General features: G+C 35.7%; 5 protein-coding genes across 5 annotated transcripts in view; 3 read left to right on the top strand and 2 right to left on the bottom strand.

Annotated features, from left to right (window-relative positions):
* The window catches only part of LOC129747381 (uncharacterized), a 3630-nt gene extending 3457 nt beyond the window's left edge, over positions 1 to 173 (top strand). Inside the window, exon 2 of the mRNA XM_055741559.1 lies at positions 1 to 173. This exon is cut by the window's left edge and continues 2493 nt beyond it. The gene's annotated coding sequence lies outside the window, so the exon portion shown is untranslated.
* A 13497-nt stretch (positions 174 to 13670) lies between these two features.
* LOC129749041 (peritrophin-48-like) lies at positions 13671 to 26756 on the bottom strand. Its single transcript, XM_055743866.1, has 4 exons — positions 26718 to 26756; positions 26269 to 26660; positions 14090 to 14424; positions 13671 to 14021 (listed from the first exon to the last, which is right to left on the bottom strand). Exons 1-4 carry the CDS (start codon positions 26722 to 26724, stop codon positions 13694 to 13696), a joined length of 1062 nt encoding a protein of 353 aa, XP_055599841.1. The 5' UTR covers positions 26725 to 26756; the 3' UTR covers positions 13671 to 13693.
* Positions 26757 to 45937: 19181 nt separating this feature from the next.
* LOC129749067 (probable chitinase 10) lies at positions 45938 to 47174 on the bottom strand. The gene is made up of 4 exons (XM_055743908.1): positions 47130 to 47174; positions 47005 to 47069; positions 46292 to 46943; positions 45938 to 46227 (listed from the first exon to the last, which is right to left on the bottom strand). Exons 1-4 carry the CDS (start codon positions 47134 to 47136, stop codon positions 46055 to 46057), a joined length of 897 nt encoding a protein of 298 aa, XP_055599883.1. The 5' UTR covers positions 47137 to 47174; the 3' UTR covers positions 45938 to 46054.
* Positions 47175 to 50478: 3304 nt separating this feature from the next.
* LOC129749732 (uncharacterized) lies at positions 50479 to 51443 on the top strand. The gene is made up of 3 exons (XM_055744787.1): positions 50479 to 50532; positions 50603 to 51174; positions 51248 to 51443. The coding sequence occupies exons 1-3, from the start codon at positions 50523 to 50525 to the stop codon at positions 51323 to 51325; spliced, it is 660 nt and encodes a 219-aa protein (XP_055600762.1). The 5' UTR covers positions 50479 to 50522; the 3' UTR covers positions 51326 to 51443.
* Positions 51444 to 64713: 13270 nt separating this feature from the next.
* LOC129749639 (peritrophin-1-like) lies at positions 64714 to 65585 on the top strand. The gene is made up of 2 exons (XM_055744670.1): positions 64714 to 64863; positions 64923 to 65585. Exons 1-2 carry the CDS (start codon positions 64854 to 64856, stop codon positions 65483 to 65485), a joined length of 573 nt encoding a protein of 190 aa, XP_055600645.1. The 5' UTR covers positions 64714 to 64853; the 3' UTR covers positions 65486 to 65585.
* Positions 65586 to 72089: the final 6504 nt, after the last annotated feature.

Raw genomic sequence — 72089 nt, 5'->3', positions numbered from 1 at the left:
GAAAATTAAGAAATTCTTATATTTTTCCAAACATGAAATACACAGTTAGCAAATTCGTTAAATCTTGTGAGCTGTGTAAACTTAATAAACATTTTTCTTCTGTAAAAGAAAATATGGTAAAAACAACCACACCTATTAAACCATTTGATATAGTTTCAATAGATACAATTGGACCATTTAGTTTAACACCCAATGCACAGTGGTGCAAAACATCAATCTAGCTGTACGAAATTAATAGCGCCCAGGGATGAAGAGATAGACATTCGGTGTCTTCAGCAACATTGTTCAGTTTTACATGGAGCATATTCTAGTATCAAAATTTTTGCCGAGGGGTCCACCATTAGCGAGATAAAAATGCTAACTTTTTTGTTTTTCAAATTAGGGCTTTGATGTCTTCGACAAAGTTGTTTATCTGATCAAAATACATAAGTTTGTTGAATATGTCAAAGTCCTATCACATCACCCTCAGAAGTTACAGTCAAAGTAAAAAAAATCTCATGAAAAAACAGATTTTTGAACCTGACGCATTGTAGATTGGATGAAATGGTTCGCTGTCTTTGTAACAAAGTTGTAACAAGCCACGGTCTACAATTGTCTCATACATTATGATGGGTTTAAAAGTTGCTGAAGCTCTATAGAAAGCATTTAGTGTATTTTATTGGCAATTTTGGAAGGCTCCTCCATCAAAAAGTGCACATTTTCGCAATACCCCCTTTTTTGTGATTATTTTTGATGATAAGCGGAACCATTTCCATTCGAAATTAGCGGGGAAATCGGTGGAACTAGTAGAGATTTGAATGATTGAAAATACACTTTTATATAAAAAATAACCTATTTTACCTATAGAAAAACCGTTGAAAACATTTAATTTATTAATAAACTGTTGCATTTTTCCTTTATATAGTTTGTTTTATTAAAAGACATTAAAAATCTTTTTTTTTTTAATAATTTAAACTCCAAAAACATTAATGAAACTAATCTGTTAAATTTGGTAGAGCACTAAATAAGTATTTTATATCATATAAATGAATAATAGAACCGGTTTTGCCAGTACAATATAACTGCTTCTACCAAATTTAACAGATTAGTTCCATGATTTTTTTTGAGTTTAAATGATTTGAAAAATCGAATTGAAACGTCTTTCAATAAAACAAACTATAAAAGGAAAACTGCAACAGTTTAATAATAAATTAAATGTTTTCAACGGTTTTTCTATAAGTAAAATAGGTAATTTTTATACAAAAAGTGTATTTTCAATCATTCAAGTCTCTACTAGTTCCACCTATTTCCCCGCTAATTTCAAATGGAAATAGTTCCGCTTATCATAAAAAATAATCACAAAAACGGGGGTATTGCGAAAATGTGCACTTTTCGATGGAAGAGCCTTCCAAAATTGCCAATAAAATACACTAAATGCTTTCTATAGAGCTTCAGCAACTTTTAAACCCATCATAATGTATGAGACAATTGTAGACCGTGGCTTGTTACAACTTTGTTTCAAAGACAGCGAACCATTTCATCCAATCTACAATGCGTCAGGTTCAAAAAACTGTTTTTTCATGAGATTTTTTTTACTTTGACTGTAACTTCTGAGGGTGATGTGATAGGACTTTGACATATTCAACAAACTTATGTATTTTGATTAGATAAACAACTTTGTCCAAGACATCAAAGCCCTAATTTGAAAAACAAAAAAGTTAGCATTTTTATCTCGCTATTGGTGGACCCCTTGGCAAAAATTTTGATACTAGAATATGCTCCATGTAAAACTGAACAATGTTGCTGAAGACACCGAATGTCTACACCCAAAATTCAGCCTCTGTGCCAATGGCGTGTAGTCAATTACATAGCATCATTGGTACAAGAAGATAACGCGACCGGTGCTGATTCGATTTGCTCCCACTGGCATTAATCTCCCAAGTTAACCGAATTGCGTATGTCTGAAAGAAACAAAATAAAAACGTTTGCACGTCCCTCCCTATCGCATCACAAGACGAAGAAGGATGGAAATAAATACCGGCCAACACCAGGCAGCCAGCGAACCGAGCACTGTACGTGTGAATGTAGCAAAAGCAACAACAAAAATATCCTTCTAATTCAATCCACCAGCACCACGGCCAAGCTGTGCGTGTGTATGCAGTAAAAGCAACAAAAAAAACATTGCTTCAATTCACCGGCAAACAACCATCGGCCAAGCTTTAGCAGCTGTGTATATGTAGCGTGTGTATGTAATAGCAGGCAGTAAGCAAACACAGTTCTCATTCAATGGGTTTCCCGTTCCTTCACTCCCGTTCCCTTTCCCGTTTCCATCGCAAGACAAAGGAATGCCTTGAAAGGAGGTCAAACGCCGGGAAGCCACGTTCTTTTGTTTGATTGATCGGTGGCAGAAAGCCTATGACTAATATCCCTCGTCCTGCATGAAGCTCAAATAGTACACTGGTTAAGATGTCGGACTGGCAAGACGATTTGAATGGTGATATGAGTTCGAATCTCCCCACGGCGCTGTGGTTATTATTTTTATTTTCTTGTTTCTGGGATGGATTATCCAATAGGAACGAAATCCCATAAAATGTTTTTCTTGTTTCGCTTGAATGTAGTGGTCATGCATAATTTTGGTTGGAAGCCGAGTCCTTATGCCAGTTACGGTTTTTCAAACATACCGTCTTCGGCACAGTGCACATTTTAGAGCATTATCGGCACAGAGATTTGCTAAAAAGGCATTGGATTTCTGTTACCTCTTCTATGGGTGTATCTCTTCATCCCTGGGCGCTATTAATTTCGTACAGCTAGATTGATGTTTTGCACCACTGTGCAATGGCAACAGATACGCTGTGACGATGCAATGCGATCTCAGTAAATACATCATTTTAGTTCCCATTCCTGACACAACTGCATCAACAATATCCAAAGCAATAGTAGAGAATTGTATTCTAATCTATGGCCCAATGAGTGCTATTCGCACCGACCAAGGAACAGAATACAAAGGTATATTTGACAACATTTGTGACCTTCTCAAAATAAATCACACTTGCTCCACTGCATACCACCCCCAAACAATAGGATCCTTAGAAAGAAATCATAGGTGTCTTAATGAATACCTAAGAACTTTCATAAATGATCTTAAAACAGACTGGGACAGTTGGCTACCTTATTACAGTTACTGTTATAATACAACTCCAAATTCATCTCACGACTACTCACCGTTCGAAATTTTGTTTGGCAAACCCGTAAATAAATTTGAAAATATCAATTGGAATACAGTTGAACCTTTATATAATCATGACTCATATCTACATGAGCTAAAATACAAACTTCAAGTAATACATCAACATGTTTTTAGGAAAATAGAAGAAACCAAAACACTTAGAACACAAAAAATTAATAACAATATAAATCCTACAACATTGTACATCAATGACCTTGTATACTTAAAAGTCGAGGGTAGAAAAAAACTAGACAATGTTCAAATCGGACCATATAGAATTATAAAATAAAACGGAAGTAATGCAGAAATAAAACACGAAGCTACAAATCATACTACGATTGTTCATAAAACCAGATTAATTAAACATAAAAATAGTTAAACAAAAATTATCCAATTCAATAGTTAAACAGGAGACGACTGCAACATTTAAATTACTATAATTAGTCTGAATGGTTACACCATTCTTCGAAAGGAGGGAGGTGTGGCATCCTCCAAACCATTCCTTCATTCATCCTATCATTTCAAACCATCATCTTTATACACACATCCCTAAATCCTCAAATTTCCAAAATCATCATAAAGACCCCACACGCAGCAGCAAAAACCTATTCAACTGCAAAACCTCACAGTCTTAGCAAGTAAACCTTTTTGCTTTCCTTTACAGTAATCATAAACATAACAATCACTTTAAATGTTACCCTTCCTGAACCGAGCAATAAATTATGCATTGCCAGCATTCCTTCAAGCCATTCCGTAAAACCCAAACATGACCCAGAGAAGAACTTTTTACGCCATTCCGTAAAAAACCAAACATGACCCAGAGAAGAACTCGGTCATAAACAAATAACTGCTACCACATGTTTACAAACATGTTTACCAATCAGATGGCGCGTCGTCTTCCTGAATTCCGCTTTACTCGTTTCGGCTTAACTTCAAGTTACCACCTAAGTACGTTCGAGAAATAAAATCAATCTGAAACCAACTTCAAACCAAGTAAGATATCAGTGATCCGAAAGTCCGATTGCCTCAACTGCCTGCTATTACATACACACGCTACATAGACACAGCTGCCAAAGCCGGGTAGCTTGGCCAGTGGAAGAAATATTTTTGTTGTTGCTTTTGCTACACATGCGCAGCTTAGCCGGTGGCTGTTTGCCAGTGGATTGAATTGAAGCAATGTTTTTTTTGTTGCTTTTACTACATACACACGCACAACTTGGCCGTGGTTATTTGAGGGCGGATTGAATTGAAGGAATATTTTTGTTGTTGCTTTTGCTACATACGCACAGTGCTCGGTTCGCTGGCTGCCTGGTGTTGGTCGGTATTTATTTCCATCCTTCTTCGTCTTGTGATGCGATAGGAAGGGACGTGAATTCGTTTTTATTTTGTTTCTTTCAGACACACGCAATTCGGTTAACTTGGGAGGTTAATGCCGGTGGGAGCAAATCGAATCAGCACCGGTCGCGTTATCTTCTTGTACCAATGATGCCTTGTACCAATGATGCCGCCATTGGCACAGAGGCTGAATTGTGGGTGTACACCCATAGAAGAGGTTGCAAAAATCCAATGCCTATTTAGCAAATCTTTGTGCCGATAATGCGCTGAAATGTGCACTGTGCCGAAGACGGTATGTTTGAAAAACCTTAACTGGCATAAGGACTCGGCTCCCAACCAAAATGATGATCACTACATTCAAGCGAAACAAGAAAAACATTTTATGGGATTTCCTTCCTATTGGATAATTCATCCCAGAAACAAGAAAATTAAAATTAAAACCACAGCGCTGTAGTGAGAATCGAACTCAAATCACCAATTGTATCGGCTTGCCAGTCCGACATTCTAATCAGTGTACTATTCGAGCTTCATGCAGGACGAGGTATATTTGTCATAGGTTTTCTGTTACCGATCAATCACAAAAAAAACGTACAACGGCAGCTTCCCGGCGTTTGGCCTCCTTTCAATGCATTCCTTTGTCTTAAGATGGAAACGGGAAAGGGAACGGGAGTGAAGGAACGGGAAACCCATTGAATGAGAACTGTGCTTTGCTTACTGCCTGCTATTACATACACACGCTACATATACACAGCTGCTAAAGCCGGGCAGCTTGGCCGATGATTGTTTGCCGGTGAATTGAAGGAATGTTTTTGTTGTTGCTTTTGCTACATACACACGCACAGCTTAGCCGTGTTTGCCGGGTTTGCCGGTGGATTGAATTAGAAGGATGTTTTTGTTGTTGCTTTTGCTACATTCACACGCACAGTGCTCGGTTCGTTGGCTGCCTGGTGTTGGCCGGTATTTATTTCCATCCTTCTTCGGCTTGTGATGCGATGGGGAGGGACGCGAAAACGTTTTTATTTTGTTTCATTCAGACATACGCAATTCGGTTGCGCTGGGAGGTTAATGCCGGTGGGCGCAAATCGAATCAGTGCCGGTCGCGTTATCTTCTTGTACCAATGATGCTATGAAATTGACTACACGCCATTGGCACAGGAGCTGAATTTTGGGTGTAGATTTCGAAAAAATCGAGCAACTAATGCCGTTTTCGTTTTTCTCCACTAGCGCGGGGCAAAACTTTTTCTGAATAAACAAACAGAATCGTTACCCGGGACGATGCAAATATATGGTTGCTATACTCACCCTTATGCTTACCCCCAACACTGACAACTTTTACGGGGTGCAACCGCCTGCTTGAGGTTCAAATCTCGGGCAAAACTAGTGGACTTCTGAATTAATAAACGAACATAATAACAGCAGTTAGGGCAAAACTCGTGGGTAACTAGGTTGCCCCTGCCAATAAACGAAAACACTATAACTAAATAAGGTAAATACATGCTATATACGGTGACTTTTTCAGAACAATTACACGAAAAAACGGCATCTGTCACCTTTTCATCCTCGTTTGTCTTTGATAGAAATGGGATGGGAATGGGATCGAAATGGGATAGGAATGGGAGACGAATGGTATGACCACTGATAAGCTGATATAACTCTGGGCCCCATTCCCATCAACCAACGTATCAGTAGTAAGTGAATAAACCGTTGTTAGTGATAGCGCTAGTGTACTAGAAAAAGCTCGCATAAAAGCTACGCACTTCATATGTTGCTAAGAATAAGCTCGTATAACAGAGTCGTATGTTATATGTTGCCATGGTGTTGAATGCGTTGTTTTCATTGTGAAAAAATGAGTCGCAAGTGCGAAGTTATAGATTGTTATAACGCTAGAAATCGTTCTTCTAATTCGTTTTTTGCTTTCCCTCAAAATGTTGAAAGGTAAGTATTCTAACCATAAATTTAAATCATATATATTGTGAAGATTTAGAAAACGATATCATTTTAGCTGCTCAAAATGGGTCAGTTTTTGTAACTCGCCGGAACTATTCGAGGAGTTCAAAAGTGGAGGAACTCAAGCTGTAAAAAAAAGGACTATTTGCTCGGACCATTTTACTAGCCCTGATTATTTAGTAGAGAACCCAATAAAAAAACGGTAATTATTTGAATATCAATTTAGTTAATAGCGTAACTTTAATAATAACCTGTGTACATACATACTAAAAAGGTTGCGTAAAGGAGCAGTTCCTTCGGTTCAAAGTCGTGAAACTAGAGTTCTAACCGCAGCTCGGAGATCAAAAGATAATATGATGACTGCTGAAAACGAAATTGAATTTCAGAGTGCTGAACCACATTCTTCATCAAACATAAATTCAAACTCCGATGACAGGATGGAGATCGATGTTCATCAGATAATCGAAAACCCAATTCATGAAGAGGCGAATAAAGATCTTAAGAGTGTGGAAAATGACCGTAACTATTTTTTTAAATTTTGTATTTCACAGTTTAACAATTCTGATTTTCAGGAGGTCATTCTAACAAAAATGAATCCGTAAACAGGTTTAAAGCTCTGTATTTTGCCGAGAAAGAACGATGTAATAAAGCTCTTCGGAATGTTGAAAAACTTAGGAAATCACTTCAAAGCGAACGACGAAAAAGTAAATGGCGCCTTGTTTCAATGGTTTCAAAACAAAACCATATAAATAATTTGAAAATTAAATTAAAACACCTCAAAACCGCTAAAATTAACGATTTTAATCTCCTTAAAAAGCTGAAATCTAACAAGGTGCTGTTTGACTCGCTTTCAAATAGTTTAAAAAAACCTCAGGCAAGACGATATCGTAACGAAACACGCAAGTTTGCCCTCGGGACCTATTTAGCAGGACCCTCAGCATACCGATTCGTCAAACAGACAGAAATTCTTCCACTTCCGCATAAAATGACAATCGGAAGATGGAATGAATCCATTCGCACGGAGCCAGGAATAAATGAAGCTCTTCTGAACAGGTTACAGGAAAAAACGCGAGTTTTGAACGATAAAGAACGAGTTGTGGCAATGTGCATTGACGGCATGTCAATAAAACCACAATTGTCATATAAAGCGAAAAGTGACATCTTTATAGGATTTCCAACAGATGGAACAACGACAAGATGTGAAAAAAATAATCCTCGAAAACTAGCAAATGAAGCTGTGGCAATAGTGATCACCGGACTATCGGATATTAACCAAACTTGTTGGAACAATATGACGGAATCAGAAAATAATAAGAAAAGAAAGCGCTTTAAGATGGTAAGTAATGAATCCTTGATGTTGATTAGATCATAAAACCAATTATAATTTCCAGGCCATTGGTTATGCTTTAGCAAAAAATACCATGGGAAGTACCGCACAATTGCGATTCATTAAGAAGACAGCTGAAGAGCTTCGTTCGCGAAATTTATTCCCTTTGTCCCTAACGATGGATCAATGCGCGACTAACATAAAAATGTTCAAAGAAGCTGGCGGAACATGGGATGAGCCAATTATTAAAATCGGAAATGATCATATGGCAGTTTTTTTCGACAATCCTCATTTAATTAAAAATGCCAGGAACATGTTGACTAAACACAATGCTGTTTTCAACAAAAATATAGCCTCATTCAAGGACGTGGCTCTTTTGTATAAAGTAGATCATAAAACCGAGCCACGGTTGGTCCCCAAGTTAAGTGAGAGTTGCATCACTTTGCCACCATTCACTACAATGAATGTGGCTTTAGCTACTAGAACGTTGAGCAATTCAGTGGCCCGAGGAATAGAGTACTATTCCCAAATTGGAATAATGCCACCATCAGCTTTAAGAACTGTTCCGTATATTGAGTTTTTTGATACCCTTTTTGATGTATTTAATTCGAAAAGCATCCACAGTACAAAAGTAAATTAAAATGAATGAGGATTTTTTGTTTCAATGTTATTTTCATAATTCTATTTAAGCCTTTTAGGAGTGCAATCACGGATCAATCGTGTCAATGGTCGTTTTTGAAGAAAGCTATGAAAATATTAAATAAACTTTATTTCACAAAGAGTTCATGCATAGATATTAAAAAAGTAAGTTTATCTCGAAATAATTACTAAATTTAAATCTAACAGAACTTTTTTTTTCATCCAGGCACCTGCTGAAGCTACAAAACTTCTGTCTCATCAAAGAAAACCCAATTTCATAAACGGTTTTATTTGCAACATCCATGCGCTCAGATGGTTGTGGAAGGAATTGAAAAACAACTATAATTTTGACAACCTCTGTACAAATTCCTTGTGCCAAGATGCTGTAGAGAACCTTTTTTCCGATATACGAAGACGGTGTGGGAGAAATGACGCCCCTAATGCCTATCATTTTGGGAATGCATTTAGGTTGTCTGCATTATCTGCCAACGAAAAACTAAGTACAGGATCAAACTGTGAGCGAGATAACTCCGAGCCATTAATTCAAGAACATGTAGAAACCGAATCAAGTTTACTACAGATGCCTGTTCAGTGTGCTAATAATCGAGAAACGCTAAATTTAAATCAAAATTACTCGATAAGGGAGCTTAATGGCCTGATGTATATTGCTGGCGCTGCAAGTCGCAACTTACGTCATGCACGATGTTTCGAAGCGCTATGCTGTGATGGAGAAGAAGCAATTCAAAACGCCAATTTCAAATTCATCTTTTTAAAAAAAGCAACATTCAAGCCTAGTTCCAAATTATTTGATATTGCATTGAAAGCATTCTCTGCATACAAACAGAAATTCAGAACATTTCTGTATAAAAACCGGAGAAATGTCAAACTTCGTTTAAAAGCATTAATTGCTCATGATACTTATTCAGAAGCGATCTGCAAAAGTTGTTTTAATAGAGTTTTAGATAGAATTTTTAATACTCTTATAAAATGCTTCATAAAAAAAATTAATGCTTCATCGATTGTCACCAGACGATGCATTACCAAAAGAAACGGTAAAGCACGAAGGATGAATTTGAAGGAGAAGACTAATAAGTTATAATACATTTTAAATTGTTATGTTTTTTTTTGTTTGTTTGTTTTTCCATAATTTTTTTTGTGAAACAATAAATCCAAAAGGCTAAAATACAAAAGGATAATTCAATTCCGGAATTCCTCTTCTCCACGATACCCCTACCTAATTATCATGCCTTTAACATAAGGTTGCCAGAATTTTTTCCACTCCCATCCGGGCCTAGCAATTCCGGGCATTTTTTCAAAAAAACCTGGCAAAATCCGGGCATGGATTTCAATTTTTCAAATCCAATAACCGGGCAAAAACCGGGCAAAATTTAGGTGTTATTATATATAAAAGCAAAGAAAAAATGCAAAAAAAAAATGAAATTAATATTTTATTAATGTAATTGCAGACTTCCAAAAACTTTTTGGAACACTTAAACATTTAAAGGTTTATAAAAGTAAATCAGGAAATTATTTGAAACAACCGTTGAAAATGTCCATACCGTTAATCGATTTTGCCGAAACTTGCTCAAAAACTTTGATTTTTTTTTATGTCTTTGTGAAAATTGTGAAAAAATCCGGGCAATATCCGGACTTTTTTCACGATATCCGGGCAACCGGGCCGGACCGGACTTTCTCGAAATTTTGCATCAAATATCCGGGCAAACCCGGATAAAACCGGGCAATCTGGCAAGCTTACTTTAACACAATCTTTTGCTCAAAATCCGACGATCACAGATCCATTATTTTTAATTTAAGAAATATTTATTAATTTGTTTCGGATTTTAACACTATCGTGTTATTTATCCCTTTGAAATCTAAGAAACCATCATCAGTTTAGGCCAGTTTTCAAAAAAATGATTTCGAAATGCTCGCCCGCAAAAGCAACCTGATCGATTTTGTTAGCTTCAAGCACCAAAGCTTACTAATACGGGAATGATCAGCTAGGTGTCGCCCTGAGATCTGGGGGATACGATTTCTCTTCCGATTTGCTCAGTAAGTTATATCAGCTTATCAGTGGTATGACCATCGGATGGGAATAGGATGGAAATTAAATTGGAATGGGATGGGAATGGGATGAGATGGAAATGGGATGGGAATGGGATGGGAATGAGATGAGAATGGGATGGGAATGGGATTGAAAACGAAAAGCTGTTTTTTAAAACTCTCGTTCGTCGCCACGCTCATTTTGGTAGTTTAACTAGCCATGTTCAAAGAAATTTTCAGAGAGAGAAAGCAAAGAGGGAGAACTCCCATATTTGAAACGTGTGGCGAAGCTGAGCGGTAAACTCAAGTAAGAGAGCTTGTTGGGGCCATACCTTGGTTCCTTCGAAGTGGTTCCTTATAATCCCGTGTTTCACCGACGGCTCTCCAACACCGAACCAATCCAAGAAAGACTATCAGAGTTTCCCTTGTTCCCGTGCAAGGCCTTGCGAGCAAACTTTCTCGGATAAAAAGTGTTCAAAAGGCGCACAACATTGTTAAAGACTAAGCACAATTTCATTGCGCTAAACAAACACAATTTATTACTTAAGGTACTAACGGTTTTAATAAGCAAAACTAGATTTTGAACTTAACATATATTGTAGCTTACCTAACGAGTAACACTTATAAAATTTTATCCGATCCGGAGTAGTGGGCAGGCTCAACTCGACTGGTTCGAGTGGTGAGTTTTGCCTTCTGCCTCCTCATTCTGCGATGTTTTTTCCCAGGCTGCAATACTCTCGCTCACGATCTTGCTGTAGTCGCTAGAAACAATACCGGTTGGTGATGATCATCTCAACCAATAGAGCTGTTTTTGAAATTTCTTAAGCACACTTGCTGAGCGTGTACAGATGAGACGAGACAATTAACCTCAAAACCTCTCGGTACAAAAAACGGGCAGCCGGGTGACGCACATGGTCGTTTTTGAGGTTGATTGTCCCAAAACTGAAAAGTGTTGGTGAAGCAACCAGCATAATATCACGAACACTACCAGAGGCAAATAGGACTATACTGATGATTGCTGGCCGGTTTCATCGATCAGTAACTCGGGTACCAAACATGGGATGAAAAAACAATCCGTCTTCTGCCGTCTATTGTGTGGTAGAACGTAGGTAGCTGCTCGCTCAGACCGGTCCGTATAGAAAACACCAGCTCGAGCGATCGTCGAAAATAATACAGGCTGGTTGTGATCGGTTGTGATGATTGCTGTTGGCTGGTGATCACGGGTAGAAAAAACCTTGTTGGTGCCGGCTATTTTAGACCGTAGGTCGTCGCTCGCTAGTCCTATGGAAAACACCGGCTCGAACCAAGATCAGCTGGTTGTGGGTTTTTGGTTTGTTTCGTTGCCAGCTATCAGTGGTGCCACTAGGGTCTATTGCGGTCGTAGACAACACGCTTTTTGATGTGACGGGGCCCCCCAGGAAATTCACCCGTCACCCGAATATGGGTGCCGTGGCGACGAACGTACCGGTTTACATACTCACACAGCGTTATAATCTTGTTTTGTCTTGTGATGGAATACGGGATATGTTTTATTTGGTTTATTTAAGACAAATGTAGAATGGTTTTTAAAGAAGATTAAATAGTAGTCTAAATTTTTATCCGATTTTTACAAACCATCCAGATGGCAGAAACATAGATTTTTAGTCACTTATCGAGGAATTCGACGGTTATTTCTTAATGTAAAGCTTGCTTCATTTAGAAATAAAACAAACTTTTGCTCATATTGTGGTGCTCCTGGTGGACAGATTTGGAAGCTCTTAGCGCCCACGTGTCGAGAGCTATGGCAGCTTCACGTATGTATTTTTGACATTCGGCAAATCGACATTTGGCAATCGACTACTTTGTAAACAATCAACATGGAAACCGAAAGAAGGGAAAACTGTGCACAGTTATTTGAAAAATCCTGGACTGCATCTAAGCTAGCTAAACAGCTGAAATTTCCCAGAAATACCGTATGGCGCGTTATCAAAAGGTTTAAGTAACCATTAACGACGATTCGGAAGCCTCAAGCCAATCGTCGGAGTGGAACTGTCGACCGGAAGCTGCGTGGTAAGATTTTGAAGACGATTTCCAACCTGTCGGACCGTGATTTGGCCAGGAAATTTGATGCTGCCCATAGTGCCCATAGTCCCGTGAGGAGAATTCGACTCCGGGAAGGAATCAAGTCGTACCGAGCTAGCAAACAGCCAAATCGTACCATGAAACAGAAATGGGTGGCCAAGATCCGTGCTCGGAAGCTTTACGACCAGGTGCTGCACAATTTTCCCGTATGTTTGGATAACGTGTCGCTCTTAAGCCTACCTTCATTCTGATGATTTGGCAGAGCATTTGCAGCTGTGGTAAATAAACGCAAGTTTTCGTTACAAATAACACAATGTGTAACTATACCAAAAAGAGTGTCTTCAAAAACGTTCATTCGATCCCACTATCATCCCGTAATGTTTTGGCCAGATTTGGCAAGCTGTCATTATAGCAAAGTCGATCAAGAATGGTATGCAAAGAAGGGGGTCCAATTTGTTTCGGGAAACCTCAACCCACCCAACTGCCCCCAGTTCCGCCCTATTGAGAAATTTAACGAGCAAGTTCGATTTGTGATCAAGATTTTGGGAAGGCTTTTGTTCGAATTTTCAATGATGACCAAGAGGGTGTTTAACCGTACCAAAAAAACTTCTCACAATCAACCAACAAACAGCCGACAACATGCGAAAAACCATCGCTTGCCCGCCTACTATTGGAGAACACCAAAACTACAACTCCACAACTATCCTGTGTTATTCGACGAGCGGTGGGCGAAATGCTTTTCAACGAAAATGCCGGACGACAGTCCTGCAAAACAGGTGTTTTCTACGAATTTGGTAGGAACGAGACGAGCAGACACGCAACGAGCGAGGTGGTTAGAACAAGTGGAGCGTGATATGACGAATGTGGGATGTTCGAAAAATTGACGAGACGGAATACTATGTAAATAAAATAAAATATAAAATAAATATGTTTAATGAAAGGAGCAGCAAAGCATACTGGGCTTTCTAGTTTAGAATAAATTTTTATGATAGGTAACCATTCGCCTCGAAAAAGTGTATGCGCTTTTGAGAATTTCCCGCGTAGTATTGAAAATAGAGAAAGCAAATTAAAAGTCAAAACTTGTGTTTTTTTTTCTATATATTCACATAAGATTTAAAAAATTCCCATTCCTAAATTTACACCGGGCAAACAACTTCGTTCATCGGAGCGCATCTGAGCTCTTCACGGTCGAAAAATTGTCCTTGGGCGCAGTGTAATCTGTAGGCCACGTCATTGGCGCACACGTAGTAAGTTTGACAGTTCACTTCCGAGGGCATCAGAGTTCCATCGTCAGCGCCGATGCAGATATTCGGAACCGGAGGACCTCCCGGTTGTCCCCCATGTGGACAGAAGGCATCGATTGGTGCCACACAGTCTTGGGCGTCCTCGTCAAACCACAGTCCCTCGGAACAAATATGTGGAGTTCCTACTTGATTTTCGCATTCGAAGTATTCGTTACAGAACCTGAAAGGTTGGTTACCCTTAAGTGTTAAATATTTTAATGTTAGGAATTCTTATAGGTAGGTACTTACCGATAATGAAGCTCCTTCTGGCCATCGGCAACGTTTTCGCAAATGTTAGGGCTTGGCGGAAGTGGTGGCGGAGGTCCAGCCTGAATGCACTCGGCCTCGGCCGGATCCCTGCAAGTGTGGGTGGCACGATCGAACCACAGATTGCCCTCACATGTCATCGGGAAATGTCGGTCCATGATGCACATATAGAAGGCGTAACAGTGATAAATGTTTGGTACTAATCCGAAGTTTTGTATGCCAGCGCAGGGACTTGGTGGGGGCATCGGGGGAGAGGGTGTGGATAATTCCAAGTCACATGAGAACTCGTACCGATTTCCGCATCGCTGGAACTCAAACTGAAATGGGAATTAAAAAGATTAGTTTTCCAATGTTAGCAAAGAGCGTTCCGGTTTTCTGAGAGCTAGTAATGGATCTTTTGCAATAGTTTTTTGAAAAATTGTAATAGTAATTGAATTTTTAGTACATATTGTTAGCAATGATTTTCACGAAAGCATCTTAAAAGAATGCCTTACAGTTATCAATGTACGTATGTTATGGATTTAATTGATCCCTAGAGTCGTTTCGTTTTTCATGGAGGATAGTCAGTTCATTAGCCCCAGCACATCTTCGGATACAAATTGAAGATTAAAAGATCAGATATTCAAAGTTTTCAACTTCTTTTTTATTTATTCACAGAATGTTGATGACAATTTATGAATTTGTTATATCTTGCACTTATTAAACATCACATGAAAATTCGTACCGATTCCCACATCGTTGGAATTCAGACTGGAGCGAAAATAAAAAATGGTAAAATATTTATTTAATGGATGAATACAATTGAGATCTTAAAAAGAATAAAGACCGCATTTCAATTTAAATCTACAATAATAATATAGTCTTTGGCCAAAACTTAGGCGGAAAAAGCTTTCGTTGTGGCCGCTGGCAATTCATTCATGCACAAGAATAAACATGCTAGACTCTAGGGTTACCATACGTACTCTTTTAAGAGTACATGTACTCTTTTTCGATCGAAAAATGAGCGTACTCTTCTTTTTGTTAAATTTTGCCGAATGTACTCTTTTTTTTCGTTCAAAGACATTTTATCAGAGAAACAAACTTATTTCTTCCAGTTCTTGAGTTTGTGCATAATATGTACAAGAAGTCCGATAGAAATGCAACACTTGCACGGTACTTCAGGTTTCCCTACTTTGTTGAGTTTTCCAAGAAAACATCACAAATCGATTAAAATCAAAAATTTTCGTTTAAAAACAAGTTTGCTATTTCATCAGCAGTACTTTTCAATATGTAAAATACAACAACTTCGATAGTTTTAAAACTGCTTTTAAAAAAGCTTCTCCCAGGCGTCGAAATAAACTGTGCAGGCTATGAGCGCCTTTGAATATGCAATTAGAGCTCAAACAGTTGGCAAAGAGCACAACAGCAATTTGAACTCCTGTTTAAATGCAACATTTTCTCATGTTTGCGATGTTCTGATCTCTATCTCTTCGAATAATCCAACCAACCTTTGACTTATCACTAAAAATCTGCAAGAAAATGTTAGTATTTTTTGAAAAATCATTATTGCCAGGTAAGTCACATAACTAGCAACTAATTTTCACTAATTGAATGGACTTAAATTTCCTGGTTTCTCCCGTTTCTTCTGAACATTTTGAAATATTATTTCAACGTACTCTTTTTGGCGTTGAAGGATATGGTAACCCTATGCTAGACAGTTGTTCCATAAATTTCTCAATGGTTCTCTATGCCAAATGAATAAATAGTTACTACGGAATTTGGCGATTCTTGACACATAATTCGATTTTTTTTTGTAGAAAGAGTAGCATCCTAGATTCGTTGATTCAAAATAAATCTGCATTCTAAGAGCAAGTTCAATGGTGTTGGGAAAAAGTGGTAGAAATTTTGACATTTTGAACATTTTACCGAGCAATAATTTTTCAAGATCTCTGGGCGATGTATTTTTTTACAGCATTGTTTCTATTTCAGCCGTATGTGATAGAAATATTGCTATTTTTGCATCACAGCATGCGAAGCTACAACACGTGTTGTTAAAAAACTTGAAGGGCACAGATCTTTTTGCATGGTAAAATTTACAAAATGTGCTAAAAGTGACAATATTTTAACCACTTTTTCCCAACACCAGTGAACTTGCACTAATAAATAAGTTTATAGGAACACCACAGCATCCGAAGCAAGGTTGCCGAAATGACAAATAACTCTGAAATTTCACAGAATTTTGAGCAAATTTTCATCGCAGAATCTGTGTCACAGAACTCAGAATTTTGACATTATTCACATATTTTACAGATTTTTTCAAATTTTGTACGGTTTTGGTTTCAAGATCATAATTTTGGATGTCAATATTAATTTTAGGATTTTTAAGTTTAGATTGAAAAATAATATGAAAAAATTAATAAGGTTAATTAAACTTTTTTTTATGAATTTTCAACGAAACTTAAGCAAATATCTTAACAGAGAACCATCGCAGAATTTTTGGAATTAATCACAGAAAGTCAGATTTTTTTTCGCCAAAACACAGAATTTTTAGGCAACCTTGATCAGAAGTGCTGTATGAAGAGTTTCGATCATTCAACTAATTTTTTTTTCAAATACATATTTTGAACATATATTCAAATACATTCGTGTAACATATATAGTATGCAATAATATTGCATACTATATATGTTACACGAAATCGAAAAATCCAGCCATCCCTAATCAAAAATATAAAAAAAAATCGTGATTACGATAGGCGAAAAAATCCCCATTTTCCGCAGTTTGTGATTTGCTATTGTCACAGAGAACAGACGTATAACCTAGCCCACGAAACTTGTGTAAAAACTCCAACGTCCTTTTTGAACCAATTTTTGTTTTTTGGATGGGACACCAGATGTCTCCAAACACACCAAAGAGAACTGTCGAAACAAAACTGAGAAAAAATAACTAATAAGTTTTGAGTAGGTCGTTTCAAGATACCTAATCGCTGATAGAGTTTCGTAACACATTCCTCGTGTTGCATAAAAAGTATATCCTAAAATTTTTCCGTTATTGCTTTCGAACTTGCAAGAAGTACTGGGATACGAAACTCATTTTAATAATAATGGATGTTATTTAATGATTGAAAAATTGCTCTTTTACAATACACGAAGTAAACAAACTCATTCTGTCATTAACAGTTTTACTACGAATGCAGTCGAAATTACTATGCGCAGCAAAACTCAACGCATAGTAAAATTACTATGTGTGAAGTAATTTCAAGAACAAAACATTATTGACTCAAAAATATAGTTGCGTGTTGTTCATTTAAACCACGGATTTAGTAATTTTACTATGCTTTTCTTATGACTATGAGTGTGAACAATTTGTTCTACACGCAAAATAATTTGAAAATTAATTCTACGATATTTTTCACGTGAACTGAGTTTTTGATGCATCCCATCGATTCTACGTGAATCAGGAGTAACTTATTTTTTTCCTCATGAATTTCACGTAAAGTCTAAGGGCATGACTTCTGAAATCAATTCAGGAATTTTCTCAAACGTTTGGTTGTAAATTCTTCTAATCTATCAGCTTCTTTGAGTTATAACATTGGGTTGGACGTTATCTTCCGTAATTTTGTGATTTTTCGATAATTTCGTGGTTTTTTCGGAATTTTATCAACGTTACAGATGCTGAAATTTTCAACGCATGTGCATTAAGGTGTCCCAAAATTGCATAACTTCTGGGAATCTGGGGGCTCACCCTCCAAATGATAGATAAGGATGTGCAGAACAAACTTTTGTATGGGGTCGACTAAAAAAAATCATGTTTAGAGGTTCCGCAAGCGCGATCTTTGAAAAAAGTCCACTTTCAAAAGATTTGATTTTAAATAAATTCTAGATCCAAAAATCTTCATAAAATTTATATATTTTATATTTATTTTTTTTTTTTTGAGTTCAATACTACCCGTCAAAAATAGAAAATGAACCAAATTTGCATCAAAATGTAAAAAAAGCAAGCTAATTCCAAGGAAAAAACTTTTTTGTTTCAAGTTCAATAGAGTTGCAGTCTTCAGGTGAAATGTTAGTCTTGGTTGAAATTTTTATAAAATCTACATAATCACGCAATAGATTGGTAGAGAAAAAAAAATGTATGATGAAAAAACAGTTTTTATGCTTCTTTAGAACACTATGTCTCAGAATCTCACACTTGAGATTCAGTGCAACCCCTTACCTGCTATCCGAATCCGCTCAAATTTGGCATATGGCCTTCTCCCTTGATTCATCAAAGTCTTTTTTGCAAGTATTTTGATTTTAAAGTAGGTATTTATTTAGACAAATTTAATAAATTAAATAAAAAATATTCTTAATTGTGATTTTTATTAAGGATTAAACCGTGAATAGCTCTTCACACAATGATACAAACAACATGTATTGTTCAGCAAAGTTTAAGTGTACAAAAATCCCATCTTTTGATGGCATTGCAATTGGTATCAAAAATATTTTACACTAAGTACACGTTTTGGTCAGTTGAATGCAACATTTTTGGACCAAAACAATTTTTTTTCTTGGAATTAGCTTGCTTGTTTTACATTTTGATACAAATTTGGTTCATTTTTTATTTTTGACGAATAGTATTTAACTCAAACAAAATTAAAAAAATATAAAATATATAAATTTTATAAAAATTTTTGGATCCAAAATTTATTTAAAATCAAATCTATTGAAAGGGGACTTTTTTCAAAGATCGCGCTTGCGGAACCTCTAAACATGATTTTTTTTTAGTCGACCCTATACAAAAGTTTGTTCTGCACATCCTTATCTACCGTTTGGAGGGTAAGCCCCTAGATTCCCAGAAGTTATGCAATTTTGGAACACGCTAATGTGCATGTGAGTTATTTATCATTTAATTTTTTTTTGTTATTATTGAAATAAGTATTTCTGTAGTTTTTCACGTAGCCACGATGTGCAGATTACTTTGGGTGTATACTTGCCACGGAATTCTCTCTTGTTCTCCCCCCTGGTGCATATTCTTTGGTTCAAGTGTTTGAGTTTTGTTGACCTAGCAATCTCAAACAATCTCCGGTTCAAAACGCAGTTAAACAGGAAGGGGTGTGGCAAAAGGGGGGCAAGAGAGAATTCCGTGGCAAGCATACACTGTAAACAAATACAAGGTAGGCTATTCCCACGAGTAAACAACTCTTGAATGTAAACGTGTAACGTCATTGCTATCTTCGAAAAGCGTGCACCGAAATATCGTGAAAAAAATAAGTTTTGCGCGAATTATTGTACACCGTGGCAAGTATAGAACAAATTGTTCAGCTTCGTAAATAATTGTATGGTTTTTGAGTGACTGCCGACAACAACTGCTAGCAGTTTTGAAAAAAATCCTGAATGTTTTGATCGAAAATCATAGAATTTAGAACTGACTTGGAACATAACTTTGTCAGTTAGATAGATGCTTTATCGGCAATTTTTTCTCTTATTTATATATGATACTAGCTGACCCGGTGTGCTTTGCTACACCTTTCAAAATCGAATGATATTTTCAGAATTTATTGAAATTTTTATTGTTTTGTTGGCATTATTTTAAATCAAAATATAACATAATTCATAAGCAACCGCTATATCTTGATTTGTGTTAAAGATCTGATAATTTAAATCTGTTTCTTTAAGCTCCGCCTTAAAAAAGGAGGGTTCGAAATAAATCATACGCAAACAATCCAACTGATAAAATCTGGTTGGTTTTGCTTAATGTGTTCTGAATTCATGCTAAAAAACTGATAAGAGAGCCCACACCCCCCTGTTCTTTCCTTCCCCCTGCTGAATGGAGATCGTGATTTTTAATAATCATACCCATTTTTTTGTTGTCAAAAAACTTCTTGTATTAAATATTGTTCCATTGGTTGATAAGTTTTTAAGCTTTACAACACAATTTATATATACCCCCTCCTTTCTTCTTCTCTCTACACTGTTAAGCGTAAGGGTCTATAACAATTGTAGAAACATATCTCGTAACCAAGTAGCTTTCCATGCCATATTTGTTTCCATTTGTTGGCTTCCCGATCAGGAGAACATATCAAAATAATAACTCAAACGTATCTCACCAAGATATTTACATCTGATTCAGTTATAATTAAGCACTCCAAATTTTCGATTTTAAGTTTCTCTAATCTGAATTATATCTTATTCTGATTGACTACCTTGAATGGGGTTGAGTTCATATTTAATGATCAAGATTTTTTTCGGATTGTCCTAAAATAAAATGATCATATCTTATTTTGATATACGTACAACTTTTTCTGAAACACGGACATCGAAGTCAACGGCTCAAACCTTACATTAACGAGTTTCGCTCATCAGATTCATAAAATAGAAACAAATTTTTGGGAAACCAAAAATGGGACATGGTTTTATCAAATAATGTGGTTTATTGACCTTCCATTAGAAAATTTTCTCGAAGCACTCATATCTTGATAAGTTATAATTTTGATATAATTTGTTCTGTCTCATATCAAACTATGCTATCTGAACCAGATATAATCTTGATAGGAGCATATTAAAAACTGATATAATTTTGCTATGATCGTATAGATTTTTTGATATAATTTGAGATATTTTAACATCCTACGAGTACTGAATTATAACTCATTTAGATAGAAAAAAATAAGTATCAAAATATCTCATTTTGATATAATTTCGTTTTTTCCTCCTGATCGGGTTCGTTAGCATATATGGAGAACTTATGCTGAAAAAATTTTATTGGGTTCACCTCCCTCCTCCTATGTACCTACTCACTAAAAGGAGGATGGTGTGTTAGAAAACCATAGAATCATACCAACATGATTTTCCATGTCAAGTTCTGTCCATTCCTCGGATTTTGTAAAATAAAGTTAAATGTAAGCTTTCCTCTTCTCTTCCTTTATTTCCAATTCTATCATCCCACTGCAAGAAAGGAATTGTTTGACATAAAAAAATTTCTCGTATTAAAATACCATCCCATGCCAAATTTGCTTTTATTTACGATGTAAATTTATGAGCTATGCATAAACTTGGAAGGAAGTACCAACACCCTTCCATTGGCCCCATTGAATGGATTATTCATTCGCCCCATTCATAAAATTATTTTTTTGTACTCAAAAAATTGTTAATACCAAATTTTATTTCATTTGCTCTATTAATTCTCAAGTTATGCAAAAAAAATGTATGGTAGCCCACCTTTCCCCTTTTTATCTTTCCGCTGAAAAAAGGATGGGGCTTTAATTTATAATAGAAACATTTCTCGTATCCAAATACACTCACATACCAAATATGGTTAAAATTTGTTCGATCAAATCTCCAGTTATACTGAAAGTTGTAAGGGAAATCTCTTCTCCCCCTCTCATCCACCTTTTAGAAGGATTGAGGGATACCAAATATCCAAAGAAACATTTTTCGTACCCAAATATCGTTCCATGCCAAATTTGGTTCCATTTGCTATTGTAGTTCTTGAGTTATACGATAAAAATTGTATGGAACTTCCCTCCCTCTTTCCTTTCTCCCCGCTGGAAGAAGGAAGGTGTATCAAACAATCATTAGAACATATCACGTTCCCAAATATCCGCCCATGCCAAATTTGGTTCCATTTGCTTGATTAGTATTTGAGTTATGTAAAAATTAAAAAGAGGGCCCTCGCCCCTTTATATCTCCCTACTGTAAAGAGGGAGGGGTATCAAATGATCATAGAAATATTTTTCGTATCCAAATACCTTCCCATGCCAAATTTGGTTCCAATATCTTGAATAGTTTTCGAGTTATATGAAAAATTGTAAGGTATCCCCCCTCTCCCCTTCCTATCACTCCACTGAGAGGAGGGAGGGGTACTTAATATTCATTGAAATATTCCCCGTTCCCAAATACCACCCCATGCCAAATTTGCTATCATTTGCTTGATTGGTTCTCAAAGTTATGCAAAAATTGTCTTTCGTTTGGGAGGCCCCTCCCCCCCTCCTGTTCGGGGGAGGAGTCCCAAACCATAATAGGAACCTTCCTCGGCTTCCAATACCTCCACCTGCCAAGTTTCACGTAAATCGGTTCAGTAGTTTCTGAGTCTATAGGGAACAGACAGAAAGACAGACAGCCAGAGAGAAATTCATTTTTATATATATACTAGCTGACCCGTTGTGCTTTGCTACACCTTCCGGAAATAAATGTAATTTGTAAAAATTTATTAAAATTTAGATTTTAGAGAGCATTGTTTTAAATCAAACCTCATCATACTTCAGAACCAACAACTTTGAAATGAGAGCTGCAGCTGCAGTTCTGAATAGCAATTTAAAGATGGTATATATAATTTACTGATCTCTAAACTCGTTTTTCAAGATCTGAAATTTGTACTCTGTACCCAAAAAAACCTTTTTAAATATCGTCCTTTCTTTGAAAACCTCTTTATCTTAAATTTACATGGGAGCTCTCCCATCTTTTTCAATTTTGTCCCCCACTGCTTGAAGAAGGTAGGCAAATTTAACCGGCTCGATACCCAAACAGCACTTATCATGGTAATGAAAAATATATTAAATTAGTTATGTATTAAATACAGTGCAAATTTCCTTTTTTTAAATAAATTTACTACGGTAAACATATAAATATTTAAAAAAATATCAGTTGCATCACTAAATAAGTTCTCAGCGTTTTTTTTTAATTTTTTCTTTGAAAGTCAAATTTTCAAATATTTAGTTAAAAACAAATTTCTAAGTTTACATTTGTCCCGCATATTGGGGCAAGTGTCAATGCAAAGCTTATTTACAGATGCGTCAGAGTAATGGCTTTAAAATGGATTTAATACGAATTCCTGTTTTTTGTTTTATCAAGTTTCACTGATACCTCTGCAGTATTCCTGCAATATAAATTTATGTTTGTTACTCCACTTTTAACGAATGCTGTTCAAAGGGAATGACCTTCATTTACAAAGACATTTAAGAATTTTCAATATCCGCTGCAGTTTCAACATTTGGAATACCCCTTCTGGTCTTTTCAACATATTGAATCATTTTGAAGATGAATTTCTTAAAAGTTCGACGTTTGCCCTTGCCCCACCGTGTAAGTTGACAGAGAGGAATATTGTTTTTAACACTTTAAGGGCAAACTAAAAATTTCTTTTAAAAATTTTAAATTTTTTTTTTTCTAAAGTCTCGCTTTTCAAAAACGAAGCGGATTAAAAGTCTCTTTTATGCAGCCATGTAACACAAAAACACTTTTCATGTTAAGTACGTACTTGAATTGGTATGTAAGCAAAAAGTACGATGGTTATTTCAGAATTATTTAAAATAAAAAGCTCCCATTTTCAATTCTAAATTCGTTTCAGTTGTGTATTTGGGCCGAAGTAACAATTTCTAGAAGAAAACCTAATTTTTAATTTTTTTTAACAGAAAAAGTTGAACGTTTGAACATGTTCTAATGTTCCTTGAGTGAAAAGTCGAATGCTACCTACATTAACACGAACTAAATATGGAAGTATTTTAGCAAATCTTTCAATTGGTTTCGATTCGATCAATAAAATACCAATCCGTGTCACATCTAGGCGTCATTTATTACCACGTGCTGTGTATACAAATCAAATAAGCAAGAAAAAAACACATCTAGGTTGCATATCGCCCCACGTGTTTGAGAAACAGGCGCCTTATTGTTAAATTTTCCAGCAATCAATGAACAGTGTGCTTTGGTTACCATCCTCTTGCGACGACGTTTGCTCGCCCATGGAAACGAAAAACAAACCCCTCAAAGAAAATATGCTTGGTTGAGAAATACGCGCCAAAATATTCCTACTGATCAGTATGCTATGCCTGGGTTACTATCCTTTTGCGACGTTGGCCGCGACGCCTCGACCATAGAGACGAAAAACAAACCGCCCAAAGGAAAAAAAATCTCAAGAAAATGGATGTCATGACTTTAATTTGTTTCGAAAAACTACAAATTTTGTATGGAAGCCTCTCCTTCCTTAAGTCGGATGGAGTTTTGACTATTACAGAAACCATCCCCGGCCTCAAAAACCCTCAGATGCCAGTTTTGACGATGATCGGTTCAGTAGTTTCCGAGTCTATAGGGAACAGACAGACAGACAAACATTCATTTTTATATATATAGATAAAAAGCTCCCATTTTCAATTCTAAATTCGTTTCAGTTGTGTATTTGGGCCGAAGTAACAATTTCTAGAAGAAAACCTAATTTTTAATTTTTTTTAACAGAAAAAGTTGAACGTTTGAACATGTTCTAATGTTCCTTGAGTGAAAAGTCGAATGCTACCTACATTAACACGAACTAAATATGGAAGTATTTTAGCAAATCTTTCAATTGGTTTCGATTCGATCAATAAAATACCAATCCGTGTCACATCTAGGCGTCATTTATTACCACGTGCTGTGTATACAAATCAAATAAGCAAGAAAAAAACACATCTAGGTTGCATATCGCCCCACGTGTTTGAGAAACAGGCGCCTTATTGTTAAATTTTCCAGCAATCAATGAACAGTGTGCTTTGGTTACCATCCTCTTGCGACGACGTTTGCTCGCCCATGGAAACGAAAAACAAACCCCTCAAAGAAAATATGCTTGGTTGAGAAATACGCGCCAAAATATTCCTACTGATCAGTATGCTATGCCTGGGTTACTATCCTTTTGCGACGTTGGCCGCGACGCCTCGACCATAGAGACGAAAAACAAACCGCCCAAAGGAAAAAAAATCTCAAGAAAATGGATGTCATGACTTTAATTTGTTTCGAAAAACTACAAATTTTGTATGGAAGCCTCTCCTTCCTTAAGTCGGATGGAGTTTTGACTATTACAGAAACCATCCCCGGCCTCAAAAACCCTCAGATGCCAGTTTTGACGATGATCGGTTCAGTAGTTTCCGAGTCTATAGGGAACAGACAGACAGACAAACATTCATTTTTATATATATAGATGTAGATGAATATTGTACAATGCTAGCAACAAAAAGGCACTTTTTTAACGTCTAGTTTAGTTCCAAATACTACTTTAAAGCATGAAATATGCAATTGATTGATCCACAATTTAGTTTGTGTTAACAATTTAGTTTTTCACTGTCTGTGTAATCTCAATTCAAAATTGAAACATAAAACCCCTGAAACACAGGCAAAAATCTTAAGAGGATTTTAAAAAATATGGAGGTTTCAGAAAATGGTTGGACATTTAGAGAGTGAAAATGATGCTTTCCACAAACTGTTGTACAGAAATTTCGTTCTCTTGAAAAACACAATCCCCTACCCCCACATGCAATCTAAGAAAAATGCAAAATGTTGTCTACTGGAGACAGACACAGTATGACCTTGGCTTGGCCCTAAGAAATAGGCCTGGTGGTTTCTGAAGTTAGAGAAAAGAGGTGTTTTTTTGTTTTTGCTCATCTAACTTTTTTGTAGGGGATTCTCAACCTCTAGGATGATTCATTCCTGGATTTGCTCATGTAAGGATTTCTTTTGAGACGAACAAAAAATTGTGCAAATTAGTTATGGAATATGTTACCTTCAAATTCCATAACTAATTAACGACGTTTATGAACCCAAATTTTGAGTTTAATGATCTTCTGATTGGAAGAGTCGATGTAAAACGAAAAAAAAAAAATAGAATTCGATCTCAGATATTTACAACTTGCTGGTTTCGGTTGAATCCTAAATTTAAGTTGTTAATTTCAATGCCAGTGAATGTAGACATCACCATTATCAATTCTTATAAGAAATAATTTTTCGAGTTTTACAATTATTCATCCAGTGTTCTGTATCAACCCACTCTGCGGATGAAAAAAACGTCTGTTTAAAAATTGATAGACTGATGATAACATTTTTTTTCTATTTTTATACCTTTTATTTGCGGGTTATAAAGTCGTGAATGCATTTAAAATGTTAAATAATCAAAAAGAAATGAGTAAGAAAAAAATATGTAAGCCTGTTTTGAAGAATGCTGAATTCAGTACTAAGAACAAAGTTGCAATTGACTGAAAACCAATTCAACATCATATTGATTATCAGCAAAAAGCTTGACACTTCCGATTTGTAATGTTTCTGACGAAGAAATACAAATAAATTCGAAATATTTGAACATTAGTTCGCCATGGTAATGGAACAGTAGGATTTTTAGTAGGTTCCTATACCTACCTACTGTGAAAACACGAAGCCTCAATTTTTGGATTTTAAAAGCGGATTACTTACATTGAACCAGTATCCTTTCGGGCAGGAGAGCCGATAGGAGTATCCGTCGATGCATTGATAGTAAAATTGGCAACTGTCTTGGGCGGCGAGGTAGCTGAAATTTTCGACCTCTTCACACTCCGGATTAGGTTCAGGCATCGGGGGCTCCGGCAGTCCGGGAATTTGTTCGTATTCACAGTCGGATTCTTCTGGCGGTACGCAGGCTTGCTGTTCTAGTGAGAACCACAATCCGGGAGGGCAACTCTGGAAGTAGGCATTTCCACTAGCGCAAAAGTAAAAATCCTGGCAGGTGTATCGGCCCCTCACGTATGACCCATCCGGTACGCCTAAACAAATTTCATCGGCGGCACTGCTCAATGCCAAAAGCGTTGCAAAAACTGCAAGAACGGCGCCTGTCGAATGATTATGTTAGAATTTACTGCTAAAGATTTTAAAACGCTTACTCTCACCCTTCATTCTGACGACCCCGTAAGAAACTTCACTACAGCTCGCGTTTCTGTTTTGGTCAAAATTTATATAATACCATTTTTATTCCAGTTCCGATCATTTATCTGGCCAATTGGACGCCGAAATGACCGCCATTGATCCAACTAAATTTGTTTATGGACCATCAAGGGACGTTCCGCCGGCGGCAGGCTTTGAGATCTAATCGGAAAGCCGTAAGGTTTATGATGTCGGATGTCCGATTGTTGCATAACGAATTTAGTAAATAAGTACTGCAGTGTTCCGATACGATGTCCATTTAGAGTATTGGTCAAGTATTTCGAGGTATTCATTCAATCATTGCCAATAATAAGGACTACTCTTGTAGACAACTAATTATATTTTTCGTTTTCTTGAACGAGTTGTTTTAATCATAATTATTAACTCCTCAATAGGCAATACCATTAGAGTTCTCAAACAAATCTCTTGCATATAATCAATTTACTTGTAAACATTTCCATTACTGTTATTATTCTCATAGCGTGAAAAACAACCTGATTTTTTTCGTTCCGATTTTGGTCATTTTAACCCAGGGGTGGAAAACAGAAGAAAAAAACAAAAAAAAGAGCTCAAATCTCACATTGATCTGATTTAATCACCTTTTTGTTTCATAAGAATGACCATTCTTAAAACTTTTTTCAAGTCGTTGAAAGAGTTTTGCATAGGATGGATTTACAAGTTTCACCAAACTGAGCATACCTCATCTATAAAACAACAGTTTTGTTGATTTTGTTTGGTTTCGGCACGAATGTTCATCATAAGCGATTACGAACCTTTTTTAAAAGTGCTCATTTTTATGTCGAAAGGTAAAAAATACTGCAGCAAAATTTCTATTTGCCTGACCTAGGTTTTAACACCTTTTTGTCATTCGCGACTTACACTAGTAATCGTTTACTTATTTTGCGAAACTGTGTAACACATTATCAGCAAATATATAAGACTGTTAAACTGAATTATGATTTTCACACACCTTGCATGTTTGAAATCTTTGGGTTTGAGAAATTCAAAAATTAACCCAAATTGACTCAGTCTACTATTACATGTCATTTAAAATGATTTCCTTTAAAATAATTGAACCTTTTTTAAAAAAAACACATGATTTTCCATTGATTTTTTTTAATAGCAAATGCAAATCATTTAATACTATCTGATCCCGTACGAACTATCGCTTTCAATCATTAATATGTAAACCTTTGCGATTGCATGATGAATCCGATACATGTTCTCTACAATATTGTATAAAATATTCAATATTAATTAAATTTAAATACGACCCTGTTTCTTGCCTCAATCGGTTGCTAAACCACAACATTATTGCCGGAAAATTGATAATTAATATGGAAGACACATTTTCTTGACATTAGATATGAAATTTTAATTGACCATCTTATAAAATCCGCGTAATAAAATCTTATATAGATAGCGTTAATATGACCGAAAATTTGATATCTGAAATCAGTTGGCCGTTCCTCGGAAGCCCCATGTGCTAATTTTCTTCTCAATCCGATGCATCATGACGTATGATCCAAAATTGGATACCTGAAAGCAATTATCATCCCTCAAAACTCCTAACAAAACTTTCGAAAATAATTTCGACAATATCGCAATACAGAGAATCCCCGATTTTGTAACGCACCGATTATGTCTTCCCCCCGATTTTGTCTACACACGATTTTGTCACCTTTTTCGATATTTTGTCACCTTATTGTATTCAATGTAAAAATACCCAGATTTAAACCTTCTCCTTTTGGGTTGATTACAGTAGTTTACAAAAATTTAAAAAAAATCGTGAACTTGATTGACTGACCAATATGTTAAATGTAAAATCGGGCGCTGAATCCGAAAATGAAATTCAAAAAAATCTCAGTAGAACCGTTTTTGAGTTATGCTCCAAATATGAAATTTTGGAAAAATAAAAAAAGTTCTTGTACCTCTATAAAAATATCTCGGACGGCTTAACAGTAATTAGAAATTCTTCTTTTGCATATTAAAGGTGAATAAATTTTCTATCGATCATCTGAACACTGTTTTTGCGTATGATCAACAGTATTGTTGATATTAGTGACTTTATGGTAGAAAAAATTATAAAAAACGTATTTTTTTTAGAGAAAATTTCGTTTCAGGAAAGTTGTAGACGTAACAGTAACATTTAAAAAATCTGATTTTCTTCTGCGCTTGAATTTCAATTTAAAACAAAGATTTCAAGTGGGTAAATAACCACTCTTCAATTTTCAACCGATTTCGATAAATATCGAAATCAGTTGAAAATTGAAAAGTTATGGCTACTTTTCTATAACAGTATTTTTTGTAGTTTTTAATAATTTATCGAACCGCAGTACACTTATCATAGTATAGAAAGAATGAAACATGATAAATCTCACTCGCTCCAAGTCAAAATTATTTATTTGCTTACCTAAAGGTCACATGCCAAATTTCAGGAAAATCTGACCATAGGGAGGGGTTGCTTGAGTCTCAAACGTGAATAAAATTTTAAGGTATTTTGCCGGGAGGAACGAAAAATACTGATTTTTCAAAAATAACTTTTTTCATCACAAGCCGATTGTTTTTTATGGTTGATTTTCTTAAAGCCTAAGTCGAGACAAATATTTCACAAATATTTCATTTCATTATTTTGGTACAAAGATGTACCAAAGCGATTTCATAACATCAGTATTGATTTCAACAGAGCAACACCTCCCTGTGTAACTGGTCTGCTCGGAACCTTGAGCAGCACTGATTGTTTCTTCATCTGACCGTAAGTTGCGGCAAACCCGAAGCAATCGACCATGTGCTCGCTCGGCTAAATCCCGAGTCGATGGGTGGGGTTAGAGAAACAAGAGAGATCAATAGCGGGAAAGATCACATGCTCGATATACATGCAGGGTTGCCACCTATTTTCAAAAAAATGTCTGGAACAATTGGGCCGAAATGTCTGGAAATGGGTATAAATGTCTGGAACATTGTAGTGTTGAGCTAGTCGGGGAGAATAGAATCGAAAAACGAAAAAAACGCCCGAACATCAATTTTTTCTGATCATTTCACCAACCAGTGCAAATATTGATTCTTTTATTTTCTTTGGGTTATTGTATTAAGCTTTATCATTCCTTTTAGAAAATTTGAAAAATGATATCACGTTGAGCTATTGTCGGTTCCAAAATGCAAAGTTTCAACAGCTCTATCCAGTTATTGGGTTAATTTCTGCCAAAATAAATGATTTTTTTAAAATAAGAATGCATTTGGTTGGTAATGCACATCACAAATCCTTGAAATCGAAACACATCAACCACTATCTCAATGTTTGGCTATGAAAAATGATGCAGCGAATTTCTATCCTCCCTACCCAGGTGTTGAGAAGCTTATTTCAATACTAAATTTTTAAAATAATACGTTATATAATAAATTAAAAGTTTAGAATATAAACCATCTGTTTAGCAATTTATATTCCGGAATCCAGGTTCATTTAGAAATTGTTATTTCAAATCGCAGATTCATTGTTATAAATTGTTATTATTGTTATTTTAAATTAAAAGTTATCGGGATCCAAATTGGAAAAAAATAAAGTTAAAGATTTATTTGCATACAGTCATATCTAGATTGGTAATATTGAAAAACCTTTTTTTCATTGTTAAAACCTTTCTATAAAGTAATGCAAAAAATTCAGGTTAAAAAATGGATTTAGAATTTTTCCTCGGAGGAGAAATTGTAAAAGTAAAAGATATTTTAAGCACGACTTTTGAAGTATATTTTCACAGCGTGAATTAATTTGTGTATAAAATAACTTGAATGCGAACCATGCAGTGGATTCTAGGGCATTTTGACCGAAAGTTATAGATTACCGAAAAACACTGTAAATATAAAAAGCAAATTATTTAAATCTTCGTGTCGAGCATTTGTCCAACGAGGCTTGTCGAGATAATTTTTGTAACATTTAATAACATAACTTGAGTACATACGATTTTGAACAAGACATCGTAGGTTTCAATGTTTATGTATTCAGAATATCAATATTCTGATTTCACTTTTAGATAACTATTCAGATTCAAGGAATATTTAAATAAAGTAGTGTCGAGAGCCATATTGGATTTTTTTTTGTGACGTCACAAAAACGAATATATCGAAAATTTATATGCGAATGGCAGAAATTTCAAAGAAAAACATGTTTTAGAACGAAAATGAATTCCAATTTCATTTTGATTGAGTTGTAAGACCTCTATTTCACTATGTTATGAAATTGTCTGGTCCTTTGAAGATTGTATTATGTTTTTTTCTCATTTTAATAATGAACGCAATGTCATCTTGAAGCTAAAACGTTCAAAAACAAAGATAAATCTACTTTAAAAAGGTCTAGCTGGTAGTTATTGAGTGTTCAACTGATTGTCATGATTTTTATCCAATCGGTTTACCATATTCAATTCTTATGTAGAACAATTAACATCAATTGATTATTGTTAACTCGATTTCCTAAAATGCGAATAAATAATTGTGGTTTTATATCAAAGTTTGTTTTTTGATAACATTTTTGTAATAAGGATCTTAAACTGCACTGACTTGATCATTTTCATGGAAGACTTTGAACTAATTTTTAAGTTTTGCAAATTTGAGTAGGGAAAATCCACCAAATTACTCGAAAATCCAACTTTTTTCGTACCAATCTTGAAGAGCAAGAATCCTTCTAGAATAACAGGTATTAAAAGTGAAACATTTCCAGCAAATTCTTCAAATTTTCAATGAAAAAGGCAAATTTCCTAGTAAATTAACAGATTTTTCGTGATTGTGACGTCGCAGTGTGTACTAATACTAAAGCAGGGCTGCCTCGACACTACCTTCTTTAAATATTCCTTGATTCAGATTAAAGTTTTCGTTAAAGACAACTAACACCATTTTGAGAGATCTCAGCCAAGTTTAGCAGAGCCTAGATTGCGACGTTGAATATGTCAATGTCTACTTTTTCAATGGCTATGAAAAGTCTAAAACTTTTTTTCAATTTCTTTTGCAATTTCACAATATATGTTTAACAACATAGCTGCTGAATTTTAACAAAAATAGTATTGATTTGATTTGGAAAGTTTGAAGCGTTTGTGTCTGGCGTAAAATTTGATAAGTTGTGATGTATGTAGATGATCAAATTTGGAATGTTACGTAGGCACATTATTATGAATTTTTATAACTACTTGTGATGTTTATACTAGAAACAAATGTAAATTGATTACAGAGTTTTCGTTTCTAGTAACTGATTCGAGTTGGGGAATATGCCCATTAAACAATTTTTCCTGAGTTTTTCGGATTCTGACTTAGAAATCATATCAGTCTTTTCATTTCAGTCTCAGGTTTCAGATTGAAATAATAAATAAGCTCGGGCATATTAAAAAAATTTTAGCAAACCTGACCATTTCGAAACCGCACTTTCTCTGTCTCAAACTTCTTAAAAATTTCCGAAAAACCAGTCACTTTCCGCGGACGGGACGCAAGAACGCGTGTTTTCATGCCACAGAAACACCAAGAAAAGAATGACACATGGCCGCCGGCTGGTCGCGTTGTATTTAAATATGCCTTTTCACACAGCCCAGTGATGAAATAAGTTCGGGACGAAATGATTCCAAATTCACCCAGTATGCACGTTCGGACCGAGTAATGTCAAATTCTAGACAGTTTTCGTCCGAATTCGGACGATTATGATTCAAACTTGGTCAGAGTCATTCGGTGGCAACAAAACCCACCGGGCTGTTGATAAGAGCGAAGTGAGCTCGAACAACTCTACTCCACCTCAGTCAGTTAAAGTAGTCAATAATGCCAAAATAGATTAAAATTTTGAAAAAAAACTTTGTCAATCAAAAAATGTCTGGAATTGTCTGGAAGAAATACTTAAAATCTGGAAGTCTGGATACCAAAAAAAAAGTCTGGCCGGAGGTCAAAAAGTCTGGAAGATCCAGACAAAATCTGGAAGGTTGACATCCCTGTATACATGGTGTTTCGATAGAAGGTCCAGCAGGACGATCGTTGCCGAACTACAAGGAATATTTAAAGAAGGTAGTGTCGAGGCAGCTCTGCTTTAGTATTAGTACACACTGCGACGTCACAATCACGAAAAATCTGTTAATTTACTAGGAAATTTGCCTTTTTCATTAATAATTTGAAGAATTTGCTGGAAATGTTCCACTTTTAATACCTGTTATTCTAGAAGGATTCTTGCTCTTCAAGATTGGTACGAAAAAAGTTGGATTTTCGAGTAATTTTTGTATGAAATAGACCATCGAAGTTCGAAAAAATGGTGGATTTTCCCTACTCAAATTTGCAAAACTTAAAAATAAGTTCAAAGTCTTCCATGAAAATGATCAAGTCAGTGCAGTTTGAGATCCTTATTACAAAAAAGTTATCAAAAAACAAACTTTGATATAAAACCACAATTATTTATTCGGATTTTAGGAAATCGAGTTAACAATAATCAATTGATGTTAATTGTTCTACATAAGAATTGAGTATGGTAAACCGATTGGATAAAAATCATGACAATCAGTTGAACATCTCAATAACTACCAGCTAGATCTTTTTAAAGTAAATTTTATCTTCGTTTTTGAACGTTTTTAGCTTCAAGATGACATTGCGTTCATTATTAAATTGAGAAAAAAAAAATAATACAATCTTCAAAGGACCAGAAAATTTCATAACATAGTGAAATAGAGGTCTTACAACACAATAAAAATGAAATTGGAATTCATTTTCGTTCTAAAACATGTTTTTCTTTGAAATTTCTGCCATTCGCATATAAATTTTCGATATATTCGTTTTTGTGACGTCACAAAAAAAAATCCAATATGGCTCTCGACACTACCTTATTTAAATATTCCTTGGCCGAACTAAACTCTTTCGTATTTAGTTCTGAAAAGAGCTGTTTGAATTTGGCAACGTTCAACGGGAGCAAAGTGTCGGAACATCGAGCACAAAGAAAACACTAGTCTAGGGATACCATATCCATCAACACCAAAAAGAGTACATTGAAATCATATTTCAAAATATTTAGGAGAAACGGGAAAACCAGGAAATTTTAGGCCATTCAAATAGTGACAATTAGTTGCTAGTTATGTGAACTAGCTGGCAACTATGACTTTTCAAAAATTTACAAATTGAAAGTTATCGTTTTTAGTTTTTGTTCATTTTCTTGCAGATTTTAAGTGAAAAGTCAAAGGGTCGTTGGATTATTCGAAAAGATAGAGATCAGAGAGATGAGACATGAGAAAATGTTGTATTTCAAAAAGAGTTCAAATTGCTGTTGTTCTCTTTGCCAACTTTTTGGGCGCTCATTGCATATTCAAAGGCGCTGATCGCCTGCACAGTTTATTTTGACGCCTGGGAGAAGCTTTTCTGAAAAGCGGTTTTAAAACTTTCGAAGCTGTTGTATTTTACTTATAGAAAAAACCTGCTGATGAAATAGCAAACTTGTATTTATGTTGATAGTATGATCGTTGATCGTATGATAAACTCAACAAAGTTGTGAAACCTAAAGTACCTGGCAATGAATGCATAAAGTGTTGCATTTCTTTCAAACTTCTTCTACATATAGGAACACGAACTTAAGAACTGAAAAAAAAGTCCGATAAAATGCTTTTCAACAAAAAAAGAGTACATTCCGCAAAATTTTGCAAAAAGAAGAGTACGCTCATTTCTCGATCGAAAAGAGTACATGTACTCTTAAAAGAGTACGTATGGTAACCCTACACTAGTCACTTAACTTCCATTTTTTTGTATATTTCTCTACATATTTTATATTGTTCATTTTCCACTTTCGCAATATCACTGGTTCCGTCCGAACACGATGATGACTCGAGCACCCTATTTCTCCTCGGCTATTTCTTCTCTACGGCTGCTTCTCTCTTTCGGCTCCTGCTTCGGTTGTTGTCGGCTCCGTGGTTTAATTAAAACTGAACTCGCGTGGCTAACAGAACCAGCGTTGCCAGATTGAAAACCGCTCAAGTCCGTAGATTTTACGAAAACCTGAAAATATACTGATTTCGGCAAAATAAAACTTGAAGACCTTTTTTTTGGTCGTCAGGTAGAATTTTCATTTATCCGCAGAATCCCTTGAATGTTTTCGATAATCCGTAGAAAATCCGTAGGAAATGCTGAAAATCCGTAGATTTCTACCATCGATCCGTAGCTCCGTAGAAATATCTACTGAAAATCCGTAGGACTACGGAGAAATCCGTAGATCTGGCAAGGCTGAACAGAACCGTGGTTTTTATAACCTCGGCTCGTCGCGCGCTGCTCGCTGGCTGGTCGATGTTTTTGCTCTCCGCTCTCCTTCTTCCGACCGCTCTCCTTCCTTAGATCGCTCTTCTTCAGATGGCGCTCGTTCTTCAGTCCGCTTAGCGGACTGAACAGCTTTAATGTTTATATAATGTTTATATAATTCGTTCTTCCAAGTTACTGAAGGTTTGTTGGAACTAAAATGTTGTTCAAATAGATTGATTTTCATTTCTTAGACAATAAGATAGATAGATTTTATTCAATGTAAAAGCTCAGAAGAAAAACCTTTTTGAATTTGCGTTCCTCTAAAAGGTTTCATGTCATCTTCGGGTGCACAGAGAGAGCTAATTAACATCTCTTATGCAGTCAGGAGGCAGATACAGTACGCAGGCATAAAGATTACGGTCACCAAGATCAATGCGATTCAACACAAGTTTCAGATCACTCCAGGAACTGTCTTCGATGAGCATCGCTGCGAGATCTGACTTCACGGCAATCAACACTCCGCCATCGGTGGTCTTTTTGCTATTACCTGAACTGCGATCGCAATGAAACATAGTCAGGTCCAAATATCTGGTTCGAAAAAGAACGGTCGTTCAACCATGTTTCCGTGAAGGCGACAACGTCGTACCAGCAACATGAGCTTGTGAGCAGATAGTCTAGTGATGGCCAGTTTCCCATAGGAATTGAGATCCTGATTCTAGGTCCGAACACCCCTGCCCGAGTTTCGTACAACTTCAATGTCAGGTATTATTTCTGGAGAATTACAGGCTTCATTTGGGGTCGATGCTGCTGAATCTGATTCTAATATTACTTCCAGAAGGTTCAATGGCTTCAATGTCTCGAGTCCATTCCTGATCATCCAACGTCGTACTCAAAATTTCTTCATCCGTTAACGCTTTGCTAGCATATCTCTCCTCCATGTCATGTGGCAAAATTGTATCATCGTTAACGCTTTGTTGATTTTAGTACCCCGTCTAAAGGTGGGTTTGGATTGTAGAGGGTGATCTAGCCTCCTAAATGAAAACTCCATCGCACGTTGTTTTCATTTGTTTTTGTATTGAAACGAAAAACCATCATTCGGGTGTTATCAGTGCCTTTTACTGCTGGGATTCCTTCGAATTCCGGAAGAGCATCATAAAACTGAGGGTTAATATCTTATCGGGGCGATTCATGGCATAGAGTCTCGCGTGGCACGTGTTTTTTGTCCAGTTCGTCGTCTATCATATTAAGGCTACCAGGCATCGCCATTTATTGATATCTTATCAACGAACCCCAATAGGGGACTTGTTAACGAAGCCGATATTTAGCCATTCAAAGGTTGATAGGGTACTTCTTTGGACAATCTTTATGACTGACCTATGGTTTTGGTAAGCAGTGTTCATTTAGGAGACCACAGCAATATTTGCGGCAAGTCGTTTCATTCTAAACGAAATTTCTCGAACAAATCCTCCCCGATTCGTTTTTGGCAACATTAGTCAAAAACAACAATTCGAGTTACTAAATAAATTCAAATTTTTAGAATTTTTCGGAGTAGTTGCTGAAAAACTGAACGTTGAGCTGAAGATTTTATTTAGAATTTTGACTCAAGCGCGTTATTCGTCCTGAATATCGTCGAGTTTAGAAATAATTCGAGTTAAGGATTACTTCTAGTGAGGAAATGACGAGTTGTGAGTGAGGTAGATTCGCCGCCATTGGAGATATCCGATTACTTTATGACATTTCTCGCCGCCATAGTGGTGAAAGGGCTAATGCAACAATGCCGCTAAAAGACCGAGCAGGTCAGCTATTGACAGATCTAACATATCAGCTCAAGCGTTGGACTGAGCATTTTCAACAACTATTCCAAGTCACAAATGGCGATGGCAGATCGAAGCGCCAACAGTGAGTCGCGTTAATGGCGTCAACTCGGAAGAACGGCACTGCGGCAATCAAAGACATGAAGTCCAACAAAGTTCCTGGAAGCGATTGCATTCCTGCTGAGATGCTCAAAGTCGCCCCTGCCTTGTCAGCAAAAATGTTGCACCGTCTTTTCGCTGACATTTGGGATACTGCAACATTCCCAGCCGACTGAATGCAGGGTATCCTCGTATAGGTCCCGAAGAAAGGAGCCCTGACCGAGTGCGGTAACTGGCGTGGCATAACTTTTATCTGTACAACCCTCAAAGAACTCTGCAAAGGGATCCTGGAACCGACGCTACACTCCGACGGCAAAAAACTCGATTCAAATCCGGTCGATCAGGTGTGGACCACATCACAATACTGGAACCAATCAACGAATTCCAGAACTTTCTGGCGTTGATTTCGAAAAAGCATTCGACCGACTGAACCACAGGGCGGCTTTAAGGCGACGAGGAGTTCCAGAGAAACTAGTCCATCTCATCGAAGCTCAGTACGAGGCATTTTCGTGCAAGGTCCTGCACTACGGTGTCTTGACAAGGATGTGTCCTATCACCGCTACTCTTTCTCATAGTAATGGATGAGATCTTGACTGGATCGACTGACGGTAGACCGAACCGTATGGTTGCCGTGGAATCCTTCGACAATGGAGCAACTGAACGACCTTGACCTGGCAGACGTTATTGTTTTGCTCGCTCAAAAAAATCTACACAGAAAATCGTTCCAATTCGTGGTAGCAGGACAACAGGTTGAGAAAGTGGAGTGCTTCCAGTATCTTGGTAGCAAGATAACGCCTGATGGTGGTACCAAGAAAGACACCGGTTTGGGTTTGCGAGTCTTCGGAACATCTGACGGTCACGCCAGATCTCTCTATGAACTTCAATCAGAATCTTCAACTCAAACGTCAAATCCGTTTTGTTATGCGTGCGAAACTTGGTGCATATATGCGGTGACTACGCGGAAACAGACAGTTTTTGACGTAGAATTACGTTTTACGGCAACACTATAGGCTGGTAAATGGTGGATAATGTGCAACTCGAGACCCCATAGTGGTCATATCACCTCTTATTCACAACTCCTATCTCTACCTCCCCGCGGTGCCGGCTGGGGTGCGAGTAACCTAAGCGGAGATCGGGTACCCAACCCCGGTGGATGCTTTGGTCGCATGCAGACTGAGAAGGTGGCCGCACGCGTCTGTTCCCCAGGTCAGGGGCGGCGTGCAACAACAACCGAGCGTCTGTTTTCCAGGTCAGGGGCGGCTCAAGCAGCGTCTGTCTCGCAGCGAGCGGCTGAATTTATGAAATGCGGCTCCCGCCAGCTAAGTCCAAGATGGCAGCCCCATCGCGGGATAGGGACTTTAGGCTAACAACCTACTGTTCCCGACTTGAAATTGTTACGGAATCCGAAAGAAATAACCGACCTGGAACTTTGGCGACGACTTTTAGCATGAAAACACGGACACGAATTGGAACTTGGAACGTTTTAACCCTTGCCCAACAAGGCAAACTGGAACAACTTGCTAGAGAGGCTAGCCGCCTCAAGCTTGAAATTCTGGGACTGAGCGAAGTCCGTTGGCCTAATACTGGAGAACACAAGACACAATCCGGGCAAGTCCTGCTTTACTCTGGCATACGAGGAGAACACGCTACTCGGGAACGAGGAGTTGGTTTCCTGTTAAGCCCGCAGGCCTACGCGGCCCTCATTAGATGGGAACCAATAAACGAAAGAATAATCGTAGCCAGATTCAGAACACGGGTTAGAAACCTTACAATGGTCCAGTGTTATGCGCCAACTGACGTTGCCGACTTGCAGGAGAAAGAGCAGTTTTACAGTCAACTGAACAGCGTGGTAGAGAAAATTCCGAAGGGTGACATTCAAATCCATTTGGGCGACTTCAACGCAAAGATTGGCTCCGACAATCAGGACCTTGAGCGCATCATGGGGCGCCATGGTCTAGGACAGATGAGCGAAAACGGAGAGCTGTTTGTAGAATTTTGTGGCAACAACAACATGGTGATCGGTGGATCGCTCTTCCCCCATCGACCAGCACATAAGGTCACTTGGGTATCCCGAGATGGCCGAACAGAAAATCAAATTGACCACATCTGCATCAGCCGAAAATGGAGAAGGAGCCTCCTTGATGTCCGCAACAAACGAAGCGCAGACATTGCATCTGACCATCACCTCGTCCTTGGCGAGATACGACTGAGAGTTGCGCGTGTCCAACGGCGCGAGGAGATAGTCAGGTGTCGATACGACGTCCGCCGGTTGGAGAATCCAGAGGTGAAAAGGGCATACGTTGAACAGCTAGAATCCCGAGCCTCGGAATTGCCAACAGACGGAACAGTCGAAGAACAGTGGTGTGGAATCAAGAATGCCTTTATCACGACGAGCCATGGTACTCTCGGTAAAGTTTGTGGTAGAAGAAGTGAATGGATGTCGGATGAAACTTGGAGGATGGTCGATGATCGGAGAAAGGCGAAAGTCGGAATTGAGCAGGCATGTACCGGGTCAGCCAAAGCAGCCGCCCGCTTACGATATGCGGAGCTGGAAAAGGCAGTTAAACGAGCTTGTAGACGAGACAAGAGAGCCTGGACAAACTCCCTAGCCGAAGAGGGAGAAAGAGCCGCCGCCAATGGAGATATCCGATTACTTTATGACATTTCTCGCCGCCTCAGTGGTGCAAGGACTAATGCAAGAATGCCGCTGAAAGACCGAGCAGGTCAGTTATTGACCGATCGAACAGATCAGCTCAAACGATGGACTGAGCACTTCGAACAACTCTTCCGAGTCACGAATAGCGATGGCCAACAGAATCCGCAGCTCGAAGCGCCAACAGTAAGTCGCATAAATGGCGTCAACTCGGAAGCGCCTTCGCTGGCTGAAATAGAAGCGGCAATCAAGAACATGAAATCCAACAAAGCACCTGGGATCGATTGCATCCCTGCTGAAATGCTGAAAGCCGACCCTGCCCTGTCAGCACAAATGTTGCACCGTCTCTTCGCCGACATCTGGGATACTGCAACATTCCCGGCTGACTGGATGCAGGGTATCCTCGTAAAGGTCCCGAAGAAAGGAGACCTGACAGAGTGCGGTAACTGGCGAGGCATAACGTTGATCTGTACAACCCTCAAAGTACTCTGCAAAGTGATCCTGAACAGGATCCAGGAGAAAATTGACGCTACACTCCGACGGCAACAAGCTGGATTCCGATCCGGACGATCATGTGTGGACCACATCACAACGCTACGAATCATACTGGAACAAATCAACGAATTCCAGGACTCTCTTCTGCTGGTTTTCGTTGATTTTGAAAAAGCATTTGACCGACTTAACCATGAAAACATCTGGGCGGCTCTAAGGCGACGAGGGGTCCCAGAGAAACTAGTCCATCTCATCGAAGCACAATACGAGGCATTTTCATGCAAGGTCTTGCACGACGGTGTCTTGTCCGAACCAATCCCGGTAACTGCTGGAGTGAGACAAGGATGTATTTTATCACCGCTACTTTTTCTCATCGTAATGGATGAGATTCTGACTGGATCGATCGACTGTGCACCGAACCGAGGATTGCCGTGGAATCCTACAACAATGGAGCAACTGAACGACCTTGACCTGGCAGACGATATTGTTTTGCTCGCCCAAACACAACCGGATATGCAGAGCAAACTCGACGACCTCACCGAAAGTTCCAAGGCAGCAGGTCTCAAGGTCAATGTCGGAAAGACCAAGTCTATGGAGATCAACACAGCAAATCCCTCCAGTTTCATGGTAGCTGGGCAACAAGTTGAGAAAGTGGAGTGCTTCCAGTATCTTGGTAGCCAGATAACGCCTGATGGTGGTACCAGGAAAGACATCGAAACCCGGATCAGAAAGGCCCGATTTGCGTTTGCGAGTCTCCGAAACATCTGGCGGTCACGCCAGATCTCTCTACGAACAAAAATCCGAATCTTCAACTCAAACGTCAAATCCGTATTGCTGTACGGGTGCGAAACTTGGTGCACATATGCGGTAACGACGCGAAAACTGCAAGTTTTTGTAAATCGCTGCCTGCGGAATATCATCCGCGCTTGGTGGCCTGGCAACTGGATCTCAAATGAGGAACTTCATCGCCGGTGTCATCAAAGGGCGCTAGAAATCGAGATTCGGGAACGTAAGTGGAGATGGATTGGGCACACACTGCGAAAAGATGAAAACGAGATTTGCAGAGAGGCGCTAGATTGGAATCCAGAAGGTCATCGAAGAAGAGGCAGGCCCAGAAACTCGTGGCGGCGAAGCCTAGCCGCTGAAATCCGAACTGTCGACGAGAATCTTGACTGGGACCAGGTGAAGACGCTGGCTCCGGATCGTCAACAGTGGAGGTCTTTTACAACGGCCCTATGCACCGGTGGATCGGCGCGGGATCATTAAGTAAGTAAGGATCTCTCGTCACGAAAAACGCCTCTTTAACGGACATCTTTTCCGAACAACATTTTGGATCGGCTAAGTGTTGGTACACCAATACCAATGAAGCGCAAATACGAATAGCCAAAAAATCTCTCTCACGAAAGTATTAAAAGAAACGCTCTTTACTCCGGAAGGTTTTCATACTTTCATCGTCACTTAGTGAATATCGTCGCCAGTCTATAAGTGTGCCTATTTAAGCCAAGGGGCTGAAGAAAACAAAAATTCCCCTACCAAGCTTTCAGTCAAGAACATTTCCCGGCAATGTTATACAAACCGTGTGGAGCACATCTCTCAGATTTCCCCTTTTTTTACAGATTTAAGCTTTTTTCTTCAGATTTGAGCTTTCATCCCTATGCTCTCAAGGCAAAAAAAGCTAAAATCTGAGGAAAAAAGGTTAAAAACGAGATTCACCAACACTTAGTTAAAAGATGTTGGTCACACGATACATAGACAAATCATGTATCGGTGCCGGGACCTGGTCAAGAAGCCCGCAGGAAGAAGAAAAATGAAACGAGTGAAACACGTATAGGGCAACATGGCGACATTTAAAAAATTTCAACCAGAGCCAATTTTTCGATAATCCTTAAATTCATTTCTGCGGCTCGGGAATGTCAATCAAACGAATCTTTGGTAACTATCATAAATTATAGTTTTTCACAAAATGCAGAGTTTTCAGTATAATCCTTGTTAAAATTGATCCTAAATCTGCAGTATGACAACAACAGATGCGTTTGGCAATCAAAATGTTACCCTATTTTGAGTCTGTTTTGGGGTGAAGTGTTTAATTCCGGGAACCACACTGACGTTCAGGTACCAAAAATTTGGTACGGTGCGTTTTTTAGCGATTTGACAGTTGTTTCAGTCCTTTGATTTAAGCCGACTGCTAGTGATCCATCGGAGGATAATTCTTGTTAGCAGCTAGCTAACAGTGCTGCAAATAAGAACCTACCTATTGGAGAAGACTAGGAAATTCATCGGTATCGTCCAGCTACAGTTGCGAGAAATACGTAGCTACTTCAAACCAATGGTAACATCAACGGCATGATTTTGGTGGCCATCAAAACGTTAAAGAAGCACGGTTGCTGATGAAAAAAAATCTTCTTAGGAGCATACATCTGCTGCTGCTAGGAGAGCAGCTGTCCAAGTGAACGTGGTAAGAACGGCAAAGAAAGCCGTTACTGGCGCGAGAGCGAAAGTTCTGCCCAAACCCCAATCAAAAACAGTCCTTCTGAGGACTAAGCATATATTTTTGAAGAGAGATAGATATTGAATTTCCTCGAAATGATTGATTTATTTTAACGACGTTTTTCGGCTATCCACCGAAAATCGTCGATAGAATAAATAAGCATTTTGACATTGTCTGGGATCTCCAGGGTACTTTCATTCATCAAGAGAGCATAAACATTCTCATAGGACACGGTGGAAAGGTTTCCTGGGCAAACCCTTCACGGTCCTCTTCTGAAACAGGACTTATCCCGGACAAAAATATATAGTTTTATCAGTTATATTACGCGTCTACAGGAACATAAACATGATTGTTTGGTTCTGACCCGAAAATACAATCAAGCCAGCAATCAGACTATACGTTGCCACAATTGGATAAATGGCTGATTTAGCGATCGCATCAGCTTCGAGAATCCAAAAGGAATTTTTAGTCAATCATTCGTATGACTGTTTTAACCGTAATACTGCTCCCCATGAACGTCGGAAATTGTAGATTAAAATATTAATAAAAAATAATTTGAGCAGTTAAATGCATTGTTTTTCCTTTTTATTTTGATTAAGACATATGTTTTTTTTAAATTTAATTATATATTACAACTAATGCAATGTACTCAATTGATGCTGCTGTTCCACCGTTTCCAGAAGGATAATTTTCGAGACTTGTGCGGAAAACGCCATACTGGACCTGAAACAAAATTAAAAAAACTGTCAAAATCAAAATTGTTTTTTTTTTAACTGAGAGAACATTATAAATTTTCAAAAAATATCAAGTGACTTACGTGGTAAAATTGATTTGGAGACATTTTGGGAAATTACGTTTTTTTCCCTTTGCTTCGGCCTACCGGAATCAAAGTATGCGCATACATGCAACATATATGGCCAAGTGGATTAATCCGAAACTGAAAACAACTGTTAGTAGAACAAACTTATACTTACACCCAAAATAATTTTGAAATTTTTTCTACGGGATTGTTCACGTTAATTTAGATTTTGTTGAATCTTATCGATTCTACGTGAGTTTTGTAGTAACCACAGAGTATCAAGGATGCCCTGGTAAAAGCTACTTTACTTTCACATAACTTACACATGCATTTCACGTAAATTCCAAGTGGATGATAGTGGTAATAAATTCTTATTCGAAAAGGGACTTCTTGTCAGTCAGCTAACTTGTTTTTTTTTTTGCTGTCGTCGGAAGTCGACCAGTTAACAAACAATGCAAATCCAAGCGTCGGCAGCGTGGAGATAAGTGTATATTGATTTCCCCGTTGGAAATTAATTCATTCTAAGCTGAGATTTGTGTTTTGTTTTTTTTAGTAGAAAAGGAAGGACCGTGAGAAGGAGCCGTCAGCATCGAGGAGACTATTCCAGTCAAGTAGATTTCGGAGGTGTTGGAGGTATATTTCAAGTGGCAATGGAATGGCACTCAAGGTATGTACATTATTAATCAATAGGTAGTTTCATTTTTTTTAAATTCCGTTTCCACAGGATTCCACATAGCAAGAGGTCCCGGATACAAATCTAATGACAATTTAATTAAGTAATAGTGTACGTGTACGAACAGTGACGGTAGTTTATATAAATTATGTTTGCAATAAAATTTAATTTATTTTTATTTTTTTATTACTGAAAGTAGAGACGAAAAAATATTAATAGAAAAGATTCAAACATCATTTCAATACTAAACACATTTCACGTAGCTTCCATCATCACATCGCGTTGAACTCACTTGAAATTCACGTAATTTGTACGCGATATTCACCAAGCAAAAATTCATATTAGAGGAGCGTTACTTTATTTTTTTTTCGTACAATTTACGTGAAAATCAATTGGATAAAAATTATCTAGTTTTTCACGTAGCCACGACGTGCGGATTATTTTGGGTGTACAACAAATTAATCTTACATTTTCGCTTTCTGATGTGTGTCCTCCAAACAATAAATTCCAGCATCTTCGGTTTTTGTGACATTCTTGAACTATATTTTTGAATCTTTAAATTGACATGAATAAAATAGCCAAATCCGTCATATGTTAGCCATATTAGCGATGAGCAGATGAGAAATCCTCGATAGCCAAAAGCAGTTTGCAGCAACGGTGATTTGTTCGTAGATATCGATGTTGATCAAGTAAAACGGTACGTTGAATTGAAAATTATTGGCATGGAAGAGGCAACCATACGAATTTTTATATCAACTAGTAGAATTTTTTATCCGTGATGGCTCGTTTATCGAAAAATCCAGTTTTGTTATTTTTCACTATTCTAGTAAGCTCCGCCTCTTCTGACTGCAATAGTACGAAATGCAAGAGCAATAAAAGGCATGAATAAACTACCACCAAATTTTCCTTTCATTCTTGCTTCATTCGCTCATCATGTTTACTCGTTGTTTAGAAAGCAACATACTTGGAAGTGAACTAGTAAAGCCATCCAACAACAAGTCTACTTCGTTATTCGTGTGTTGTCGTATGAATTGTTCACACTTAGAGCAAGTTCACTGGTGTTGGGAAAAAGTGGTAGACATTTTGACATTTTGAAAATTTTACCATGCAAGAATGTTTTCAAGATCTTTGAGCTTTGTATTTTTTTACAGCTCTGTTCCTATTTCAGCCGTATGTGATAGAAATATTGCTATTTTTACATCACAGCATGCGAAACTACAACACGTGTTTTTAAAAAACTTGAAGGCCACAGATCTTGAAAATGTTTTGGAATGGCAAAATTTTCAAAATGTGCTAGAAGTGATAAAATTTCTACCACTTTTCACCAACACCAGTGAACTTGCTCTCAGCGTAAAGCGAAAGCTGCACTTTATACGGATAACATTCTGAGGGGACAAGAAAAAGAAATAATCTTTTTATTGAATTTAAGAATTAAACTAAATTTCAAGATCCACGACCGTTTTATATTGAAATACCATTTAGGAGATTTCTAGCTTCTGTTTTGGGAGACATAACAGATATAGCCGATTTTAAGAGTTTCTGTTGTAATTCTACGAACTTTACGGTCGTATGTTACACAACCTCTCCAACTTTTTTGATCAAACAAATGGTTTTCAAGCCACGCTCATTCATAACTGTCCCATTTTCAAATGAACTTAGCTTTAGTTTGAGAAAAATCTTATTCGAATTAAATCGGCCGGTTATGATACCAGCTATCGCTGAAAATACGATTTTCATACTTAAAAAATCTAAGTCTTGCAAGCCTCAAAACTTAAATTTCGGCATGCAACGTGTAGGATTTTCGACAATCAGTTGATATGCGCCACTCTAATCACCATTTCAGCAGTCATCAAACTGTAGTCTGAACACAGGATTTGACCTCATTGAACGATCAGTAAGCATAACAAGCGTTATCAGTTTCATATCTTTGGTCCGTGGTAAGTGTTGTTGCCTTTTGTACGTTTAGTTTTTTATTAACAAATCTTGGAATAAATTACTTATGAAATAAACCTAGCACAAAATTTAGATAATGCTCCATCAAATCAATTCATGTCCGAATTCAAGCAAAAGAGGTAGCACAACGGGCTTGCTCCGGACGATCGCACTGGGAGATGTCGGCATTCCAGCGATAGTCCGACGGACAGCTCATCAGAATCGGTGACGACCCAATGCAGATGTAGTATTTAGAGCAATCTTCCAGGCTCGGGTGGAATATTTCCGATCCACGGCAATCTGGCAACGAAAAACAAAAATAAATTAATGAACGAGGTTGGAGTTGTTTTCGAAAGTAGCTTACTTGGCAACTTGGAGGCCGGAGTCGTAGTTCCAGTAGCTTCTGTCGATGTTTCCGGTTTGGCCGGGTTGGGAAGATTTGAGCAGTGGGTATTGGTTGGGAAATCGCATTGGTTGGTGTCGGAGTTCCAATAGACGCCCTGTCCACAGCTGTGCAGAATCAGCATCCCGTAGGCACAGATGTAGTAACTTTCACAGGCCGACGGGTGAGGGATGAAATAGAATGCGTCGCTTGAGCACTGGGGATAGGGATTGTACTCGGTAGATGGCAGCACGGTTGTCGTGGAGACCGATGGTCTAGTGGGCACTGCCGTAGTTGTTGTGGGCGCTTTCGTTGTTGTTGTAGTAGTTGTGACGGTAGGAACTGTGTGAATTGGTGGAGCAATCGTAGTTGGATATGTGCCAGGAGTTGGAGCCGTCGGAACAGCTGCTGTACTAGTTAAAGCCGGCGCTGTTGTAGTCGGAAGAGTTGGAGGAACTGTCGGAGTCTCACCACATTTGACCATCATCGCCCAATTACAAACAAGATATTGAGGGTCAAACAACAAACCCTCTGGACAGTATCTCAAGGACTGTGTGTTATATTCACATACAATATAAGCACTACAGTTCTCCGTTACTGGCAGCTTTTGGCCATTGGGCATGGCAAGGCATACCTAATGATGTAGTAGAAATGTGTGTAGTAAAGATAAGTATTATAGAGTAAATTCAACTTACATTATTTGATATAAACCTTGCTGTCGCGTTATGCACCAATAGCCCAAAAAGGACTATTAAAATCGCTGGAAAGTAAAAATGATTCAACTATCAGATATTACTAATCCAGAATCAAGTCATACTACCTTTCATAGTTAGTTCACTTATCGAATTGTGTCGTTCGCAGAAAATAAAATACTAAATGGTAATACCGACCTGTATTGGTAACATTTATAGTCACTGTTATGAATCAAAACCGAATTCTTTCGGCAGCAAAGCGAAAACCTGTGTCGTAGGGGATATCTTAATTGAAATCATGCGCCCTCAGTTTGTTGAAAATGGGTGACCGATTTTTTTTCCTGTGTTTGCTCCATTCATAATGTTGTGAAACGCAACTCAACTATTTCAACTAGGGTACAAATATTTGAAGAGAGATTATTTTTCGTTTGGAATAAATAAGCAGAGCTGGAATTTTCTCCATGATGATCACGAAAAACATCGCGATGTTTTTCGTGATCATCATGGAGAAAATTCTATCGGTTTCCAGATCAATAAAAAAAATAACTCGCGAATAATCTTGCGTCATCACAATTGACGAGCAATCTGATATTCACATCTTTCCGGGGACAATGATGCACCCAAAATAATCTGCACGTTGCTGCTACGAGAAAAACTACATAATTTATATCCAAGTGATTTTCACGTAATTTGTACGAATAAAATGAGTAATCACTCACCTAATAGGAATTTTGTTCTATGAACATCACGTGCAACTTACGTGAATTTTTCATGCGTTCATCTTATTATGAAAATGAAAGCTATGTGAAATGTGTTTAGTATCGAAATGATATTTGAATCCATTCCACTATTTTTTTCTATCTATTTCTGATAATAAAAAATGAAAACCAACCGAATTTCATCGAAAATAACATTTATTTTCATTATTATTCGTCACACTGTCACTACACTTCTAATTCATTATTTAATCACAATTCTGGAACTTCTCTCCATCAATTTGGTTTGTTGAATCCTGTAAGAAATGAAAAATATTTAACAATTTAAAATAGAATCATCAAATTGATAAATAATTTACCTTCTTAGGATCAGTAGAAACAAACTTCCATCCGGGTCGATTTGGTGCTTACGCTTTTTCTCCCTGTCCTTCCTCGTCTCCTCCACGGATTTTTTGGAGCTTTCTTCGAAGCTGGAAAAAAACACAGCTTACATTGAATCAAATTCCGACAAGGAAAACAATTCACACTTATCACCTTGCACCGGAAGCTAGGTTTTGTATGTCTCGTGTTTGGGACCCGCAGGACGTGCTCTGTGGTGTACCGCTCGTCTTCCGACGCTGAATGCTCTTGAGCTGCAGCATCCAGACAAAACTAACTGACAACAATTCCCTTTTCCAATAGGAATATACTACCCATACTTGAGAAATTTGCAAAAAAAAAGTATTCAAACCTATCCACCTAGATTTTACGTGAAATTCATGTGACAGTTATATGGAAGTACACTAGTTACTACATAGCATACGTAGAAGCGATGTGAGGCCACAAAAGCTTAGTTTACGTGAAAAATACCGAATAAATAATTTCTAATTTATTTTGGGTGTGATCCATATAATAGTTGTATGTTGATTTCCCACCATGGGGGCACGGACTCACCGCGGCTTCTGACTAAGCATGTGCTTAATGCATGCTATTTTAGATTAATTAGTTTGACAATTCTCCAATGCAACTCAAACACCATACCCAGACCCCATGGCTATTGATGTATATTTTATCAATCAGGTGGGCTAGTTTATTAACAGGTATTCCGGCTTCAGTGTATCTACCTGGCCATCTTGCCACTGATTGAACATTCTTATTATATGTATGTATGTATATATGTATGTATGTTTGTATGGTAGCCACCTTGGGTGCACGGTTGTACCGCAGTTGTGGCTAAGACTTCATCAACAAGTCACTGCAAGTTACTATATATCCAGTAGACTGAGTCGATTTGGGGTCATTTTGGAATTTCTCAAACCCTGGAGTCTAAAAAGCTTCGTCTTGGTCAAAAACTGATTGATTGAATTGCGTTTATTTGGGAGGGTGCCGTGCGCTTAGCGATTAAGCACCTTAACATGGTCAAAAACTGGTCCATGATTTTTTGCAAAATTTTTAAGTATCGTTTACATGAGTAAATTTGAACTTTTAGGTTTGTATGGGAAAATTGAATATTTTGTACTGAAAAATCAACATCATTTTTGTTTCGTCTGTGGAACCGAGCCAGCTTATGGTTTTTATGCCAATTTATAAAATTCCTTATGGAAATTTTCCGCTGAACAACTTTGTCGAAGATGGACTTCGTATCTTATTAGGCAAAAAAGTTATTAGCTGTTTAACAGGGGTATGTCTTTTTGCATTGATTAACAATAAATTCAATTGACATCACTGCTTGAGCCTCGCGAAGTGTTGCTTGGAAAGTAGTCACGCAATACCTCGCTAGGCACTCTGCAGGGATGTCAATTGAATTTATTGTTTATCAGTGCGAAAAGACATACCCCTGTTAAACAGCTAATAACTTTTTTGTCTAATAAGATACGAAGTCCATCTTCGACAAAGTTGTTCAGCGGAAAATTTCCATTTGGAATTTTATAAATTGGCACAAAACCCATAAGCTGGCTTGGTTCCACATACGAAACAAAAATGATGTTGATTTTTCTGTACAAAATATTCAATTTTCCCATACAATTCTAAAAGTTCAAAATTACTCATGTAAATTCTGTTCTGTGTTTCTAAAGAAAGTATAAAGTTGTGTACATTATAACCTTTGCTTGACCCATGTCACCCCCATTCAGAAAAATTTTGAACAGAGTTCCGACATTGGAATTACTTAAAACATTTTCAATCGATTCTTAAAAACAACACTGTTCTATGCTAAGCGAATCTTAATGTATGGAAACTTTTTTATCTGTTTATATTAGTTGTCACGTAGAACAGTTTTAAGTGATGTTGTATGTTTTATGTCAATTTCATACAGAACTTTTAAAAACTTTTAAATTCAAACTTAATATTTCTGACAAATAGTTTTTTAAGTAATAGATGAAGTTATTTGCCAGCTATCATGTGAAAAAATTGGAATCGATATCTTCAATGTTAAAATAGATATTTCAAACACAGCAGTTCCGTTGGGGTTTAGGATAGAATGATAAACAACTGTGTAGAAGATCTGTTGTTCTACAGTTATTTTACCTACATCTGAATAAAAAAAAGTCAATTTAAACTAATCCAACTTGTAATCGTTTGATTGGGTATACAAACGAAATTCAATCAATATTCATTCTAGTGGCTATACAAACGAGACGAAATGAATTCGCAAATGAGCAAATCTTATCCAAACGGACCTTTTACGTAGTTGCGAATCACGACTTATAGTTAATCCTTTTGATAAGATTGTATGAACATCGGCATACCCTTGAATGGTATAAATGCTAGTAATGTATAACCTTCTGGCGGTAGTTCATTGGTGAATTTAAAATTTAAAACATTGAAATGATTAACAGTGAGTGAGCGAACTTTTTTTCTAAAAAAAAAAAACAGATTTATCAGTACATAATTTGATCTTTTTACAGAGATAATATACGGAGTTTTGGCGGTTGCTTTCGTAGCAAGTTGTCTCGCTGTTACTCGTGACGCAGCTTTCGATGCATACTGCAAAGCGTTCTTCCCGGGCGGTTCCGGATTCCTGGCTCATCCAACGGAATGCACGCAATACATCAGCTGCTACATCGAGGAGGCATACGTCATTAGCTGTCCAGCAGGACAAAACTACGATCTGACTGTCCCTACTTGCTCGGCCACGGCCCGTTGTAATACCTTCAACTGTACGGGAGACACAACGGTAGACTTCCTTCCGATTCCTGGCGTATGCACTCATTACGTTGCGTGCTTCTTCGATATTCCGATGGCCGAAGAATGTGCTCCAGGAACCGAATTTAGCGAGACCCAGGGAGGCTGCGTTCCCGAAGCGGATTCAGATTGTCTGGCCAATCCGTGCACTGGAGTCACAGATCCTGCCACGGGTCTGGAAATGCATGAACATCCCAGAAATTGCAACCAATACATTATTTGTGATGGACTCGATATGTATTTGTTCGATTGTGGCACAGATCTCTGCTTCGACCTTGCTTCGTCGTCTTGCCTGGTGAGTATTACTTTTGCCAGTTAAAAGATGGCCAATCTAACTTATAACACTAAAACAATTTTTGGTTTTACAGGCTACAACGACAGCTTTGAGCACCGATACTACAGACGCAACAACTGATCCAACCACAGACCCTCCAACTACGATTTAGAAGTGAATAAACGTTCTGACACAAACAGTTGTAATCATCGTGTGAATAATATTATTTAATTACTCAGCTCAATTCTCATTTTACTATTAAGAAATAATACGATTTGATAGAACATCAACATGTTTTTTACTGTCCTCAAGAGATAACAAATTGATGAACTTAACGTTTTTCAAGAGATTACCAATTTCACTTCACAGATATGAATTGGAACAAAAAGTTCGATATTTCAAATGCTAGTGTATGGCACCCAACGCTTATCCGATAATCGCTTATTAGTCCACTAACTTTTGGATAGCAAATTAAACTTTTTGCCTATATTTTTGAACAATCTGATAAGAAAGTTGCGATTAGAATGCTAAATCTTTCAAGTATTGTGTTCACCATAGACTAAATAGATCATGGTTTTATCATCCCTCTACTTCAAAAGCTTGAATCCGATCAGATTTTCAAAAATACTTCGAAGATCGATACTAGTCAAAGGAGATTAATTTATATTGGTATCATGGAAAAATGTATTTGCAAATTTTTCTTACCCCAGGATTTATGCTCTACATTGATGTTGTATCAAACCAACAAAATCCTTTTCATAATTTCCGTAAGACGGATCTCATAAACTGCTTTTAAGAGTGCAAAATTGACTTTCATAAGAGTATTATTAAATTCAATCAGTTTCCATAGGACCCTCTTATGTAAAACAACAACCGCTCATTGGAGAAGGCATTCATCTGAAGAATTCATTCGCGTCATAAGACCTTCTTATGAATTTTTAAGATTTTTCTTATGGTGTCAATTTATAAAAGAATCTTATGGCATACCGTCAACTGGGGCATCATTCAACACTTTTCAACTTCAATGGCTTTTTAAAACTGAATGTCCACAATTACTCATGCTCCTATGCATCAAAAGTTTAATGTAGATAGGACATCAAATTGTCGTAATCAGAAAATTTATTGGTTTCACCAATATAATTAAACTAGCTGATCCCGTACGAACTTCGTTTCGCTTTAAATCATTGGTACGTCAAAATGAGTTTAGAAAATGAGTTCGAAACATTCTTTCAACAATTTTGGGGAAAATATTCAACAGTGTTTAAAGTCGCTATTATTACTATTACTTGAAATTCAAATTAAACGGTTGATTGGATTTTTATTAAAATTTATGTGAGAGTGTTTTCTTCTCGATCGGTTGCAAAATCTAGTCATTATGGCAGAAACATGTCCTATTTGTTTATGTGCACGACTCTTTTGCTTGACCTTCACACTTAAATTGGTATCAATTAACTGCCTCGAACAAAATTATTGCACAAAACACTGAACTTTCAATGAAACCCTCTTTTTCTGTCCCGTGGCCCGAAATTCGATAATTAAAACCAATTTTACGTTCCTCACAACTCCCTTGTGCCATTTTTTTTTTTTAAATTATATGTAAAATAACGTCAGGAACTTGAAAACAGTGAACAGTGAATAAAGACGCCCTTTTCGCCGACCCTTGACACGGAACATGCTACCTAGAGTCAATTGCTCATAGTTTATAACCCTCATCTGAACATTTTCATCTCAATCCGATGCATGATCACGACAATATAGCGAAAACAGTGAGCAACTAACATGGACGGCCTTTTTTTACCACGATTCAAAACTTGACTCCTGAAATCCGTTATCTTTTCTGTTGAACTCCCATGTGTCAATTTTCATTACAATTCTATGCTCAATCAAGAGGATATCGCAGTGGTCGGCAACCTTTTGAGTCGGAAGAGCCAAAAACATCTAATTTTCAAAATTTCTGAGTTTGAAAGAGCCACATTAAATATTTATTGTTATAGAAAAAATAAAATCAAAACATATGAATGATCAATGAACATTAGTTTTACGAAAGTAACTTTAAACCCATTAAAGTATTTTATAACTGTTGGATTTTTCTTCTTTATCTGTTTCTGATAACCATTCAGTATGGATTTTCTTCTGGATCGTCAACTCTTCTAACATGTTTTGATTGTTTATCACTTTGAATACGAGTCAAGAAAGTTTTAAATTCATATAAACATGCTTGTCCAACACCTCGCAAACAGAACAGAGCAGAGAACGAATTACACTTTTATCATTTCGGTTTCCGAGTGCACTGCTCAGCCGATCAACGTTCACTTATCTTTTTGCCGAGTGCGCCCGATTGCGGTTGCTCTGACGGTCGGGTGGACGTCGCTCGCTCTAAAGAAAAGAGAAGGAGCTGGCAAGAAAATTGTGCTCTAGCGACGCTGCTGTGCCGCTCAGTGTATCAAGCCAGAAAGATTTCAATGCAGGAATGTTTTCTTCAAAAAAGCCGTTATGCAGTGCGGAACAGTGCATCAGTTGAAGAGGTCCAATGTAGGTTTATGTATGAACTATTTTTGTACGTAGCCGGGCCGGGCACTTCCTGGCAAATTATTTGAAAAACATGGTGAAAACCGGGCAAATAATCTGAAATTCTCCATTCCATAAACCGAGCAATATCCGGCCAAATCTGAGGAAATTCCAGACATTCATCTAGTAAAGAAAAACGACTTACATTTTTTTTGTCGCAACACATCAGCAGTGTCAAATTTATGTTTAAAGCATACGAAGTAAAGTTTTGGTTTGATGTTTGATGAAAAAAACTTTCACAAATCCAATTTTTGACAAATAATTTTAAACTGAATTCGATTTTCTTGTTTCATTTTCCAAATAATGTGGATGAAACTGGGCAAAATCCAAGTAGTTTTTTCACAATATCCGGGCATCCGCAAATTGCTGTTTACTTAGGTTTATGTGCTCTTGATATCGTACGTGGGAAGCATTAATTTACAAAAGCAGCAATTCGAAAAGTAACATTTACTCAAATTATCCAAAAATCTTTGCCTTTTAAACAAACCGTGAACATTACGCAAGAATCTGGGACAAATTTAAGTAATAAAACTTCAAAACTTTCACAAATAGTAAAATTTAGGATTTATCTTCCTTAACCGCTACGCTTTTGATATTTTTCGACCGAAGAAAGCTATCGTAGCTAATCATTTGTCCTGGTGCAGAACATCAATCTAGAGGAACTCGCTTAGGAATGAAAAGATAGGTGTTTTGGACAAAGTTGTTAATTTGCATATTTTGATATAAAATTTAAAGGCGAGAGATTTAAAAATAGCGCGATAATAACAATAACTTTTTGTAGTGCATTTTTCAAGTATTTTTTTTTATTCAACCGTATCTTCTTGGGTTAAGATTGTAGAACTTTGATATGTTAAGCAAAGTTGTGTATTTTGTTGAGATAAATAACTTTGTAGAAGAAACTCAAGCTCTAATATGCTAAACAAGAAAGTTATGATTTATATCTCGCTATTGGTGGACTTCTAAACTTTATCTATTATATAAAATTCTCTTGTAACGGTGTTTGTAGTACTACTCCTCCGGAATGACCCAACCGATTCAAATGATATTATTTTTAGAATATTCTGTGGGCATGCGAATCGGTTTATATCGAATAAAAACAACAAAAAGTCGCATCAATTGTCCGTAATCATTGAATTTGTAATAAATTTAATCAAATAAGTCATAACCTTCATTTTTTTCGGGATTTTCTTTCTTTTGGGCGCCGGGCGGTTTGTTTTTCGTCTCCATGGTCGAGGCGTCGCGAGCAAACGTCGTAGGAGGTTAGTAACTATGGCATAGCATACTGTTTAGTTGGAATATTTGGGCGCGCATTTCTCAACCAAGCATTATTTCAATGCATGTGGTGGCCATATGAAGCCTAGATGTGTTTTTTCTTCTTGATTCCTAGATCATTTGTACAGCACATGGTAATTAATGACGCTTTGATGTGACCCAGATTTATATTTTGCTGAACAAATCTAAACCTTTTAAACGATTTAAAAAAATAAAACTATTTTAAATTTGTGTTAATTAAAGAATGAATTGTTGTAAAAAATACATATATGAATTTAGTACTGATGCATATGAAATATTGGTATGACTCTTTGCGGACATTTGAAAAAAGGAAAGTGGGAAGATTTTCATAATATTTTTACAATCCAATACGCCTAGAAACATTTTTCGAACAAGTGCAAATGTGCTTAACGGAAGATGTATAAAGCGCCTTTAAATTTACAGAACATCAACCAAATCCGTTGAAAATGAACAGACAAATTAACTGAACAAGAGCCTGTCCTTTAAAATGGGGTATACAGGATTGATGTTTATTTAAAGGCGGAATGCAAAGAACTTAATGATTTTTTTTCCAAGCGTTAGTGAAAGTTATCAATAAAATAAGAAAAAAATTAAATTAAAAGGTACGCTAGAACTAGTGCAAACGTTCCACATTTACAAAAAATGTGTACATTATTTCTTCATTCATAAATTTTTGGGCCCAAATAAACAATCTGACTAAATAAACAATCTCACTAAATAAACTCAACTCTTTTTTTAAAATCATTCTCTAAAAAACTGTTTACAAATTCACTGTTTGATTACACAGAATTCAAGTACGTACTTATCATAAACGTGTGTTTTTGTTTAACATATTTTGGCTACATAGAAGAGACTTTAGATCCGCTTTTTTGTTGAAAAGTTTTTTTTTATTGATATTCCAGAAGCATATTTATTTTTATAGCAGAAGCAGAATTTTTTTTGATAAGTTTTTATTATGACCTGAAAGTGTTGAAAATAATCTTAACTGCTGTCATTTCACACGGTGAAACAAAATGCAACGCGTCTTTTAGCCATGAAGCATATACCTTTTAAGATTTTTTTCTCCAAAATGGTCAGAAAGGGTATCCCGAGTGTTAAATCTGAAGCGGATATTCAAAATTATTAAATATGTCTTTGTAAAACAGTATTCAGTAAAATTGAAGTACAAAGCATTATTTTCTCTGGAGAAAAACTGCAGATATATAAATAAAAGTTGAACAAGTATTTAATTCATTTTGAAGTCTTTGCACTGACGCATCTGAAAAAGAGCAATGTGTTTTCAGTTGCATCAATAAATGGGACACATGTAGGTATACTTAGATTTTTTTTTTTGAAGGAATATGAAAGTTGAACTGTGATGATATCCGTTTGCACTAGCCCCGATGTTTCCTTATTGAAAATTACAATTTATAATTAAAAAAATACACTTGAATGTTTTTTAAGGTTTCGAGGTATATTTACATTAAAATTTCCAGAAAATAGAATGAACTCATGAAATCATCGTAGCCTTAACAGATTAGTTCTTTTCGATCTATTTAATTTTTTAAATTAATTAAATGTTATTGAATCTTGAAAATATCACATAAACTTAAATGAAATCGCAGATCACCTCCAACACTGTCCGGGAAATTTTTGAATCAGAACACCCCAATGCTTCGGTTAGAATCTTTAAAAACAATGGTTTGAATTGACAGACATTTCCTTTAGGATAAAAAAGAAAAAAAAAAGCTGTATCTAATTCGCTTGAATAACAGAAAATCTAAACATATTTTTCCTCCTTTCAAAACCAATTATTTTTATGATTGATTGGGTTAATGTTCAAAAGAATTTAATTTGCAGTTTTTGCTCGAACAAATAAAAAAAACGGTGATTTTTTTTGGACATGATTTTGGTGAAAATATGGATATTAATAACCACTGCTTCCAAAGGTCAGGATAGTGAACAAAAAACTGCATGAATATGGTTAGTAAAAAAATCTTCTCTAATGTGTTTTTATTTCTTCAGTTCTAAAAAATATACTATCCAAAGCTACTCGGGCGCTGAAAGTGCTGCGTCTGGCAGAATATTGGGCAAATACTCCCGATATTTTAAATTCTTTTTCCATAAAGTTTCATTCACAATAAATTCCAATTAATGAGAAACTTTTGAATTCGATTTAAACCTTAATGGGAACTTGACATAGCGGAATAAGTAAACTAAATGGGAAAAAATAAATGAAACAAACATATTATCAACATACAATTCGATAGAGTTAAGCGGTAAACGGAAAGGAGGGAAATGTAAAAAAAGACTAGGACAAGTTCACAAATGCGAAATGATTAACAACTCAATATTTAATGATTTTTAGAATTAAGCAGCGAAAAAAAAATGGAAAATGGATGCCAAGTTTAACATGGTAAGACGAAGTTTACCGGGTCTGCTAGTATTTCATATAAAAATATGCGCTTTATTATACAGAACAATGTTGTCGAAAACACCAGCATTCTATCTTAACTACCTTTGGCGTTATTAATTTAGTTCCGTTAGATTTATGTTCTGCATTGTAAATTCTGACGCACTTCCAAACATCGATCCAGACGCAACGGATGAAGACAAACCGAGTTTTCTGTAAAGCTTCTCTATCGCCCGAGTGCGAACGAATTTATCTGCACCGGGACGCACTTCATCAGTTTGCTTGCTTCTCTTGCCCACACTCGGGTGGACGCTTGGTCGCTCTGGAGGTAACGGAGCATTTTTTTTAAAGATTCTCCGTTTGGGAGAGCACAGCGAAAAAAATACACGCTCTTACTCTGAACGGGCAAATCTGAGGAGCGATGCCAAGCATGCATATAAAGCTCAAATCACTTTAAATACCAGTCAAGAAAGTTTTAAATTCATATAAAGCTCAAATGAATACTATGCATGATGTTAAAGTGAAAGATTTGAACATATTTACAAAGGCAGAATATTTAAAATTTCTTTGGCAAAGAAAAGCTTTTAAAATAACAATGTAGAAGGAAATATTTTTTTAATTGTCAAGCTTTTTTAGGTCATTCCCCAAATTTAGGTAATCCTTTCCAAAAGTATAAGGTATGATGTATGAGGTAACATTCAACTAAAATTTATGTAGTCGAAATTTGGAATCTTCAAAAAATTATGCTCCTGACAACTGGTAGAATTTTCATTAGACATCAAACGAACGTGTCTTAAGAATTTTATGCATCTGGAAAATTTAAAAATCTCACTTTTTTTACATGTGATTCTTCAGTATTGTGCGTTCAATTGAATGGAATAATACAATTATTGTATATTATTCATCAATGCTTGCTAAAGCTTAGATTATAGGAAAAAATGTAGTTTAAGCTGTGATAATATGATTTTGTAGCATTCATAGAAAATTCGTGCCAAATAATAAAAAAAAACAGTACATTTGTACTCTCAAAATAAGTTCAAGGATACTTATGAAATTGAAAAACAAAAATTCATTTAAAAAAATTAATAGTGATTAACTCTTAAACGAAAATGAAGATAAAATTATGTCGGTTACTGAAACTTCGTTCAAAATTTATGTGCTTATTTTAAATAATTGCTGTACACATCACACGTGAAATTCAAAACATGTTTCAAGACTCAAAGGTTTACATTTTTTTTTTTTTCAATACATACAATTTAATTATAAACAAAAACTGCTTCAGGGTGAAAAGATAAATTTTGTTATTGATAACAAGTATTTAGCCTGTGATTAGATTTTTAAATAGATTATCCGAATTGAAATTTTTATTTATTCTCATTGCTGATTGGAGTTTGGAAAGCTGTCAAACATTAATTTTTATTTCTCAATTCTTAGTTTTGGAATTTTGTATTCGAATTTAATGTATCTATTTACTTTTTTTAACGCGTTATTTTTTGAGTAGGCATTCTAGAATTTTTCTGTAGTATCCAGGCCGGGCAAATCCGGGCATTGGGTTTCTAAATTTAAAATTCAAACACGGGAAAAATTCGGGCAAATCCAGCCAAAATCTTCGTATTTTCCATAAAAACGCAAGAGAAAAGCTGAAAAATAAACACACGAAAAATGATTTTTACCAAAGCATATTAGCGGCGTTCAAATCTTATTTCACAATTTCAAAAATTGCATGCGAATTATTTTCGCCAAAACACGTTGAAAATTGGAATTTCGTTCCTGGAAAAACAGGGTCTTTTGCCTCAATATCCAGGCAACCGGGCCGGACCTGGCAACACCCAATTTTTCCTTGAAAATCTGGGCCAATCCTGGATAAACCGGACAATCTGGAATGCTAATGAGATATCAATATTCAGATAACGTTAAAATAATCGTTTTCAAGTCAAACATGAGTAGATTGAGTTGGTTTTTCCAATGTTTTTTGTCAAAGATGTAAATATTTTCCGAAATGGATGATTAATTCTAATAGATTATGGAAATTTCTACTGATCAATTTTCATAGAGGGCAAAACAAGTTATTTTGCAAATAAATAATTTGATTTAAGTTTTGTTATTTTAAAACAACAGTTATTTTTTACATTTACCGTAATTGATAAATTCAATCATGACCTCTGTACAGTATAAAACAGTAAAAAGCAAAAAAAAATAAAATTGGGCTCCGAAAAATGTTATTTTGCCATTTGGTCCTTTCCGCTTGTTCCTACAGCTGATGAAATTTTAAAATTTTCTTATGGACCTAAGAAAATCCGTGTGCTGGTTCACAAGAATCAATTATCACCTTATCACGATTTTATGAATATTTTATTCAAAAATATATACAATATTAGCGCAGTGAACTGAAGAGCCGCAGCTTTACATCAAAAGAGCCGCATGCGGCTCGCGAGCCGCAGGTTGCCGACCTATGGGATATCGAAAAAACAGTGAACAGATAATAACCCCTTTTGCCGACCCCTGAGTCAAGATTTGAAACCTGAAAGCAAAAGAGCGTCCCTCAAAACTCCTTTGCGGAAATTTTCATCTCAATCCAATGTAGAATAACGTCAAAATTGCAAAAACATTAAAGTTGGGTATGGACGACTCCTTCAGCCGACTTCTGATCCGCAATTCGAAACTTGAAATCGATTTCTCGTCCCTAAAAAACACTCATGTGCTAATTTTCATCACAATACGATCTATTAAAACGCCAATATCGCTAAAACATTAATCAGTGGATATGGACGACCCCTTTTGCCGACCGCTGACCCTAAATTTGATAACTGTAATGGATTGCTCGTCTCTCAAAACACTCATGTGCAAATTTTCATCACAATCCGACGGAAAATAACGTCAATAACGTGAAAACAATATTTGTCTTGTATGGACGACCCCCTTCAGAAGGGGTCGTCCAAAAATCTAAAAACATTTTTCATCATTCCTAGTCCTAATGAGCATCCATGCCAAATTTCAGATCTCTAGCTCTTAAGGCGGCTGAGTCTATAGAGGACAAACAAACAAACAAACAAACAAACAAACAAACAAACAAACATACAGATAATTGCTTTTTATATATATAGATTTACAAAAATAATATAAAGTGTAACGGTTATATTTAAAACTTGGTTCATTTATGTGTTTTATGAACCAATTCGGATAAACATGTAAAAAGATTAAATAAATAAAAATAGTATTAACATACAAAAGAAAAAACTCAGTGCAAGTTAAGCTCCGTGCACCAAAAGTGTAAGTCGACCTGAATACCCGCTGTTGTCAAAAGGAAGAAAATCACGCAATGAACGACTTCAAGAAAATACAACAACAACCACACGACGACACGCTTCCGCATAACGAGCTCTCTTTTTGCTGGCTGTCGTACGTGCAAGTGGCAGTTTTTTTTTCTGTTGAGTGCCGTGAAAGCAAATTCACCGCGGTTTTCCGGGATCCTGAAAAAAAACCGACAGACCCCACCGAACGGGAACGAACAGACCAAGTTGCGCAACTTTACAAAAATATTATTTCATCGTTTACGCCCGCCAGACACGCCACCACGAGACAAATAAAGTGCTCGGAAAAGTACTCGGAAGAGAAGAAAACAGCCCAAAAGAGCCCCTAGTGTAAAGGGTGAGCAACATCAGGAAGCTAAATGTGGCCACGGTTCTAATACCAAAATTTCCACAGGGCTCTTTTTTCTTCCTCTCTTCTTGTTCTTCTTCGCAGATTTCTGAGTCCTTCCCGCATTTTCGAAAACTGACAACACGGGTGGTCCAATCATCCGAGGGCCGAGCTGCAACCGGAACCCTCGAGCCGATAGAGGAGCTGGACCGACGAGCCGAGAAAAGCACCGAATCCGCATGCCGAACGGGAATCGGAACGGCAAACCGGACAGTGTTCGAATCCGGGAGCAGAGCCTGCGAGCCAACCAGGAATCATCGCAGTGGAGCGAGCCTCGCTCAGGAAAGCGACAGCAATCTGAATCGCGCATGGCGCGGTTTTCATCTACAGTTTCCGGAATCAAAGTGCTCGTCATCATTCCGCCGTCGAAGCGTGGGAGTCAGCCGGCTCTGCTCAGAGCCACTCACGCGCGTTTGCCATTGGCTGGTCTGTCGATGACCATTTGCGAGCGAGAAAATGCGCGCTTTCGCTATGCTCAGGGCTTGAAGCGACCATGCGGTAAAAAAGTAGGGCAATATAGTTACTTTGAAGTGAAATTAGGGTAAAATTAGTGACCAGATCAAGATGAAAACTAACTAAAAAATGACATTTAAAACTAAAATAAAACGCTTTAAAGACAATTCTGTTAATTGAAAAACGTTTTCTGGAAGGCTGTTGGCCTCGCTTGTAGAAAAGAAAGCTTAGATAATTTAAGAATAGCGACCGCAGAATCCTAAAGTTCTAAAGAAACAATGGGAGGGAACCAAAAGATCATACTGTAAAGACTAGGACAACTTAGCCCGACAAAAACTACAAGTTTATCCATTTTCTTTGAAAAAAAAACCCACAAATTTTGAAAATTATATTGATATGTTAAGATTTACATTTATCGAAATTTCATTTCATGAAAAAGCCATGAAATTAAAAATTGGGAGGACCTCATGAAAAAGTGACAAAACAATGATAGATGTTTAAAAAAAGATAAAGGACAAAATGTTGACAGAAGATTGACAATGACTTAAAGAAGCTTAGCGAAAAAATTGACTTAAGATGATAATAACACAAAAAAGGCTAAATAATTTTACGAGACTAATCTTCAAGGTAGAATATAATTTTTCAAATTGAAAACTAACTCAAAGAGAATTTACTTACAAAAATGCAACATTTCATAAGAGATTCACTGCAGACTTTGTTGCATGATCCACATATCATTCATTAGAAAGATTTACTAGAAAAAAATGATGTTCAAAAAGGAATTAAGAAAAATTATTCATATATGATTTTACACGACAATTTCTTTAAAAAATTAACAGATTGTATCGATCCAAGAAACACCTATCGGAATATTGTAGAAAATGTATCAGTAAACCTCTAAAAAGGTGCAAAAATTACTGAAAGTTATCGAAAACTTCAAAAAGGGGTTGAAATCTATGTATATCTACCAATCTTTCAAATGATTCGAAAATGTCTGAAATAAGGGAACTTAGAAATGAAATATCTGATATTTTCGATTTAATTGAGTCACTTTCCACAAGTTTACCTTCCATTCAATGGCAGTTTCCTGCCATGTGATTTAGTGCACTCTAAAGATTTTGATTGATTTTTTTTTAAATTAAGTTGAGAATTATTTTTAACAAATTCAAGCTTTAAAAGTCATAACACTTCAAATCTTGGTTAAACATGTTGTAATAGTGTCACTTCAGGAAAAAAAAGTAAAGTGTCACAAATAAACAAAAAACTAAATATTTTTAGGCAAAAAACTATTTTTGTTTAAATTCCAATTGTCATTCATATAATGTTTAAATGTAAGCGATACATCAAAGCAAAACAAAACAATAATCTTCCTTACTGGATCCGAGCCATTCTCTTAATTTAGGTCGTGTGAATTCCCACAGGACTCGAAAGGAAAGAAAAGGAACCCGTCAAATAATAAACGAATATCCTAATTATAAAAAAAATAAATACCACTATCATTTATAACGTTTTTAATGAGTAGAAAAAGTTTAAAAAATAAGCTCAATTGTAAGGAAATTATACACAAAATAGTGACTTTAGGGACCAAATTTCAAAAAAAGTAACTTCTAAGTGACCAGCCTAAAAAAAGTGACAAAGTTACTAAAAAGTGACCAACTTCTAGCCCTGTATGCTTTCGATGCCGTGTCGGAGAGGCCTTGAAGCCAAAATGTAAGTGCCTAATCACTATTTTCTACATTGTAAATGTTCGGCGGGAGAAATTTCCTGCTCTCATAGATTGAGCAAAATGGCATGACCAAAATAAAAGGCAAAATTTATTTAATCTAAATCACATGTTAAATTTTATTTCGGAAACAGTTCCAAAATCTCTTTGGCTGAATTGATTGAGCTAGCCGGAGCCAAAGAAAATGGAAGAAGAAAAACTTCAATCTTCTTTTCCTTTAAGCCAACCTCTTTTTCTTCTAACAAAAGTTTGTAGGTGAAATTTTCTACGGCATCGGAAACATCTATTGCTCAGTTTTGTAAATTTTCTAAGAATTGAATCTAATTGAAAACTTAAAAAATCTCAAAATGTGAGAAACTATGTCATGTTCCACAGATGAATCAAAAATGATGTTGATTTTTCACTACAAAATATTTCATTTCCCATTCAACAAAACAAAGTTTCTTAGACCCCAGGGTTTGAGAAATAAAATTACCCCAAATCGACTCAGTCTAAGTTGGTATACCAATTAAGACAATATTCAGCTACAATCATTTATTTCAAAGTTATTCAAAGTCAAAAAATTTTTTAACATGCTTTGGGGAAAAAGCTTTTAGTCAGTTGTTAAGTGCTCGAAAAATATCATTTAGTGTCTGAGAAACTCAAGTTACAAGCTATATTTTGCATATATGGATTTTTTTTTAAATTTTTCTTTAAGATCATTGCCACAAAAAGCGTAAAAAAGTGTTGTAAAACCGTACTTTTTATTAGGTCAAACGCCAAAGCTTTTCCTGTCACAATAGAATTTTTTTGAAAAGTTGATGTAATGTGTGACACTTTGGCAGCTTTAGATTTATAATACACGAAACACAGAATTTTTGACGACTATTTGAAGGTAGCTGATTTTCGAACTTTTCATGAATCAACATTTTCTGAGAGAATTCCAGCGACGAAATTCGACTTTGCACTGGATTTTGAGTATGTTAGCGCAATGTTATCGCAATAAAACCAAATTTTAAAGAAGAAGAAGAAACCACCACTAAAATACCAGACCGATCGTCAAAAAATTTTGCACATGTGAGTATGTAATAACTTGGTTGTTTCACTGAATATTCAATCGATTTGCATTCAAAAGACCTCAACGAGCCAGTTGTTTTTTCGAATGCAATTCTTAAACGAAAACTGATTCTTCACAATTTGTCTAGTCTCCTGCCTGATGACTCGTTTTAACATGAGGGTGACGTGATAATACCTTGAATCTCATATGAACAACAAGCTCTTCGATGTGCACTGATCGTAAAACATGATTGTGACGGCGAATCGAAACACCTATCAAAAGTTATAAACGTTCAAAATGTTTGTAAGTGTGCAGTAGATTTTGATACATTTAAACAAACATATAAAAACATCAATTCTACTGACTATCACTCACTATTCTACGGATAATCTGAAGACCTCAGTGGTATCTTCTTGAGGAATTGTCTTCGATAAGATAAGCTTAATTTGGTGGGGAGAAGAGTTATAAAAATAAAATGATCATCCACTGACTCTTCATTTAATCCTCTGAATTAGAAGACAAATTTTCACCCCAAAATGAAAGGCAGTAAGTTACTAGAAAAATTTCGTGGTAGTTTCATCTTCTATAATGTTTGTGTTTTTTAGATATCCTAGCTCTTGTGCTCACGCTGAGCCTGTTTGGCATGAGCTCTGCAAACTTGTGCGTAGGCTTAACGGAAGGATTCTTCATATATGCGGCAGATTGCACAAAATACATCAGTTGCGCAAACGAACAGGAAAACATCATGTCATGTCCGGCAGGATACATTTACGATCACGCCAGGGTTCTGTGCGTCAGAGGAACCACTTGCCCTCCTGTTCCGGTCACTCCCGTGTGTCCCCCGACTGGCATTGAGTTCCAGGCCATCGAAGGAGATTGTGAGCACTACATCGTTTGCTCTCAGGGAGTAGCTCACACTATGACTTGCGCTGCGGGAACAACCTTCGATACTCCGACCCTCAAGTGCCAACTTCCGGCAGCCTCGACTTGCTTGCCATTCAAGTGTGATCCAGCCCTGCCTCTTCTCGGACAGAGCTTCGCTGATCCGGCCGACTGTACCAAATATTACATTTGCAACTTCCAATACGAGCTGGTTCCGAAGGCTTGCTCCGCCGGAATGCACTGGGATGACGCCATCAAGAAGTGTGCTGCCGGGGCTTGTGTGTAATGTTTTTTTTTTATTGACCAGTATCTCGTAACATGTTAAAGATATAGCATAAAGAAAAATTGTAGAAAGTGCATTTTAAAAATAAATTTGTGGAAACACAGTTTGACATTTATGTTTGTTGGTGGTAAAACAGTTGTGCAGAATTATCTTTTAACCATGGTCATTTGACTCACTCATAACTTTATTATAAGTTAAGGAGAGAGTGAGGAGACTTGATTCCTAAGGTGATTTGATTACTAAGCCATATCATGAAATCAGAATGTCAAATTAAATCGGTAGTGAATTTTGGAAAGGGTGCACGCGCCAAATAAAAACAAATGGAGTTATCATCTGGGTGAAAACTACGGTCAATGGCCTACATTTCGATTGCACAAAGTTATCTGAAAGATAGGTATGTATATGATTTTCTAGAAATAAAGAAAACAAAATAATAAGCTGGAAGCGTATGTAAAACTATGTTCGCGTTTTTCTCAAACAGGGACGTTGGCGTATTCGCCGTGTTCAAAGTTCGATACCGAAATGTTCTAGGAAAATGTATAAAATGGAGCAATACAACTATTTGCTCACAAAATGTTAATAAATTAACTTTTTTCAGTTATTTAAAAATTTGACAAATATGACCTGAAGATCTTTCTTCATCATTTTCAATGAAAACATATTTATGAAAATAATTATTCCCTTAGATATACTCTATTACTACCAAACGCCATATTGTCAACGCAGTGGTTTTTGTGTATAGCTCGTGGTCATCGCTTAACAAGATATTACGAATGTTAAACCAATAACTAGAATTTATATAGGACTTTAATTGAGATTGATTTCGTCTGAAAATTCGAAAATAGCGCGATGTGCTATGAATATGTTCAAGACCATTTCTTGGGATTATCTTTCTTCTGACATTTAAAACCTTTGAAAAAATATCTAGATGTCGTTTCTGGATAAGTTTGCGAGAAATACTTGAACCTAAATTAAGAAACTTCCACTCTTTTTATTTAACCATCGGTGGCAAAAAAAAATTTCGAAAAAAAAGAACAAAAATCAAAACGCAAGACCACAATTGTCTGGAAGAAATCAACCTTTTAAAACAATTGCAAAACTACAAATAAATCAAAGACCAAAATGACAAAAATGACAAAAATGACAAAAATGACAAAAATGACAAAAATGACAAAAATGACAAAAATGACAAAAATGACAAAAATGACAAAAATGACAAAAATGACAAAAATGACAAAAATGACAAAAATGACAAAAATGACAAAATGACAAAAATGACAAAAATGACAAAAATGACAAAAATGACAAAAATGACAAAAATGACAAAAATGACAAAAATGACAAAAATGACAAAAATGACAAAAATGAAAAAAATGAAAAAATGACAAAAATGACAAAAATGACAAAAATGACAAAAAATGACAAAAATGACAAAAATGACAAAAATGACAAAAATGACAAAAAATGACAAAAATGACAAAAATGACAAAAATGACAAAAATGACAAAAATGACAAAAATGACAAAAAATGACAAAATGACAAAAATGACAAAAATGACAAAAATGACAAAAATGACAAAAATGACAAAAATGACAAAAATGACAAAAATGACAAAATGACAAAATGACAAAAATGACAAAAATGACAAAATGACAAAAATGACAAAAATGACAAAATGACAAAATGACAAAAATGACAAAATGACAAAAATGACAAAAATGACAAAAATGACAAAAATGACAAAAATGACAAAAATGACAAAATGACAAAAATGACAAAATGACAAAAATGACAAAAATGACAAACAATGACAAAATGACAAAAATGACAAAAATGACAACAATGACAAAAATGACAAAAATGACAAAAATGATAAAAATGACAAAAATGACAAAAATGACAAAACGACAAAAATGACAAAAATGACAAAAATGACAAAAATGACAAAATGACAAAAATGACAAAAATGACAAAAATGACAAAAATGACAAAAATGACAAAAATGACAAAAATGACAAAAATGACAAAAATGACAAAAATGACAAAAATGACAAAAATGACAAAAATGACAAAAATGACAAAAATGACAAAAATGACAAAAATGACAAAAATGACAAAAATGACAAAAATGACAAAAGTGACAAAAATGACAAAAATGACAAAAATGACAAAAATGACAAAAATGACAAAAATGACAAAAATGACAAAAATGACAAAAATGACAAAAAATGACAAAAATGACAAAAATGACAAAATGACAAAAATGACAAAATGACAAAAATGACAAAAATGACAAAATGACAAAAATGACAAAAATGACAAAAATGACAAAAATGACAAAAATGACAAAAATGACAAAAATGACAAAAATGACAAAAATGACAAAAATGACAAAAATGACAAAAATGACAAAAATGACAAAAATGACAAAAATGACAAAAATGACAAAATGACAAAAATGACAAAAATGACAAAAATGACAAAAATGACAAAAATGACAAAAATGACAAAAATGACAAAAATGACAAAAATGACAAAAATGACAAAAATGACAAAAATGACAAAAATGACAAAAATGACAAAAATGACAAAAATGACAAAAATGACAAAAATGACAAAAATGACAAAATGACAAAAATGACAAAAATGACAAAAATGACAAAAATGACAAAAATGACAAAAATGACAAAAATGACAAAAATGACAAAAATGACAAAAATGACAAAAATGACAAAAATGACAAAAATGACAAAAATGACAAAATGACAAAAATGACAAAAATGACAAAAATGACAAAAATGACAAAAATGACAAAAATGACAAAATGACAAAAATGACAAAAATGACAAAAATGACAAAAATGACAAAAATGACAAAAATGACAAAAATGACAAAAATGACAAAAATGACAAAAATGACAAAAATGACAAAAATGACAAAAATGACAAAAATGACAAAAATGACAAAAATGACAAAAATGACAAAATGAATGACAAAAATGACAAAAATGACAAAAATGACAAAAATGACAAAAATGACAAAATAGACAAAAATGACAAAAATGACAAAAATGACAAAAATGACAAAAATGACAAAATGACAAAAATGACAAAAATGAAAAAAATGACAAGAAATGACAAGAAATGACAAAAATGACAAAAATGACAAAAATGACAAAAATGACAAAAATGACAAAATGACAAAAATGCCAAAAATGACAAAAATGACAAAAATGACAAAAATGACAAAAATGACAAAAATGACAAAAATGACAAAAATGACAAAAATGACAAAAATGACAAAAATGACAAAATGACAAAAATGACAAAAATGACAAAAATGACAAAAATGACAAAAATGACAAAATGACAAAATGACAAAAATGACAAAAATGACAAAAATGACAAAATGACAAAAATGACAAAAATGACAAAAATGACAAAAATGACAAAAATGACAAAAATGACAAAAATGACAAAAATGACAAAAATGACAAAAATGACAAAAATGACAAAAATGACAAAAATGACAAAAATGACAAAAATGACAAAAATGACAAAAATGACAAAAAATGACAAAAATGACAAAAATGACAAAAATGACAAAAATGACAAAAATGACAAAAATGACAAAAATGACAAAAATGACAAAAATGACAAAAATGACAAAAATGACAAAAATGACAAAAATGACAAAAATGACAAAAATGACAAAAATGACAAAAATGACAAAAATGACAAAAATGACAAAAATGACAAAAATGACAAAAATGACAAAAATGACAAAAATGACAAAAATGACAAAAATGACAAAAATGACAAAAATGACAAAAATAACAAAAATGACAAAAATGACAAAAATGACAAAAATGACAAAAATGACAAAAATGACAAAAATGACAAAAATGACAAAAATGACAAAAATGACAAAAATGACAAAAATGACAAAAATGACAAAAATGACAAAAATGACAAAAATGACAAAAATGACAAAAATGACAAAAATGACAAAAATGACAAAAATGACAAAAATGACAAAAACAACAAAAATGACAAAAATGACAAAAATGACAAAAATGACAAAAATGACAAAAATGCCAAAAATGACAAAAATGACAAAAATGACAAAAATGACAAAAATGACAAAAATGACAAAAATGACAAAAATGACAAAAATGACAAAAATGACAAAAATGACAAAAATGACAAAAATGACAAAAATGACAAAAATGACAAAAATGACAAAAATGACAAAAATGACAAAAATGACAAAAATGACAAAAATGACAAAAATGACAAAAATGACAAAAATGACAAAAATGACAAAAATGACAAAAATGACAAAAATGAACAAAATTTACAAAATTTACAAAATTTACAAAATTTACAAAATTAACAAAATTTACAAAATTTACAAAATTTACAAAATTTACAAAATTTACAAAATTTACAAAATTTACAAAATTTACAAAATTTACAAAATTTACAAAATTTACAAAATTTACAAAATTAACAAAATTTACAAAATTTACAAAATTTACAAAATTTACAAAATTTACAAAATTTACAAAATTTACAAAATTTACAAAATTTACAAAATTTACAAAATTTACAAAATTTACAAAATTTACAAAATTTACAAAATTTACAAAATTTACAAAATTTACAAAATTTACAAAATTTACAAAATTTACAAAATTTACAAAATTTACAAAATTTACAAAATTTACAAAATTTACAAAATTTACAAAATTTACAAAATTTACAAAATTTACAAAATTTACAAAATTTACAAAATTTACAAAATTTACAAAATTTACAAAATTTACAAAATTTACAAAATTTACAAAATTTACAAAATTTACAAAATTTACAAAATTTACAAAATTTACAAAATTTACAAAATTTACAAAATTTACAAAATTTACAAAATTTACAAAATTTACAAAATTTACAAAATTTACAAAATTTACAAAATTTACAAAATTTACAAAATTTACAAAATTTACAAAATTTACAAAATTTACAAAATTTACAAAATTTACAAAATTTACAAAATTTACAAAATTTACAAAATTTACAAAATTTTCAAAATTTACAAAAAATCGTTATGTGTAGTATGACACAAGTTGTGCGCATGATCCTTGTAACATTATATTCAAAGCTCACTTCTAAGAAAACTTTTGTTGATAAAGCTTCGAAGAATTGTGCCATAAAATTTCCTATCGCTAGAAAGCTTCCAGTTTTATATTCCCAGAAAGCCAGGAACTTTTCGTCGTCGGTATCGCTTGAACCTCGATTTTATCAGTGCATTATGAAGCGAACTAAACCTTAGAGATAAGATTAAAATAGGTAGGTACATACTAACTTTATCAAGACCCTTCTGAGAGCGCACATAAACATTCGGTTAAATTATTGTCACAAAATTGAAGTGGTTCGACACATTAAAACTATGAGTTGACTATCGATTAACAGCCAGATATACATTAATTTGGATTCTTGCTTTGGTTGCATTATATTTTCAGATTCAGATCCACATTATTATACCCTTTTCATAGATTAAGAAAGTAAACGAGTAGGTATTTTTATCAATGCCACACGCCAGTTATCCATGTGAAAATTATGCATGCAACGTAAATGGTAAATTCTATGCATTTGGCCTCTTTATTAAGATATTTAAAAAAAAATTCCATCTTTTCGATGTATTCTGACTTTTTCAACTGAGAATGATTAACGCTTACGAAACGAAACCATACTTATAAAGACTTTCACGCAGTCACTATCTTATAAGTACATATCCCTCAAAGAACAATGCCATTGGCTGTTAAAATCTGCTATCATTTTATCACGACTTGTTGCCATAAACCTTGAATAAACAAATACGATCAGCTCTACTGAACCAACAATAAAGATGCGTCTGAGGAACGAGGTAATATAATGTTTCTTCACATGAAGATAATCCACTCAGAACCAGTGAACTTTGGGTACCATTAGAGTTTCCAAAATATTTATCATTTCTGCAATATGTAGAGCTAGTGTCATGCAAAATTTATAATTTCTCTCTTTAAGAAAAGCGAGAAAAAAAAAAGAAATAATTAAATATTAGCTTCTTAATGAGAATTTTTGAATTTATTTAATTACATTTTTGCATTTTAATTACATTTTTGCAATGCATTATACTGTGAAACTAGGAAATAAAGTCAAAATCTGGATCGTTCCGTGACTAATAAAAAGATTTAACATGAAACATGTAGATTTTTTAGTTTATCAGCTATCAAACACATAATTCTGTTAAAATTGGGGAACCTTAAAATTTCACGAGCCATTGCAACAAAATTTGAGGTGATAGTTAAAACCTAAGGAAATATTTTAATAAAGATGGAGTTCATCGTGAAAATAGATTAAAATTCAATAAATAAGTTTGTGCACTTTTTTGGAAGCAATATATTATTTCGAAGATTTTGAAAACAAAATTTTTAATTCAATGAACAACTTTCCAGAAGACCGCGTTTAATTTTGTCATCTTAGAGATTAGATGCAGTTATTTTTATCATTTTTTTCTAATCCTGTAAAAAACGGTTAATCTGACGGTATTCTAAAAAGATCT

Source organism: Uranotaenia lowii, chromosome 2 (assembly GCF_029784155.1).
Source record: "Uranotaenia lowii strain MFRU-FL chromosome 2, ASM2978415v1, whole genome shotgun sequence".
NCBI lineage: Eukaryota > Metazoa > Arthropoda > Insecta > Diptera > Culicidae > Uranotaenia > Uranotaenia lowii.
This window is presented reverse-complemented; position numbering and strand designations above follow the sequence as displayed.

What these genes read in the sequence shown, in the direction of transcription:
- LOC129749041 (XM_055743866.1), bottom strand. An exon ending in CGAAAGGATACTGGTTCAAT is followed by an intron (nt 14,425 to 26,268) that starts GTAAGTAATCCG and finishes TTCCCATTTCAG; the next exon opens with TTTGAGTTCCAGCGATGCGG. An exon ending in CAGAAGGAGCTTCATTATCG is followed by an intron (nt 14,022 to 14,089) that starts GTAAGTACCTAC and finishes CCAACCTTTCAG; the next exon opens with GTTCTGTAACGAATACTTCG.
- LOC129749067 (XM_055743908.1), bottom strand. An exon ending in CAAGGTTTATATCAAATAAT is followed by an intron (nt 46,944 to 47,004) that starts GTAAGTTGAATT and finishes CTACATCATTAG; the next exon opens with GTATGCCTTGCCATGCCCAA. An exon ending in TCCGGCCTCCAAGTTGCCAA is followed by an intron (nt 46,228 to 46,291) that starts GTAAGCTACTTT and finishes TTTCGTTGCCAG; the next exon opens with ATTGCCGTGGATCGGAAATA.
- LOC129749732 (XM_055744787.1), top strand. An exon ending in TTGCTTCGTCGTCTTGCCTG is followed by an intron (nt 51,175 to 51,247) that starts GTGAGTATTACT and finishes TTGGTTTTACAG; the next exon opens with GCTACAACGACAGCTTTGAG.